We start from the raw sequence: 72,089 nt of genomic DNA on the forward strand, positions 1-72,089 counted from the left end.
CAGTAGCACCAGTAGAACTAGTAGCACCAGTAGCACCAGTAGCACCAGTAGCACCAGTAGAACCAGTGGCACCAGTAGAACTAGTAGCACCAGTAGCACCAGTAGAACCAGTAGCACCAGTAGAACCAGTAGAACCAGTAGAACTAGTAGCACCAGTAGCACCAGTAGAACCAGTAGCACCAGTAGAACCAGTAGCACCAGTAGAACTAGTAGCACCAGTAGCACCAGTAGAACCAGTAGAACCAGTAGCACCAGTAGAACCAGTAGAACCAGTAGCACCAGTAGAACCAGTAGCACCAGTAGAACCAGTAGAACCAGTAGCACCAGTAGAACCAGTAGCACCAGTAGAACCAGTAGAACCAGTAGCACCAGTAGCACCAGTAGAACCAGTAGCACCAGTAGAACCAGTAGAACCAGTAGCACCAGTAGAACCAGTAGAACCAGTAGCACCAGTAGAACCAGTAGAACCAGTAGCACCAGTAGAACCAGTAGCACCAGTAGAACCAGTAGAACCAGTAGCACCAGTAGAACCAGTAGAACCAGTAGCACCAGTAGAACTAGTAGCACCAGTAGCACCAGTAGAACCAGTAGCACCAGTAGAACCAGTAGAACCAGTAGAACTAGTAGCACCAGTAGCACCAGTAGAACCAGTAGCACCAGTAGAACCAGTAGCACCAGTAGAACTAGTAGCACCAGTAGCACCAGTAGAACCAGTAGAACCAGTAGCACCAGTAGAACCAGTAGAACCAGTAGAACCAGTAGCACCAGTAGAACCAGTAGAACCAGTAGCACCAGTAGAACCAGTAGCACCAGTAGAACCAGTAGAACCAGTAGCACCAGTAGCACCAGTAGAACCAGTAGAACCAGTAGCACCAGTAGAACCAGTAGAACCAGTAGCACCAGTAGAACCAGTAGAACCAGTAGCACCAGTAGAACCAGTAGCACCAGTAGAACCAGTAGAACCAGTAGCACCAGTAGAACCAGTAGAACCAGTAGCACCAGTAGAACCAGTAGCACCAGTAGCACCAGTAGAACCAGTAGCACCAGTAGAACCAGTAGAACCAGTAGCACCAGTAGAACCAGTAGAACCAGTAGCACCAGTAGAACCAGTAGAACCAGTAGAACCAGTAGCACCAGTAGAACCAGTAGAACCAGTAGCACCAGTAGCACCAGTAGCACCAGTAGAACCAGTAGCACCAGTAGAACCAGTAGAACCAGTAGCACCAGTAGAACCAGTAGCACCAGTAGAACCAGTAGCACCAGTAGAACCAGTAGAACCAGTAGCACCAGTAGCACCAGTAGAACCAGTAGAACCAGTAGCACCAGTAGAACCAGTAGCACCAGTAGAACCAGTAGCACCAGTAGCACCAGTAGCACCAGTACCACCAGTAGAACCAGTAGAACCAGTAGCACCAGTAGCACCAGTAGAACCAGTAGAACCAGTAGCACCAGTAGAACCAGTAGCACCAGTAGAACCAGTAGAACCAGTAGCACCAGTAGCACCAGTAGAACCAGTAGCACCAGTAGAACCAGTAGAACCAGTAGCACCAGTAGAACCAGTAGCACCAGTAGAACCAGTAGAACCAGTAGCACCAGTAGAACCAGTAGAACCAGTAGCACCAGTACCACCAGTAGAACCAGTAGAACCAGTAGCACCAGTAGAACCAGTAGAACCAGTAGCACCAGTAGCACCAGTAGAACCAGTAGCACCAGTAGAACCAGTAGAACCAGTAGCACCAGTAGAACCAGTAGAACCAGTAGCACCAGTACCACCAGTAGAACCAGTAGAACCAGTAGCACCAGTAGAACCAGTAGAACCAGTAGCACCAGTACCACCAGTAGAACCAGTAGAACCAGTAGCACCAGTAGAACCAGTAGAACCAGTAGCACCAGTAGAACCAGTAGAACCAGTAGCACCAGTAGAACCAGTAGCACCAGTAGAACCAGTAGCACCAGTACCACCAGTAGAACCAGTAGAACCAGTAGCACCAGTAGAACCAGTAGAACCAGTAGCACCAGTAGAACCAGTAGCACCAGTAGCACCAGTAGCACCAGTAGAACCAGTAGCACCAGTAGAACCAGTAGAACCAGTAGCACCAGTAGAACCAGTAGAACCAGTAGCACCAGTACCACCAGTAGAACCAGTAGAACCAGTAGCACCAGTAGAACCAGTAGAACCAGTAGCACCAGTAGCACCAGTAGAACCAGTAGAACCAGTAGCACCAGTAGCACCAGTAGAACCAGTAGCACCAGTAGAACCAGTAGAACCAGTAGCACCAGTAGAACCAGTAGAACCAGTAGCACCAGTAGAACCAGTAGAACCAGTAGCACCAGTACCACCAGTAGAACCAGTAGAACCAGTAGCACCAGTAGAACCAGTAGAACCAGTAGCACCAGTACCACCAGTAGAACCAGTAGAACCAGTAGCACCAGTAGAACCAGTAGAACCAGTAGCACCAGTAGAACCAGTAGAACCAGTAGCACCAGTAGCACCAGTAGAACCAGTAGAACCAGTAGCACCAGTAGCACCAGTAGAACCAGTAGCACCAGTAGAACCAGTAGCACCAGTAGCACCAGTAGAACCAGTAGCACCAGTAGAACCAGTAGCACCAGTAGCACCAGTAGAACCAGTAGAACCAGTAGCACCAGTAGAACCAGTAGAACCAGTAGCACCAGTAGAACCAGTAGCACCAGTACCACCAGTAGAACCAGTAGCACCAGTAGAACCAGTAGCACCAGTAGCACCAGTAGAACCAGTAGCACCAGTAGCACCAGTAGAACCAGTAGCACCAGTAGAACCAGTAGAACCAGTAGCACCAGTAGAACCAGTAGAACCAGTAGAACCAGTAGCACCAGTAGAACCAGTAGCACCAGTAGAACCAGTAGAACCAGTAGCACCAGTAGAACCAGTAGAACCAGTAGCACCAGTAGCACCAGTAGAACCAGTAGCACCAGTAGCACCAGTAGAACCAGTAGCACCAGTAGAACCAGTAGCACCAGTAGCACCAGTAGAACCAGTAGCACCAGTAGAACCAGTAGCACCAGTAGCACCAGTACCACCAGTAGCACCAGTAGAACCAGTAGCACCAGTAGAACCAGTAGAACCAGTAGCACCAGTAGCACCAGTAGAACCAGTAGAACCAGTAGCACCAGTAGAACCAGTAGAACCAGTAGCACCAGTAGAACCAGTAGAACCAGTAGCACCAGTAGCACCAGTAGAACCAGTAGCACCAGTAGAACCAGTAGAACCAGTAGCACCAGTAGCAAGCCGTCCCAGTGTGCAGGTAGGTGTGTGGACATGAACGACCCCGTCGGTCTCCAGGTGGTGGACGGAGAACATGTCCATCCAGACTTCTGCAGTGTCTTCTTGTCTGCTGGAACCCTGGAAGGAACACCATGGAGCCGTGAAGCTCTGACAGACTTGCTACTTCGCTAACTTCCCATCCACTGATGTGGAGCATCATCTCTCTTACTAGATGCTTCACATGGACCTTTTTTTTCCCAGTAAGTCCACTGAGAACCTGTTTTCATTTCCAGTTAGTGTTCTCAATACCTGAATGAAGCACATCATCAAGCTAGTTATCAGTACCTCAACAGAACATATGTGGGCCCTGCTCTTTTTGTTGTTGTTGTAACACAGTTACAGTCCTGTTCATAATCAGAACATATGCAGAAGTGATCCTTCTATTACTTTGATAGTTTCTATTTGTTTTGTTTTCATATCAAGACATCATCTTTGTGGCATACTTGTCAACTCTTTGTCTTCTTCTCTGTAGACCACGCATGGATCAGCCCGACTGCCATTTGCAGAACTGAAGATAGTATGGGTGTAATGTGACAGAATACAGTCGTGTGTACAGTTAGAAGGGAAATGGATCACCATGCCACCCTGCAGGGTTCCTGTGGTCACACCAGGGTGGAGTAGACATGGGTCCATTCAGCACAGTCAACTGCATGTGAGGGAAGTTACTACTATGGGATCAATACATTCCTCCTTTGTCTTTTTGCAGCAAAACATTCCATGTTTAAAGTGTGCTGCATGCCATATAGGAATGCCTGTATGACAGAGGTATTTAGGCAGCTGAGCCCTGCACCACAGATTAGTGAAAGATTTCACAAATTGCTTCCAGCTCATTCTTGAAGTTTCTTGAGAAGCATCCAGACTCATCTGTGCTGTTTCTTACATGTGGAAATTGTGGAGTTTAGGTCTCACATCGGGGTGCAGCATGGGAGCTGTTGTTGCTGCTGCTCCTACCTTATAGTTGCTGAAAAATTCAATCCAGCCATATTTCCACTCTTTCATGCCTGGATATAAATACTGATTCAAATAAATGGTAAATGGACTTCTATAGCGCTTTTCTAGTCATACAGACCACTCAAAGCGCTTTATACTACTTGTCACATTCACCCATTCGCACACACACTCACTCAACACACTCATACCCTGATAGGCACATCGGGGGGCAGTTTGGGGTTCAGTGTCTTGCCCTAGGACACTTTGGCATTTCAGGGGAAGCCTGGAATTGATCCCCCAACTTACCAGTTGAAGGACAACTGCTACAGCCGCCCCTAGTATAATACTATGCCAAAGACTCTTCAAAACCAATTTAGGTTTCGGCCACCGTGTGTGTTCTGATCTAAACTGCATTTAAACTAATTAATGTTGCTTTGATCAGTAAAAACACTTCTGATTTTATCTTGGTTTCCTGTGATTGTGCAAAGTGGTGGACTGGACTACAGGTATAAAAAAAATACTAAATATTTCAGTGTACTTTGTCGGCTTGGACAAAAACATTAGCAATGAAATCACACAGCTGCATGTGCAATTATACACACTGAGGAAACATGATAACATAGGCAGTTTATTTAACTATTTACATTTCACACACACTTCCAAACATCTATTTGTGTACACACACACACACACACAGACACACACACACACACATATATATATATATATATATATATGTCTGTGTGTGTGTGTGTGTACAGTATATGTATATACAATCTCTCTCTCTCTTGAACTGTCAGTGGTCGTGCAGAGAGAAGAAGGCTGGTAAATGTAGCCGAGCTGCTTGTATTCTGCGGTTTTATAGTTTGCCATACATCCTGCCTGGTGTGGGACACGACACTTTCACTTTTTATTAATATAGAAACGCATCCGAGCTCTGTGCCTTAATATGGAGGTGAACTCATCATACAAATAGACTGAAGCCATCCTCTGCCTCTTTAGTGACCGTGGAAGACGTTAAATAAACTATAAATGGTAATTAGAATGCTAATTAATAATTAGTACAGATGAGAGAGATGCTTCCACACGGGTAGTTTAATAAAATTATTGTGCATTATGGTGTTGTTTTATAAGCCACAAATGCGAAGTAAGCAATATATATGTCAATAATAAAATAGTGTCTTTTTAATCTATATCTGAGTGTGTCTCCTGCATTTGGATTTCGTTGCAGACAAGTACACAAGCAGACAGCTTAACAAACACCAGAATGTGCTCATACAGCAAAGACTCGGGGATCAACTGGTGATGTCTGCTCTTAGTCTTTACTGATTGGATGATCACGGTTCAATTTCAGTGGCAGTTCAGAAAGGGGGCTGGGATAATTATCATATAAAAGAAACTCCGTTTTTAACGCGCGTCCAAGTGCCACAAAACGGCGCTTTTTCCGCGCGTTCAATTTTTTGCGGCGTTCAGGGACAGTACAGAACGTCGTTTTTTACGGCGTTTATCGAAACGGCGTGTTTTACGGTGTTTTAGCCATAAAAACGGCGCTTTTAATGCCGTTTTGTGAAGAAAAGCGGCGTATTTTGCGACGTTGTTATGCCAGCGTGCTAATTAAGTTGCGATAATTGGCCCCTTTGGCTTGCCATAGTGTGTAAGCGCGTGCGGCTGAAGCGCGAGCACCAGTGGCATACCAGAGGGATCCGCGCGCGCTGCCTTCAGAGTTAATTAGCCCGGTTCGGATTAACCCGCCGCCCCAGCATGTCGACCGGCTCCGAGGTCCAAAAGCAAGAACCGAACCAGGAGGAGGTGAAAGCGGAGCAGAAGGATGCCGTGGGGGAGGAGGTGAAAGCGGAGCAGAAGGATGCCGTGGGGGAGGAGGTGAAAGCGGAGGAGCAGAAAAGAGAGGATAAGAAAGAGGAGGTAAAGCAGTCCTGGAAGGACTCCATCTACAACCAGAGGACCGGACAGTTCCTGGGCCGAACCGCCAGCAGCTGGGGTAAGACCCGGTCCGGTCACCAGTAAGCCAGGCATATGAAAACCAGAACCGAGCCGGACGAGGATAAGCAGGGTTATACAGTAAAATAAATAAAATGAAATGTATATATATATATATATATATATATATATATATATATATATATATATATATATATATATATATATATATATAATCTATGTATATATGTGTGTGTATACTAGATCTCTGACCACTGCTCTACACTGGAACAGATATATGGTACTACAGTATGATTATGTGGTACTACAGTATGATTATGTGGTACTACAGTATGATTATGTGGTACTACAGTATGATTATATGGTACTACAGTATGATTATGTGGTACTACAGTATGATTATGTGGTACTACAGTATGATTATGTGGTACTACAGTATGATTATATGGTACTACAGTATGATTATGTGGTACTACAGTATGATTATGTGGTACTACAGTATGATTATGTGGTACTACAGTATGATTATGTGGTACTACAGTATGATCATATGGTACTACAGTATGATTATGTGGTACTACAGTATGATTATGTGGTACTCCAGTATGATTATGTGGTACTACAGTATGATTATATGGTACTACAGTATGATTATGTGGTACTACAGTATGATTATGTGGTACTACAGTATGATTATGTGGTACTACAGTATGATTATGTGGTACTACAGTATGATCATATGGTACTACAGTATGATTATGTGGTACTACAGTATGATTATGTGGTACTCCAGTATGATTATATGGTACTACAGTATGATTATGTGGTACTACAGTATGATTATATGGTACTACAGTATGATTATGTGGTACTACAGTATGATTATATGGTACTACAGTATGATTATGTGGTACTACAGTATGATTATGTGGTACTACAGTATGATTATATGGTACTACAGTATGATTATGTGGTACTACAGTATGATTATATGGTACTACAGTATGATTATGTGGTACTACAGTATGATTATGTGGTACTACAGTATGATTATGTGGTACTACAGTATGATTATATGGTACTACAGTATGATTATGTGGTACTACAGTATGATTATGTGGTACTACAGTATGATTATGTGGTACTACAGTATGATTATATGGTACTACAGTATGATTATGTGGTACTACAGTATGATTATGTGGTACTACAGTATGATTATGTGGTACTACAGTATGATTATGTGGTACTACAGTATGATCATATGGTACTACAGTATGATTATGTGGTACTACAGTATGATTATGTGGTACTCCAGTATGATTATGTGGTACTACAGTATGATTATATGGTACTACAGTATGATTATGTGGTACTACAGTATGATTATGTGGTACTACAGTATGATTATGTGGTACTACAGTATGATTATGTGGTACTACAGTATGATTATGTGGTACTACAGTATGATCATATGGTACTACAGTATGATTATGTGGTACTACAGTATGATTATGTGGTACTCCAGTATGATTATATGGTACTACAGTATGATTATGTGGTACTACAGTATGATTATATGGTACTACAGTATGATTATGTGGTACTACAGTATGATTATATGGTACTACAGTATGATTATGTGGTACTACAGTATGATTATGTGGTACTACAGTATGATTATGTGGTACTACAGTATGATTATGTGGTACTACAGTATGATTATATGGTACTACAGTATGATTATGTGGTACTACAGTATGATTATATGGTACTACAGTATGATTATGTGGTACTACAGTATGATTATATGGTACTACAGTATGATTATGTGGTACTACAGTATGATTATGTGGTACTACAGTATGATTATGTGGTACTACAGTATGATTATATGGTACTACAGTATGATTATGTGGTACTACAGTATGATTATGTGGTACTACAGTATGATTATATGGTACTACAGTATGATTATATGGTACTACAGTATGATTATATGGTACTACAGTATGATTATGTGGTACTACAGTATGATTATGTGGTACTACAGTATGATTATATGGTACTACAGTATGATTATGTGGTACTACAGTATGATTATGTGGTACTACAGTATGATTATGTGGTACTACAGTATGATTATATGGTACTACAGTATGATTATGTGGTACTACAGTATGATTATGTGGTACTACAGTATGATTATGTGGTACTACAGTATGATTATATGGTACTACAGTATGATTATGTGGTACTACAGTATGATTATATGGTACTACAGTATGATTATGTGGTACTACAGTATGATTATGTGGTACTACAGTATGATTATGTGGTACTACAGTATGATTATATGGTACTACAGTATGATTATGTGGTACTACAGTATGATTATGTGGTACTACAGTATGATTATGTGGTACTACAGTATGATTATGTGGTACTACAGTATGATTATATGGTACTACAGTATGATTATGTGGTACTACAGTATGATTATGTGGTACTACAGTATGATTATATGGTACTACAGTATGATTATATGGTACTACAGTATGATTATGTGGTACTACAGTATGATTATGTGGTACTACAGTATGATTATATGGTACTACAGTATGATTATGTGGTACTACAGTATGATTATGTGGTACTACAGTATGATTATATGGTACTACAGTATGATTATGTGGTACTACAGTATGATTATGTGGTACTACAGTATGATTATGTGGTACTACAGTATGATTATGTGGTACTACAGTATGATTATGTGGTACTACAGTATGATCATATGGTACTACAGTATGATTATGTGGTACTACAGTATGATTATGTGGTACTACAGTATGATTATGTGGTACTACAGTATGATCATATGGTACTACAGTATGATTATGTGGTACTACAGTATGATTATGTGGTACTACAGTATGATTATGTGGTACTACAGTATGATTATATGGTACTACAGTATGATTATATGGTACTACAGTATGATCATGTGGTACTACAGTATGATTATATGGTACTACAGTATGATCATGTGGTACTACAGTATGATTATATGGTACTACAGTATGATTATGTGGTACTACAGTATGATTATGTGGTACTACAGTATGATTATGTGGTACTACAGTATGATTATGTGGTACTACAGTATGATTATGTGGTACTACAGTATGATCATATGGTACTACAGTATGATTATGTGGTACTACAGTATGATTATATGGTACTACAGTATGATTATGTGGTACTACAGTATGATTATATGGTACTACAGTATGATTATGTGGTACTACAGTATGATTATGTGGTACTACAGTATGATTATGTGGTACTACAGTATGATTATATGGTACTACAGTATGATTATATGGTACTACAGTATGATTATGTGGTACTACAGTATGATTATGTGGTACTACATTATGATTATATGGTACTACAGTATGATTATGTGGTACTACAGTATGATTATATGGTACTACAGTATGATTATATGGTACTACAGTATGATTATATGGTACTACAGTATGATTATGTGGTACTACAGTATGATCATGTGGTACTACAGTATGATTATATGGTACTACAGTATGATCATGTGGTACTACAGTATGATTATGTGGTACTACAGTATGATCATATGGTACTACAGTATGATTATGTGGTACTACAGTATGATTATATGGTACTACAGTATGATTATGTGGTACTACAGTATGATTATATGGTACTACAGTATGATTATATGGTACTACAGTATGATTATGTGGTACTACAGTATGATCATGTGGTACTACAGTATGATTATATGGTACTACAGTATGATCATGTGGTACTACAGTATGATTATGTGGTACTACAGTATGATCATATGGTACTACAGTATGATTATGTGGTACTACAGTATGATTATATGGTACTACAGTATGATCATGTGGTACTACAGTATGATCATGTGGTACTACAGTATGATTATGTGGTACTACAGTATGATTATATGGTACTACAGTATGATTATGTGGTACTACAGTATGATTATGTGGTACTACAGTATGATTATGTGGTACTACAGTATGATTATGTGGTACTACAGTATGATGATATGGTACTACAGTATGATTATGTGGTACTACAGTATGATTATATGGTACTACAGTATGATTATATGGTACTACAGTATGATCATATGGTACTACAGTATGATCATGTGGTACTACAGTATGATTATATGGTACTACAGTATGATTATATGGTACTACAGTATGATTATGTGGTACTACAGTATGATTATGTGGTACTACAGTATGATTATGTGGTACTACAGTATGATTATATGGTACTACAGTATGATTATGTGGTACTACAGTATGATTATATGGTACTACAGTATGATTATGTGGTACTACAGTATGATTATGTGGTACTACAGTATGATTATATGGTACTACATTATGATTATATGGTACTACAGTATGATTATGTGGTACTACAGTATGATTATATGGTACTACAGTATGATTATATGGTACTACAGTATGATTATGTGGTACTACAGTATGATTATGTGGTACTACAGTATGATTATATGGTACTACAGTATGATTATGTGGTACTACAGTATGATTATGTGGTACTACAGTATGATTATGTGGTACTACAGTATGATTATATGGTACTACAGTATGATTATGTGGTACTACATTATGATTATATGGTACTACAGTATGATTATGTGGTACTACAGTATGATTATGTGGTACTACAGTATGATTATATGGTACTACAGTATGATTATATGGTACTACAGTATGATTATGTGGTACTACAGTATGATTATATGGTACTACAGTATGATCATGTGGTACTACAGTATGATTATGTGGTACTACAGTATGATTATGTGGTACTACAGTATGATTATATGGTACTACAGTATGATTATGTGGTACTACAGTATGATCATGTGGTACTACAGTATGATTATGTGGTACTACAGTATGATTATATGGTACTACAGTATGATTATGTGGTACTACAGTATGATTATGTGGTACTACAGTATGATTATATGGTACTACAGTATGATTATGTGGTACTACAGTATGATTATGTGGTACTACAGTATGATTATATGGTACTACAGTATGATTATGTGGTACTACAGTATGATTATGTGGTACTACAGTATGATTATATGGTACTACAGTATGATTATGTGGTACTACAGTATGATTATGTGGTACTACAGTATGATTATATGGTACTACAGTATGATTATGTGGTACTACAGTATGATTATATGGTACTACAGTATGATTATGTGGTACTACAGTATGATTATATGGTACTACAGTATGATTATGTGGTACTACAGTATGATTATGTGGTACTACAGTATGATTATGTGGTACTACAGTATGATTATGTGGTACTACAGTATGATTATGTGGTACTACAGTATGATTATGTGGTACTACAGTATGATTATGTGGTACTACAGTATGATTATGTGGTACTACAGTATGATTATATGGTACTACAGTATGATTATGTGGTACTACAGTATGATTATATGGTACTACAGTATGATTATGTGGTACTACAGTATGATTATATGGTACTACAGTATGATTATGTGGTACTACAGTATGATTATGTGGTACTACAGTATGATTATGTGGTACTACAGTATGATTATATGGTACTACAGTATGATTATATGGTACTACAGTATGATTATGTGGTACTACAGTATGATTATGTGGTACTACAGTATGATTATATGGTACTACAGTATGATTATGTGGTACTACAGTATGATTATATGGTACTACAGTATGATTATGTGGTACTACAGTATGATTATATGGTACTACAGTATGATTATGTGGTACTACAGTATGATTATGTGGTACTACAGTATGATTATGTGGTACTACATTATGATTATATGGTACTACAGTATGATTATGTGGTACTACAGTATGATTATGTGGTACTACATTATGATTATATGGTACTACAGTATGATTATGTGGTACTACATTATGATTATATGGTACTACAGTATGATTATGTGGTACTACAGTATGATCATGTGGTACTACAGTATGATTATGTGGTACTACATTATGATTATATGGTACTACAGTATGATTATGTGGTACTACATTATGATTATATGGTACTACAGTATGATTATGTGGTACTACAGTATGATTATGTGGTACTACAGTATGATTATGGTACTACAGTATGATTATGTGGTACTACAGTATGATTATATGGTACTACAGTATGATTATGTACTACAGTATGATTATGTGGTACTACAGTATGATTATGTGGTACTACAGTATGATTATATGGTACTACAGTATGATTATGTGGTACTACAGTATGATTATATGGTACTACAGTATGATTATATGGTACTACAGTATGATTATGTGGTACTACAGTATGATTATGTGGTACTACATTATGATTATATGGTACTACAGTATGATTATGTGGTACTACAGTATGATTATGTGGTACTACAGTATGATTATATGGTACTACAGTATGATTATGTGGTACTACAGTATGATTATGTGGTACTACAGTATGATTATGTGGTACTACAGTATGATTATGTGGTACTACAGTATGATTATATGGTACTACAGTATGATTATGTGGTACTACAGTATGATTATGTGGTACTACAGTATGATTATATGGTACTACAGTATGATTATATGGTACTACAGTATGATTATGTGGTACTACAGTATGATTATGTGGTACTACATTATGATTATATGGTACTACAGTATGATTATGTGGTACTACAGTATGATTATGTGGTACTACAGTATGATTATGTGGTACTACAGTATGATTATGTGGTACTACAGTATGATTATGTGGTACTACAGTATGATTATGTGGTACTACAGTATGATTATATGGTACTACAGTATGATTATGTGGTACTCCAGTATGATTATATGGTACTACAGTATGATTATGTGGTACTACAGTATGATTATATGGTACTACAGTATGATTATGTGGTACTACAGTATGATTATATGGTACTACAGTATGATTATGTGGTACTACAGTATGATTATGTGGTACTACAGTATGATTATGTGGTACTACAGTATGATTATGTGGTACTACAGTATGATTATATGGTACTACAGTATGATTATGTGGTACTCCAGTATGATTATATGGTACTACAGTATGATTATGTGGTACTACAGTATGATTATATGGTACTACAGTATGATTATGTGGTACTACAGTATGATTATGTGGTACTACAGTATGATTATATGGTACTACAGTATGATTATGTGGTACTACAGTATGATTATGTGGTACTACAGTATGATTATGTGGTACTACAGTATGATTATATGGTACTACAGTATGATTATGTGGTACTACAGTATGATTATATGGTACTACAGTATGATTATGTGGTACTACAGTATGATTATGTGGTACTACAGTATGATTATGTGGTACTACAGTATGATTATATGGTACTACAGTATGATTATGTGGTACTACAGTATGATTATGTGGTACTACATTATGATTATATGGTACTACAGTATGATTATATGGTACTACAGTATGATTATATGGTACTACAGTATGATTATGTGGTACTACAGTATGATTATGTGGTACTACAGTATGATTATGTGGTACTACAGTATGATTATATGGTACTACAGTATGATTATGTGGTACTACAGTATGATTATGTGGTACTACAGTATGATTATGTGGTACTACAGTATGATTATGTGGTACTACAGTATGATTATATGGTACTACAGTATGATTATGTGGTACTACAGTATGATTATGTGGTACTACAGTATGATTATGTGGTACTACAGTATGATTATGTGGTACTACAGTATGATTATATGGTACTACAGTATGATTATGTGGTACTACAGTATGATTATGTGGTACTACAGTATGATTATGTGGTACTACAGTATGATTATGTGGTACTACAGTATGATTATGTGGTACTACAGTATGATTATGTGGTACTACATTATGATTATGTGGTACTACAGTATGATTATGTGGTACTACAGTATGATTATATGGTACTACAGTATGATTATGTGGTACTACAGTATGATTATGTGGTACTACAGTATGATTATGTGGTACTACAGTATGATTATGTGGTACTACAGTATGATTATGTGGTACTACAGTATGATTATATGGTACTACAGTATGATTATATGGTACTACAGTATGATTATGTGGTACTACAGTATGATTATGTGGTACTACAGTATGATTATGTGGTACTACAGTATTACACTGATGTGTTTGCTGTACTACAGATTTATTCTGGGTCATACATGGTATTACAGTACCTTACTGGAGTGTATCAGAAACCACAGTACTCCTGGGACGTGGCATTATTTGGTTGTTGTACCGACATTTAGGTAAAGAGACGGTTATGGAGTCATGTTATGTGGGGGGGGGGTTCTGTCTTTTTGTGTGTGTGCGTGAGTGAAAGAGAACATGTGCTGTTTTTAAATTGGTTTTAAACAATGTTATTCATTTTTCTTTGCGGTTTGCTTCATTTGTAATCTTTATGACTTGGATTTATCATGTAAAGACTTTGTGTCGCCTCTGGCATGAAAAGTGCTTTAGAAATTAAGTTTGATCTGATTTGAAAAATCATTTGGCCCACATCTGGCCTGGATGTGGATTTTCCAGCTGTGATGTAGCCCCCTTGTAGGCCAGATCGGTTCTGGCCTGGTTCCAGCCCAACATTGGGTCAGATCGGTACAGTTCCATCCTGGATGAGATAAAACTGATTGAAAAACCCTGCAATGGCCCAATAACAGCTGTATTTCAGGAATCTGTTTTTTCTATATACTATATGTAAAATCTCATCTTCATACAGAAATATTCTAAAAGATTAACTTTCGAGAAATGTTTCTGTCTTGGTCACAAATGGAAAACAAGGCCCACCAGTACAACGGAGGTGAGAACTGTCTTTTAGACACACACACAAAATGTGAAGCACTGTTTTCCCTGCACAGTGAAGCAGTTTACATCATCATCATAACCAAGGATGAGAGGAAAAAGCCAGATGTGATATCAGTTGTTCACTGCATCTCGTCTCCATCTGGAGAGAGAAAAAGAGAGAGAGAAAGAAAAAAAAGAAGAAAGAATGAGAAAGAGAACAACCTACATACATTTGCATGTATATCAGCACACATACACACCCACTTATATATACACACATCCATACACCTATACACACTGGAGTTATGTTCCCCCTGCGGGAGGACGAAGCCATCAACTATCAGGAAAACCCAGAGCTCACAAGTTAGATCAGACATACAGGAAGAAAACCAGCCGATGTTAGTAAATGAACCTGCAGGCGACTCAGTGACTGTGTCACATGCAGAACATACAGAGTGGAACGTGTTCAGAGAAGAGTGAGCATGCCAATGTGGCCCCGCCCACACAATGTGGCCCCGCCCACACAATGTGGCCCCGCCCACACACAGGCAAGAGGAAGGCCCGGAGAACCCCGAGGCTGGAGCAGCTGGTGGCCGTCCCTAAGCACAGATCCCAACCCCCCCCCCCCCCGCTCCGGAGCCAGCCATGCATCCACCCAGGAGGTGGCAGAAGGGGGGCCCCAGCAGAGCCCCCATGGTCAGGGGGAACAGGCCCTAGCAGACCTGGCCCGGGCACCGGCCACCCAGGGCAGACAGAGTGCGGGCCCCAGGACCCCAGGAGCCCGAAGGCAACCCCCCCCACCCCCGTAGGCAGAAGGTACAGCCCACGCCAATGGAGAACCAAGACACCCAGACCGCCACCGAATGGCAGCCAGGCCGTGCTCCCCGGGCACCAAGGCCCTTTCACCCCTCCCACACACTCACATACACTCACACACACACACACACACACACACACAATCGATCATGTTGCTTACAGACACCCCATCTCGCACTCCCCCACCCCTCTGCCATCCCCCCCATTCACACTCACACCCCATAACATCCCGCCTCACACACTCCCCTCGACACACCCTCACACTCATCACACGCCCCCTACTCAGTCCCCATCCACACACACTTCTGCTTTACACTCACCCCCCCCCCCGTTCCCCTTTTACACTGTCCCCCTATACATGCCCACACTCCGACCCCATCCCTCCACCTCGCTCCACCTCTATACACCCACACACACCCCATCACATACTCTACACACATACACACCCCCTAACGCCCCTTCCATCCGGCCTCATATTCCTTATACACACTACATCATGCACGCATCCATCTCATTGTGTCCCCCCTAACACGCCTCTTCCCATACCCCAGCCATCCTCATCCCATTGCCCACCCACTTACCTGAATTTTTTCCCCCTTATTTCTCCCCCCCACCCACACACACACACACACACACACACACACACACACCTCTCACCTTCCATTTATAACTTCACCCGTTCGCTCACAGTCGCCCTCCTCTCTCCTTCCCAACATGCCCCGAGTGCGATGCCCCATGGGGACAGAGGGCAGGCAGGCCCTGACAAAGGCCCCCATGACCACCGCCCACCACCCCCAGTGCCCCCCATCCCCCACAGATGCAACAGACCAGCACCCCCTCAGGGCCAGCAGTGCCCACTCCCAGCCAAGCCAGCTGGGGCCCAGGTCTGTTTTGTGTTGTGGTGACTAAATGTGATTAAAACTGAGAGGTGAGCAGATACTGGGTGCAGTGATCAAGACCACCTTGATGGCCTTTCTCACCACCTGCGCACCGTGCCCACCCCCCAACGCCCTACCTGTGTGTGATGGAGAGCGGGGAAGGAGAAGGGACCGGGGATTTTTGTCCAGAGGGAAGTGGGTTCTTCCTCCAGAAGATGAGCCGCCAGCGGCACCAGGCACCCCCCCCCCCCCCCCCATCCAGGGCCCGGAAGGACCAGGACAAGCCAGGGACACTTGTGAACAAATGAGAATTCTTCACCTCTTGTGTTGCATCAATTCTAGAGGTAAAGCAGCAGTTTGGTTCCAAAATGAGGTGATGGTTCGAGATTAGGGACAACAGCGCTTGTCACAGGTGAACAGGACACGTTTCCATTTAGTACCATTCCTCCACTACCTTTTCAGCTGTACAACAGGTTTCCTCCTGGGCATGGAGGCACCTCCACCTGCCTCCATCTGCCCGATGGCCGCTACACCACGTCTGGCTGTGGAGAACATCGTTCTGTTCCTCTGCTCTGGGTTGGGAAAAGGAGCGGACCCGACCTGTCAGTCCCTTCCCTTTGGAAGGTGCCGGACTGGAGTCCAGAGTCTCCATGTTCCATGTCCACCAGCAGGGACAGATAAGCCACATTGGGGAGCATTTTATATCCAACCATCACTTCATGTTCTGTATCTGCAGGTGGAGGAAACACCTGAGCAGCCTGATGATGGGCTGTTGTCATGGCGACCGCCTCCTTTTACCTGCAGGTCTTCATGTAGAGCTTTATTAGTATGGCAGTAAGGAGCTGTCTGAGTTGGAAGGGAGGGTATAGGAAACCTGCTCACACAGCTGTGTAGGGCTGACGCGTCTCAGCTTTCTGTGCTAGGAAACCAGCTTTGGAGCCTCTTGAGAGTCATGCGGAAGGAGGGCTGAGAATTTGACCAGGAAGTGGTCTGAGAGGTGCAGTGGGGTGACTGACAGATCCGCTGGGGATCAGTTTTTGGTCAGTACCAGATCAATAGTGCTTTGTGTGTTGGAGGAGACTGAAGGCAAGATTTAAAGGCACGATTGCAGCTATTAGCTCCGTATCCCCTCCCTCTCGTGTAGATTCTGCTGTTTTGTCAGAGAGCTCAGTTGTTCTTGAGCACTTTGATCAGGTGACACTTTCTGTACTCTCTGACATGGTTTTTGGCATAAAACCTTCTTTTTGTCCCCTTGCTAGTTGTCACCCTGCTGTTATTAAAAGTAATTTTAGCTTTGCCGGCCCTATCATTATGTCCATGATGAATTCCTGTCCTCAGGCTGTGTTCCTGCTGCCTTTAAGCTCTTGAGCAGCCTCTTCTAAAGAAACCTGACGTGGATCCATTGGTTGTGTTCCACTACAGGTTGATTCTAAGTTACCATTTTATCTAAAGGTTTAGAAAGGATAGCGTCCATACAGTTACGGGCACTCTTAGAGTCTGGTAAGGTTTTAGAGAAATTTCAGTCTGGTTTTAAACCTCTCCACAGGACTGAAACTGCACTTTTACTCGACTTTTACAGGAGTCCAACTGTTTGGATTCTTTTGGACCAAACTGCAGCCTTTGACACAGTTGACCACCAAACCCTCCTGTCACGCTAATCTTGGAGAGCTTTCTTCAGCTGCAGCCCCTCTCAGTTATGGGATTCCACAGGGGTCCATTTTCGGTCCACTTCTTTTCTCCCTGTATACGTTACCCCGGGGTTTTACTTATCAGAGGCATGATATTGCTTATCATTGCTTTGCTGACGACATTTAGATCTATTTACTCTGAAACCACAGAGGGATTCTCTGAATAACCTCCTCAGCTGCTTGTATGATCTAAAAGGATTTAAACTTTATTCACTTAAATAAAGAAAAAACTCATTGTGGTGTTTGGAAGCTCTTTGCTTTTAAAAGGTACTGTCAGTCTTCTTAGTCTGCTTTCCTCATATTGTTGGACCCATGCAAACAATCTGGGTGTCATTATCAACGATTCCTTTTAATTTCCATGGGCAGGTTGACTCTGGAGTTAAAAGTGTTTTCTTTCATTAAAAGCTGATTGGCAAATTAAAGCCTTATCTTCCCAACCTGCCCTAGAGAACATTGTCCACCTGCTCATGATGTCCCATTGAGATTATTGCAACTCTCTTTATTTTGGTATTGATCAGCTGACTTTGGACCAACTGCAGCTTGCCCAAAATACTGCAGCTCAATTGCTTACAGTTACAAGATGATATGATCACATCACTCCGGTGCTTGCCTCCCTGCATTGGCTTCCTGTTACCTTTTGAATAAAAATGTAAGGGTTTCGTGGTTGTTTTTAAGTGTTTAAACTCCATGGGACCGTCTTATCTAACTGATTTGTTGCAGCCTTATACCCCTCCAGAGTCCTGGGGTCAGCCGATCAGCTCTTGTTGGCTGTTACCAAAACCAGGCAAAAGACCAGAGTTTGTAAGACTCATCTGAGGTCGTCTCAGTCTGGGTTAATTTTAGTCTAGACTGAAAACAGATTTTCTTTGTCTTTACTTTATGCTGACATTTTGGGGTACAACTTGGCTTTTATACTGTTTTGTATTATTTTATCTTCATCTTCATCCCGCTTATCCGGGGTCGGGTCGCGGGGGCAGCAGCCTAAGCAGGGAAGCCCAGACTTCCCTCTCCCCAGCCACATTTGCCAACTCTGCGGGGGGGATCCCGAGGCGTTCCCAGGCCAGCAGAGAGATATAATCCCTCCATCGTGTCCTGGGTCTTCCCCGGGGTCTCCTCCCAGAGGGACGTGCCTGGAACACCTCACCAGGGAGGTCCAGGAGGCATCCTGACCAGATGCCCGAGCCACCTCAACTGGTTCCTCTTGATGCAGAGGAGCAGCGGCTCTACTCTGATCTCCTCCCGGATGACCGAGCTCCTCACCCTATCTCTAAGGGAGAACCCGGCCACCCTGCGGAGGAAACTCATTTCAGCCGCCTGTATACGAGATCTCCTTCTTTCGGGCACGACCCACAGCTCATGACCATAGGTGAGGGTAGGAACATAGATCGACTGGTAAATCGAGAGCTTCGCCTTCTGGCTCAGCTCCTTCTTCACCACGACAGACCGGCGCAGACCGCCCCTGTTATTCCAACACACCCTCCGGTCCCCCTTCTTAAAAAGGGGGACCACCACCCCAGTCTGCCAGTCCAGCGGCACTGTCCCCGATGTCCACGCGGTGCTGCAGAGGCGTGTCAGCCAGGACAGCATCCAGAGCCTTAAGGAACTCCGGGCGGATCTCATCCACCCCCGGGGCCTTGCCGCCAAGGAGCTTTTTGACCACCTCAGCGACTTCAGCCCCAGAGATAGGAGAGTCCACCCCTGAGTCCCCCAGCTCTGCTTCCTCATCGGAAGATGTGTTGGTAGGATTGAGGAGGTCTTAGAAGTATTCCTTCCACCGACCCACAACGTCCCGAGTTGAGGTCAGCAGCTCCCCACCTCCACTGTACACAGTGTTGACGGAGCACTGCTTCCCCCTCCTGAGCAACCCGGATGGTGGACCAGAATCTCCTCGAAGCCGTCCGGAAGTCTTTCTCCATGGCCTCGCCGAACTCCTCTGTGCTGGAAAAATCTTTGTGGATGAGAAACAACGATGCTGAGTCAAACTGCCTTTGTTAGTTTATTCACACAAATGATACATGTAAGTCATACATGGAGAGATCTCTGAGAAGTAAAGAAAGTCGACAGCTTATATAGTTTCGAAACTCCTCCTCTGTTGCTGGGCAGACCATATGAAACAATCATTATCTCTTATTTAAGACTAAACTGAACTCACTAAGCATCAATCACTTACTATATTACTTTATTGCCTTTAACCTTTAACCTTTAAACAACTGGTCAACCAAGCAGTTGACAAAAACAGATGCGCTGCAGGAAACTCTTCCTGCCTCTAACATTACCAGCGCATTCCATTGAGAGGTCATACATGAGTTAAAGAAAGCAGTTCACAATGAGTACAATGTCTGAACTTTATCTACATGGACTACAAAATACAACAAATCAATGTATATATGTCTAATATCTAATACAAATCAAACTCATAACAATTTTCCAACACACCTCCCATGCCCAAGTTTTTGCCTCGGCAACAGCCGAAGCCGCATGCCGCTTAGCCCGCCGGTACCCATCAGCTGCCTCCAGAGTCCCACAGGCCAAGAAGGCCCGATAGGACTCCTTCTTCAGCTTGACGGCATCCCTCACTGCTGGTGTCCACCAACGAGTCCTGGGATTACCGCCACGACAGGCACCAACGACCTTACAGCCACAGCTCCGGCCGGCCGCCTCAGCAATATGTTGTTGTACTATTGTGTACTTATTATTTTTACTTGCATTTTCATTTAATATACTATTAGTAGGTTTTCATTGTTATAGGTTTTTATTTTTCTGTTTTCATCCTATTTGATCATTTTATCTGTATATTTTGTTCTGTGAAGCACTTTGGTCAACAGGGGCTGTTTTTAAATGTGCTATATAAATAAATTTAAATTACAATGCAGCACTGATGGCAGATCCACATCAACCTTTTTTATTCAAATCCGAGTCTGTTTACTCGGAAAGTCTGCTTTGTTTAGGTAGCCGTGAATGCGCCAAACGAATTCTGATTCGGACCAAAGAAGCAGACATGGTCCACCTACAAACACAGCTCTCAGACTATTTCAAGCAGACTAAATACAGGAAGCGGACTACAAAAAAAACCCTGCATTGTGGGTAAATCCATAGCGATGGTGTTAAGGGTCCTCTGCCTCGTCTGGTGTTCATACTGCGTCCATTGTTGCAGTGGATTTCTGCAGGATACTTGCATAAGACACAATAAAAACCCAAAACAGCCATAGTTTGGTCTCCATGTTTAACTGGCAGGTGGAGGAAACAGAGTTTTCTTCTTCACGCCGGTCTGGTCCTCTCTTCTGCTAAATACTGTTAGATCTCAGGGTTCATTCACATCAGGGGCCTCATTTACGAAGCTGTCGCACCAAACCCGCCGTAGACCAGTCCCAGTCCACTTCTGGGGTTTCCAAAAGCAGGACTTGGCGGTAAAACGTCCCGACCTCCACGCCAACTCTGACCCCGGCGTACGACAACATCTGGAGAAACGGGAAACGGCGACACCAAAGGCAGGAAAGAAAAAGAAATCTGAGCCATTTGTTCCAAATGAAACGTAAACTTTCCCCCAGAATGTTGGACATTAACAGCATCTGCAGAAGAGTGCCAAGATGCACTTTCTCCCTACATTTTACTGTCTGACCACTTTATTTGTCCTTTCCGCTGGTCTGATGAGACGCTGACAGCATCTGTCCCCTGCTGACCTCCTCTGTCTTTCTGCTGGTGGTGATGTCCGTCCCGTCTCCACCAGATAAAATACTTTTACATTTTACAGCTTTATCTGTTGGAATTTCTTCCTCATTTTCCAGAAAATTCCTCTTTTTTCCTGCAGAACCGTCATGGAAATGAGATGGATTAATATTTATCAGGGCGTCGGCCTGACCTTTTATAGCCAACATGTGGGCGTGGCCAGATGTTTCCTCACCGTGTTAAACTTCCTGTTGATCCTGATTTATGAAGGAAACTGGCGTGGGACGTGCTGCTTTGTAAATCGTGATGTTTTTTTGCGCCGCATTTCCTGTTTTCCGTCCGTACGCCGCCTGGAGTCATCGATGCTACGTACAGGTTGATAAATGAGGCTCCTGGATAGTCCTCTAGACTTGGTCCTATTGGGGACTCAGCTCAATTGTAGGGGGGTGTATCCATTAAGACAGAGAATACAATCACACTGCACTTTAATCAAAGTGCACCAAACCTTTACAATAATATATCCCCATTCCAGACAGAAGTCCTTTATCTGAGGCCATGAGAAGATCATCAGACTTTCACCAGTGCTGTCTCTGTGCTATGATGAGCTCTAAATCCTGACTGGAACTCTTCAGATTGTTTCTGCTCAGATAGAAACATAGTTGGGTTGAAACTGTTTTCTCCAGAATTTTAGACCAGAAGGGGAGATTAGATATTGGTCTATAATTAGCTAAAACTCCTGGATCCAGGGTTGGTTTTTAAGCAACGGTGTAATTACAGCTGTCTTAACATATTGAGGTCCATATCCTATTAATAGAGATGTATTGATCAGGTCCAGTACAGATGTATTGATTAGGAAACATAATTCCTTGAATAATCTGGTTGGGATGGGGTCTAAAACACAGGCTGAAGGTTTAGATGAAGCTATTATGTTGGTTAACTCGGAGAGCTGTACAGGCAAGAAACGGTCCAAATGACCATCAGCTTCTAAAGACGTCTCTAAGGCTGCTGCAGATGAAATAACATTAGTAGTGTTCAGGTTATTACTGATTTCCTTCCTGATAGAAACTATTTTGTTTCCAAAGAAACTCATAAAGTCGTCACAGCTGAGGTTGAAAGGAATAGATGGCTCAACGGCACTATGGCTCTTAGTCAGTCTGGTTCCAGTGCTGAAGAGAAACCTGGGGTTGTTGTTCTTCTCCTCTATCAATGATGAATAATAAGCTGTTCTAGCCACACGCAAGGCTTTTTATACACTATTAACTTTCTTTCCAGACTATGCGACACTCTTCTAAGCCAGTTGAACGCCATTTTCTTTCCAAACGTCTTGATGTCTGTTTTAAAGCTTGAAGCTGGGAATTAAACCACCGGGCCGCTTCTTCTGACTGGTTCTCTTCTTCTTTAGAGGAGCAACATTATCTAGTGTTATACGCATTAAAGCTGTCATTCTAGCAACACATTCATGGACCTGTGTTGGAGTAAAGCTCGGATGGGTGTTTCCTGTCAGGTTAACACATGGTGTTGGAGGAAATACTGCTGAAATAGACTTCTTACATTTGTTAACAACACTATCTGACAAACATCGACTGTGATGAGTTTTCTTCTCAGCCCTTGTGTTGTCAAGTAAATTCAAAAGTTCCTAAGAAAGGATCAGGCAGTATAACTGAATTACTTTTGTCTTGTCCAGAGAAGCATCTTTCAGATGTAAAAGATGCATTCTGTCCATTCCTGAATTAGAACCACAACCTCATTTCAGCATAATTTCCTGAAACTATGCATCCCTGCATGTGCACAATAAAACGATTAATACCATTAAAAGGAATTTAATATGTCATTAAGGTGTTAACTTTGACAGCCCTAATCTAAAGTGGTCTTCCATTCCCCCTTTCTAATGCTAGATGGTAGGCTTTCCTTCAGTCCAGCTTCATGAACATCAGGTATAAATGATGTTAATTCGCTCACCTGCTTTAGATTTTCTGATGCAGTTCACCGGTTCCTTCTGTGTACTTGTACCCCTCAGTTGCAGTTTTGTTTAGCTGGTTCATCGTGTTAGCATGTCCGTAGTCACTAGTTTTGTCTCCACCCTGGTTGGCTTAGTTTGAGGATTAAACCTTGTTCCTGCATAACGTCTGCTGATGTTTAAATACAATAAAAGCGTTTGTCACAGTTCTGCTGTACTCTTGTATCTGGACACGTCTGATGAACCACCTGATTAGAGTATAAAAACTCTTTAGTGAAGTCATTAGAAACCTAGGGGTTTCCATTATCTGGTTGTTATTTGGCTTGTGTCTAGAGGTGGTGGGAAAGTAGCCATAAATGTCAAGTGAATTAGGAAAATCTTTTCTTTCACTTCATGAAATAAAGATTGGCTCTGAAATGGACTGGTGACCTCCTGACTGCTCTGGGCTCCAAGCACCTCGACCTCCACCTGGGTGAACCAGTGTAGGGAACGAGTGCTAGACATGATGAAGCTGATGTTTGCATCCTCAGGAACAGTTGAATATTCTTTCCATTCCTTCCAGGGCTCATCCTCGTCTTCTACCTGATTTTTTATGGTTTTCTGACGGGAATGTTCTCTCTTACCATGTGGGTGATGTTACAGACGCTCGATGAAAATGTCCCAAGATATCAAGACCAAGTTTCTAATCCAGGTGACTTTACCCTCCATATTCCTGCTTTCCACCGCTTACTGTTCATTTCTGTCATTGTTTTATGAACAAAATGAACTATTTTCTCTATTTTCTGAATTTTTTGCCTGAAGGTTTGGTGGTACGTCCTCATGCTGTTGAAATTGCTTACAACCGCACTGAGCCGACAAACTACAACCACTACATCCAACAACTCCATGAACTCCTGCAGCGTACGTAGAATTAGGTCCTTCTTCATTCCAGATCAGGACGGAACTTTAAGTCTTCACAGAAAAGCTCAGCAGTGTTACTAATTCCAACACATGTGTTTTCTTTACAGAATATAATGACAGCATTCAGGACAGTAATGAATTGTGTCTTGTGGGTGAATACACTGAGCAGGACAACGGAGCCATAAAGAAAGTTTGTCAGTTCAAACGAAGTTTCCTTCGTCAGTGCTCTGGTCTTCCTGATAGCAGCTTTGGGTACGCAGAGGGAAAACCTTGCATCATCATCAAGCTGAACCGGGTTTGTCAAGCTTTATTTAAAGCCTACATTACAAACATACCTGTGATTTCATTGGTTACATACAGATTATTGTGAATTTCTGGACAAATGTTTGGGCACCTTCTACTCAGATCCAGTTCCCTCCAGCAATGTGTCTTTGTGCAAGACTCTATTATTTCTATTATTATTCGTAGTAGTATTAAAAATAAATAATGGATGTGTGTGACAATGCTGTCCAGCGTTATTTATCAGGCACATGGTGTGTTTTTGTTATAAAATGATGTCTTTAAGTATGAAGTGGCTGCCACACCACAGTTCAACACGGTATGAGCTAATAAAGTATTAAAGAATTATAGACACAACTTTATTTGTTAATAAATCTTTAGTTTTATACAAAATACCAAGTATTTTTGAAAATTTAACCTTAATATAATATACATGATTTTCCATGTTATTTTGGAATCTATTATAACCCGTAGAAGTTTCTCATCAAAAACACCATTCCCAAATATTCTTAATTTTACTTCTTTGACTCTTTTTTTCCTTCCAAATATCATGAATGTAGTTTTGCATACATTCAATGACAACTTATTTCTATTGAACGAGGTTTTAAATTAATTCAATTCTCTATCAAAAATAGAAGCTCATTTAATTTCTTGCCTGAACAAACTAAAGTAGTATCGTCAGCAAATATTACAAATTTAATTTTGTCAGACAAGTTGCAATATTGCTAAAGTGGAACTATTCTGTTCATTTCAGGCTAATTTCTTTTTATTTCTGAGCCCAGAAGGGCTGGGATTGATGGAGTTATTGTCACAAATGTCTTTATTTACTTCAGACCGACCCTCTCCGTAGGCTGTCAGATCAGCCTGCGGGCAAAACGAGTGGATTGAGACTCTTCCGCATTAAGCCCCGCCTCCCGCCACTGCACTACATCGGGAGCGCGCACCGCACCTGCTTTCACCGTCATTGTAACATCTCATAAACAGAAGGATTAGGCTCATATGAACTCAATAAAAAAACAAACTACAATGTCAACACATAGCATCCAGCCCTACATGTTGGAACCTGAATCAGAGCCTGAAAACGAAGTGGAAAACAGCAACCCACAGCAACGAATGCAGCAGGATGTCTCTCTTTGGTAAACTCACCAGCCATCGTTGGAAATAACTTTATCCCACGTTTTCCACCCGCCTGATGTATTTGTACATGCCCTTGTTAACCAGTAGAAGGTAACCAATCACCGAACCTTATCCCCCGGGACGTCACAAGGATTTCCACGTAGAAAAAGCTCTCTAAAACCACGCGTTTTCCGTCGCCATGGAAACCGAATGGAGAGGTGCTGGAACTCAAACTCAAAGTCAAACATGCGTTTAGGTGATAAAAAACAGTGTCGTTCACATGTCTGATGAGGATTCAACACTGTAACACTGTAGAAAGCTCAGAAAACTCCAAATACCATCATAGGAACCCTTAATAATAAAAGGTTTTGGATCAGTCACAGAGCCTTGAGGTGTTCCACATGTTATGGTCTGCAGTCCAGATACTGCATCTGTTAAATGGGCACATTGGTGACGATTTTCTAAATAACTTTTGACCCAAGAGAGAACAGAACTACGAATCTTGTAAGTTTCAAGCTTTAGTAATTGACCGTGGTCAATAGTATCAAAAACTTGCGTTAGATAAATAAAAATTGACCTAAATTTTATTCAAAGCAGAACTAACTTCCTCAAGCATATTTATGATAGCATAGGTTGTAGTCCGGTTTTGACTAAATAATTTATTTTTTTCTCATTTTTTTCTAGATATCTAATGTTTTTCAAAAAGCTTCTCCAGAATGATCAAAGTGAGGGAAGGGTGGTATTGGCCAGGATATGCAGATTGCCCTTTAAAAATATTGGATTCCCCTTTTCTATCTTCATAACATCTGGACTGATACCATGCACAAATGACTGATTAAAATATGGCTGAGTGGTTTAGCAATGTACATCAAGAACTTCTTTAATACTCATCATATCTATTTGATTTATATCAAATGTCTTTTTATTTTTTAAAGCCATTACTGTACCAGTACGATCCTTTTCAGTCGCTCCTCACAGGAACTGAGACTTCATATTTGTTTATTAAGAAGAAACTTATCTGTATCCTGAAACTTCTTGTACTAGGGATGGCCTCATGTCAACTAAATAATTATGAAATTCATCCACTATTGTTTGTTTATTTTCTATTTTTACATCACTGTTCTTAAGAAATAATTTGGAACATCTTTAATCTATTCAAAACCTGATTTATTACATTCTGTTTAATATTTCTTACAATTTTCTAATTTTTCATTATAATAGTTTCTTTTGAATCCTTAAGAGTGTAGTTAACTTATTTTTGTAGATTTTATATTTACTCGTGTTTTCATCAGTTCTTTTTTTTTTTTTTTTTTTTAGATATTTCATTTAGAGTACATTTTTCTTGTGCTTTTTGCAGACTTGATGTTATCCAAGGGTTCCTTTTACATTTTTTTTATAGAAACTTATGCGTGGAAAATGACGATCATAAGTTCAGACCATACAGACAGAAATGCCACATAAGCCTCATTTGGACACCGTCCCATACACGATGAATCAGCTCCATTTGAAATGCTTCAGTAGCTTCTGCAGATCTTGGCTTTTGTCAAAATACTTGTTAGATTTTGTAGTCTCTTATTTGGTTTCATTTTTAAAATATTCACAAAGACTGAGAAGTGATCGATGATATGACTCATTAAAAGACCACTGATAGAAATGTTGGTAAAAAATATTATTTATGAGTTGAATTTTCTTGAGTTACCCTTGTTGGCTTATCAATTATGGGTCCTAAAACATAACTGAACATTTAATTTAGAAAGTTGAAAGTTGGTTTTTGTGTTTGCCATTTCAGTAAATGAACATTAAAATCAGCACAAACAAAAACTGACTTCTGATGACTGAAATTACACGAAACCTCAGATAAATTATGAGTAAAGGACTCAACGACTACAACATAAGAATATACTTTGACCATTCAGAGAAAAATTGATAAAAATCAGACTTTCATCACTAACCCTGCCATCTAAAATTACAGTTTGAACAATCTGACAAAGATTTTTCTGAACATAAAATCCTCCACCTTATCTTATTTTTTCTGCTGATATTGTAGAAATATTAATTTTCTAAAACAAATGCTTCACTCATTTCATTAGTTAGCCACGTCTGTGTTATAGCTACGATCAAAGCTTTTCATCTTTAACACAGCTATACGTTTTACATGTAGCAACCTGATTCTGGCAAACATAAGAGTAGTTAACCCTAACGGACCAGGAGCAACCAGCATCATATATAAAACCACCTGAACATAAACCTGGACAGCATTACAACAGCATCACCCTTCCTTTGCAGTCAGACACAACACAGACAAAATGTCAATCACAAGTTAGAATGCATCCATTAAACAAATGAAAAACAGACCTACAAAAATGTGGATGGACAGTCAAAATATATTCCTATAGTATAAAATCAATGTTCAAAGGTTATTCAGGGGGTTGTAAATGACACTGTCATGGAGGCCATTTGGGCTGAGAAATTCAGCTGAGTAAAAGATATTTTGTCAATGTTTGTAAAAGCAGTTGTCACAAAAATGCACAAAGACATATGTCCATGCAGAAAACAGATTTCTGTCGCAGGTTGTGCTGGACATAGCACAGCAAGCTATGGTCCACATGTGGTGAATCTTTGTGAATCTGAGCAGTTGTCAGCTGTTTGAGCTAAATGTGTCAATGCAATCAGGAATGTTAGCAGGTTTCTGCTGTTGGAATTCTTTTTTATGTGTAGGATGTTTTAATCATTAATTTTCTTTAATCTGTCTACAGGTGGTTGGATTGAAACCAAAAGGAGACCCTTACATCAACTGTACTGCCAAGGTAAACGTGTAGAAGAATGAAACATGTAGAATAAATATCTCTCTTGACAGATAGCAACCAGTCGTCTGTAAATGTAAGAAGTGGGTGTTTTTTCTGGGTGGCTAAATAAGAAACATCATAAAAACCCAAAAAACGTGCAGCCGCATATTAATAAAAAGTTAACCAGTCACCAAGATGGTTGAAAAGTTGTGTGCATTAAATATTTTTAATAAGTCACTAAGAATATTTGGTTATTGTTCTTAAATTAGTTAAGTAACAGTTTTGTCTGTTTTTGTATTAGACAAAAACTTCCCTGCAGATGCAGTACTTTCCAGCTGAAGGTCGTCTGGATAAAATGTTTTTTCCTTATTATGGCAAGAAAGCTCATGTGAGTATGCATGGCCATCCATCCATCCATCTTCTGCCGCTTATCCGGGGTCGGGTCGCGGGGGCAGCAGCCTAAGCAGGGAAGCCCAGACTTCCCTCTCCCCAGCCACATTTGCCAACTCTGCGGGGGGGATCCCGAGGCGTTCCCAGGCCAGCCGAGAGATATAATCCCTCCAGCGTGTCCTGGGTCTTCCCCGGGGTCTCCTCCCAGAGGGACGTGCCTGGAACACCTCACCAGGGAGGTCCAGGAGGCATCCTGACCAGATGCCCGAGCCACCTCAACTGGTTCCTCTCGATGTGGAGGAGCAGTGGCTCTACTCTGATCTCCTCCCGGATGACCGAGCTCCTCACCCTATCTCTAAGGGAGAGCCCGGCCACCCTGCGGAGGAAACTCATTTCAGCCGCCTGTATACGAGATCTGGTTCTTTCGGTCACGACCCACAGCTCATGACCATAGGTGAGGGTAGGAACGTAGATCGACTGGTAAATCGAGAGCTTTGCCTTCTGGCTCAGCTCCTTCTTTACCACGACAGACCGGCGCAGAGTCCGCATTACTGCAGACGCCGCACCGATCCGTCTGTCGATCTCGCGCTCCATCCTTCCCTCACTCGTGAACAAGACCCCGAGATATTTAAACTCCTCCACTTGAGGCAGGACCTGACTCCCGACCCGGAGAGGGCAATCCACCCTATTCCGGCTGAGGACCATGGTCTCAGATTTTGAGGTGCTGATTCTCATCCCAGCCGCTTCACACTCGGCCGCGAATCGCTCAAGCGAGAGCTGGAGATCACGACCAGATGAAGCCAACAGGACCACGTCATCTGCAAAAAGCAGAGACCCAATCCTGAGGCCACCAAGCCGGATCCCCTCAACACCTCGGCTGCGCCTAGAAATTCTGTCCATATAAGTTATGAACAGAATCGGTGATAAAGGGCAGCCTTGGCGGAGTCCAACCCTCACCGGAAACGGATCCGACTTACTGCTGGCAATGCAGACCAAGCTCTGACACCTGTCGTACAGGGACCGGACAGCTCGTACAAGGGGGTCCGGTACCCCATACTCCCGGAGTACCCCCCACAGGAGCCCCCGGGGGACACGGTCGAATGCCTTCTCCAGGTCCACAAAGCACATGTAGACTGGTTGGGCAAACTCCCATGCCCCCTCCAGGACCCCAGAGAGGGTATAGAGCTGGTCCACTGTTCCGCGACCAGGACGAAAACCACACTGCTCCTCCTCAATCCGGGATTCGACTATCCGGCGGACCCTCCTCTCCAGGACCCCTGAATAGACCTTACCAGGGAGGCTGAGGAGTGTGATTCCCCTGTAATTGGAACACACCCTCCGGTCCCCCTTCTTAAAAAGGGGGGCCACCACCCCAGTCTGCCAATCCAGCGGTACTGTCCCCGATGTCTAAAGTTCTAAATAGTATACTTAAAAACAGAATGAAAAAGTTAGAGTTTCAGTAGGACTTTTTTAAAAATGGAATAAAAATGTACAATATTATAAAAATAGCCAATGCATTTAATAAATTCTTTGTTGATGTTGGGCCTGATCTTTCCTGGGAAATCATTACACCACCTGATAATATGCCATGAGCAAGATTCAAACATGAAGTCTCATTTTATTAGAGTAGCAAATGAAAATGAAATCATTAATATTGTGAACCCATTTAAAAACAAGAGATCCACAAACAGCTTTGATTTAGATATGACGCTGGTAAAGATGATTGATTGTATTGTTGTATCATTCACATGCATTTCACACAGGCATTTTTTCAACAACTACGAAAACCTTAAAAGTAATGCCAATCTTCAAAAGCAGAAATGCAGACAAACTTACCAATTATAGACCGATCTATGCTTTCTCAATTTTCTAAAATATTAGAAATATTGTCTAGGAAAAGGATGAATGAATTCTTAAATCAGCATAAGAAAGTCAATGATCGGCAGTTAATCTAAGCAAGGCCTTTGATACTATAGATCATGAATTACGCATATCAAAAATGGAAAGATATGGATTCAGAGGTATCGCTTATGACTGGAAAAATGTTATCTAAGTTGCCCGCAGCAATACGTACAAATAAACAATCTTAAGTCTGAAAAGCAGTTTATAAGTCACGGAGTACTTTTTAGTCAGGGGAAGCCTGGAATCGATCTCCCAACTTTCCAGTTTTAGTTGCTCTTCCTCCTTAGCCACTGGTTTAAATCCGGAGTGGATTGCTATAATCTAAGAGGAATTTATGTTTGTCAAAAAAAGTACTGTTGGAACAGACATTACAGGCAGATGTATCTCTGTCAGAGGTTTAGATGTGTGGAAAAGCCTGGACAATACATTGAAAAGCTTTACATCAGTTAAAGCATTTAAAACAATGTTTAAATTAAAAGGAATAATCAACTATAAAGTCTTAGAATCTAACGACATAATTTATTTTTATTTGTATTTTATTTGTCTTATTTTTTTAAAACGGAATTGAGTCAGTTGAGTGGAATCAATAGAAGAAATGTGTGTATTTCTATTGAGAAGTTATTTTGTAAAGAAGTACTAAGAAATGACTTTTTTCTTGTCTAAATAGCTGTAAACTTGCTGCTTTAAATTGTAACCAAATTGTAATAGGGGTTGGCTTTAATAAGTGTTTCACTTCAGCCAAAACCCCCTCCAGTCATTTTTTTATGTTTGTATTCATTTTTGTATGATGATGGATTTAAATAAACTCAAATTAAAACACCTGGTTTGTTAGACTGATTCATTTCACCTGTGTCTCGTTGTTTTCTCTGTATTTTTACCACTTGGTTTCAGTCCCCATTTGCCAGTTCGCTGTCTGTTGCTTTTCCTTGTGTTCTTTGGTATATTAAAAGGCTTCTTAAGTATTTCCTATACCTCTTGCCAACCTGTGTCACATCACCACCACCTCTCCATGACATATTTAACTTACCCAGCAGGTGTTGACAGAATGAACCAGCCACCCACAGACCCAGAAGAGATTATCACTGAGTTTCTTTGTTGGGAAGCAGCCAAGGACCTCCTGATCTCCAGAGAGCCTGATCCCATGCCTTCCAGCTGTCCCCCTTCACGTGCCAGGAGAAGCGGGCCATCCAAGCATTTTTGGCAAAGACCCCCAATGAGCATTATGTCCAGCAAACTCGTGGAAATGTTGGTTGCGCTGGATCCAGAACCAGAGCTGATGGAGAGGGAGGTCCAGTCACCATTCCTGGGAACCAGATGGTCTATCAAGCTGCTTGATGGTCCACGTCACGGGCATCGCCTCCTGCTCCGTGGCCCACGCCTACGCCCAGGTCCCGTTTGGAGCTGCAGCCCTTACGCCAGCGCTCAGATCCCATCTAGCCCCCAGGTTCAGTCCAGGGCTCCAGCCACCCAAGCTGCTTGCATCACAGCCCTGGTCCACACTGCCAGCATCCAAGGGGTCCCATGCCAGGACCTCCCTCCTCTGATTCCTGTGCCTGAAGAGGTTGCTTCTCCTGCATCTCCAGGTGCTCCAGTGTCTGAGGGGGTCGTTCCTTTTCCACACATAGTTTCGGCCAGCCCTTGAGAGACTTGGCTGCTGTCATCTCGGCCTCCAGGCCACCCTCCTGAGCCAAGCCTGATCTTGTCTCGGGCCTAAAGAACACAAAAGAACATTCCATCAGTTACTAGACACACATTATTCTCTCACACAGTCCACTTGGACTTGATATCCAGCCAGATCAGGATTCCATGGACTCAAAGGGGGCTGGTGCCCCAGGACACATTGGAAAGGCCAGTAGAAGCATTCTTGATTGAATTCTGGGCATACTCCGCCCAGGGCAGGAACCGGGACCAGTCGTGCTGGTTCCGAGAACAGTGTGCACGAAGAAACCTCCCCAATTCCTGGTAGGCTCTTTCAGCCTGCCCATTGGACTCTGGGTGGTATCCAGAGGTCAGACTCACAGAGACTCCCAGACGGCAAAAGAACGACCTCTAGACTTGAGAGATGAATTGTGGTCCTCGATCAAAGACAATGTCCTCAGGAAGGCCAAAGTTCCTGAACAAGGCCTCAGCAACCTGGAGAGCAGTCAGAAGGTTGGAGAGCTCCCTCAAGCTAGTGCCACCACTCCTCCAGTGCCAATTTCACAGCCAGCAGTTCACAATCTCCCACACCATAGTTACGTTCAGCCATTGATAGTTTTCTGGAAAAGTAAGCACAAGGACGAAGCTTAAGGGGATCACCAGAGCGCTGAGAGAGGATTGCACCAACCCCAGACTCGCTAGCATCCACCTCAACTATAAAGGCAAAATCAGGATCTGGAAGGCGCAGGATCGGAGCTGTGGTGAAGCGTTGCTTTAGGCCTTCAAATGCTGCCTGAGCCTCAGGTGTCCAAAGGAGACCTCTTGGTTTGCCTTTGAGAAGAGCTGTCAGAGGGGATGCCACAGAACTGAAGTTATGGATGAAGCAGCGATAGAAGTTGGTAAATCCTAGAAATTGCTGAAGCTCCTTAATGGATTTGGGAGCCGGCCAGGAGATGACAGCATCAACCTTAGCCTTATCCATTTCCACTGCCTCTGGGCTGATTATGTAACCCAGGAAGGAGATAGTGGACTGATGGAACTCACACTTCTCTACCTTTACATAAAGCTGGTGGGCCAACAAATGCTCCATAACCTGCCGAACATGCTGAACATGCTGGGTCCTGGTCCTCGAGTAGATTAGGATGTCATCAATGTAGGCAATGACGAATTTACCCAGCATATCCCGCAAGATGTCATTGATGAGGCTCTGGAAAACAGGAGCATTAGCTAACCCATATGGCATGACACAGTACTCAAAGTGACCAGCATGAGTGTCCACTCATCTCCCTCCTGAATGCGCACAAGGTTATATACACTACGAAGATCCAACTTGGTAAAAACCGTGGCCCCACGCAGCTGGTCAAGGGCGCTAGGCACTGGAGGAAGTGGGTAACAATATTTCACTGTCACATTGTTCAATCCCCGATAGTCAATGCATGGACGAAGACCCCTATCCTTTTTTGCCACAAAGAACCCCGTAGCTGCAGGAGAGGATGATGGGCAGATGAATCCCTTCATGAGGGCCTCCTTTACATAAGCTTCCATAGCTTTATGTTCTGTCTGGGTGAGTGGGTAGATTAGACTCCAAGGAGGTGTACTTACTGACAGAAGGTCAATAGCACAATCCGAAGGATGGTGGGGAGGCAAGCGAATAGCTCGAACCTTGCTGAAAACTGCTGCTAGGTCCAGATCGTCCTTGGGAATAGAGGGACCATCAGCAGCTGAGGGACTCTCAATTGACGTAGAGGCACATTTTAAAGGACACAGAGTGGGTACTTGGAGATGGTGAGGGAAAACTGATCTCCTTGTTCCTCCAGTGAATCATGGGCATGTTCTTAGTGAGCTATGGTAACCCCAGAACTAGGAGGTGATGGGAATGTGGAAGGACAAAGAATGAGAGATGTTCAAGATGGTTTCCCAACACAAGTTTAATGGGGCCAATGAAGTGGGTCACAAGACCTCCACTGACAGGCCTCCCATTATTGGCCTGGACAGCGATTGGTGTAGAAAGCTGATGGAGGGGCAAGTGGAGACGACGAGCCAGTTCAGGTGAGATGAGATTGCCTGCTGCTCTGGAGTCAACTAAGGCTGAGACATCAAAACCAAAATTGCCTACACACACAGACACCGGTAATACAAACTGGTCAGAGCGAAGGGGAACAACTCTCACCAGAGAGTCAGCAAAATGCCGACTTCCCTTGCCCCCTTTTACCTGGGTGACAAGAGGACATTCAGGCAGAAGGTGAGTCGCCTCACCGCAGTTCAGGCACAGACCAGTCTCCCTCCGGCGTCGTCGTTCCGCTGCAGAAAGCCTGGCGTGTTCCACCTGCATAGGTTCCTCCTCAAAATCGTAGCTCCTTGAAGGACGACTGGCGGCTCTGAGTCTTTCACGATGGAGGTTGTCAAGGCGTATAGTGATGGAAATAAGAGCATCAAGAGAGGGATTGTCATCCCGACAGGCTAGTTCAGTCTTAATCTCAGACCTCAGTCCCTGCCGGAAGATGGAGATCAATGCCGGCTCATTCCAACCACTTGCAGGTCCAACTGTGTAGAAGTCCAAAGTGTAGTCTACAACAGATCGAGATCCTTGTTGTAGCCAGAGGAGCCTCTCTCCTCCTTCTCTGCCCTCTGGGGGACGATCAAAAACAGATCGGAACAATGTAACGTACATATGAGGAGAGAGGGTCACCACCCCTGTTCCAGACTGCAGTAGCCCATTCACGCTCTCGTCCTCCAAGGAGAGTGGTAACCGTGGCAACACGCTCACCATCCTGTAGCTGGGAACATTTCATAAAGAGCAGGGTGAAGAAAGCCTGCTATTGGGAAGACAAGACTGCACAAGGAAGCTGACAACACACAGGGATTAAATACAAGGGAAGACAGCTGAAAGTCATGATGGCAGGAGCAGGGGATCCTGGGAATTGTAGTCTGGGCCGCTGATCAGTAGGTAGGGGAAGCTGAACGAACCAGTGGAGGGCCAGACATGACATAAAGCAGATCGGACGGAGTTCAGCAGGTCGTCCACCATCGTGGAACAACAGAGGAAAAGAGTCCGGTGGTGGTTTAGTCCCACGTTGTCATGGTAACGCCAGGCGTCTTCCACTGGTAGAGCGTAGCTGTGGAGAGGGAGTGTATGAATAATCCATTTCAATTATCTGCTTGTATTTTACATGCATGTTCCTTTCAACTTTTATTCGTTTTAATGTAAAATGCATCTATGTTATAAATACTGCCAAGAAGTCACGGTCTGAAGGAGAGGAGCCTTATAATACCGTCACTGTCATTTTTACATTCTTTGTTCCTTTCCATTTACATCCCCTCTCACAAAATCAATGTTGTGTGATAGATGTCATCCTGTTTTGATGGACAAGGTGGAAGTTGCATTTTTCCACACCTGCTGTGAAGTACAACAAATTATATTTTCTATGCGACTTCCGAGAGTGTTAAACTAGTTCTTCAATACAAATCAGAAGACCAATTGAAAAGAGAAGCATCTTTTGCTTCGTTTGTATTTTAGTTTTGATTGGTTACTTGTCCAGATGCACCTGCCTCTTCCCCAATGATTGCTGGGTTAGACTCCAGCTTCTCTGCAACCTTTAGCTGAACTAGGTTATTAGCAAAGTCTATGGATGTTTTTATTTTCTTGGTAAACATTTAATATACAACCATTTCATGAATAAGATATAAAAATCAAATAAGTAAATAGACGTGAGGCTACAGCTGTCATATTTTACTTTCTCAGTGTTTTTTAGCTGTTGGATCGCTGATTGATTACCCATTTCACTGTTTTTGTTCAAATGACTTCTTTTGATGTGCAACTTATGTGTTTCCTGTATGTTTTCACAGCCTGACTACGTCCAACCTCTGGTAGCCGTGAAGTTGTTGTTAAATAAAGACGACTACAATGTGGAGCAGACTGTGGAGTGTAAGGTGGAGGGTTCTGACCTGCGTAATAATGATGACCGGGATAAGTATCTGGGTCGTGTCACTTTCCGGGTCAAAGTTTCTCAGTAGTCTGAGGCAGCATTGGACACCTACGTCCTGGATTTACATGGCAAAACAAGGACATTTATCAACGTAGATCTGATGTAATGATCCTGTCTGACTGTTTCCTCTAATTCAGATTCACATAATAGGATAAAATCTGGCTCAATGAGGCAAAAATACTTAAACACTGCCAGAATTCCTCAGACTTCATCCTGGATTTGACAGTCAAATCTTATTGGAGGTCTGACCTTTTTAACTGTATTTGTTTGATTTGCTTTCAGTCTGCATCTCAGTAAAAGTGGCTCAGATCCAGACCCTGGAACCGGATAAGGTGGAAGCATGTGAGCCATGGTGATGTCTTGTTTTTACTATTTTTCCAGGTTTGTGGTATAATAAGTTAGTGTTGTGATTCTTTCTGTAATAGGGCAGCGTTGCATAAACCAGCATCAGATTTAAGTGTAAATGCAATACCAGTATTGTTTACATTTGGGTAAACTGTAATCACATTACCTAGACTCGAGCCAGAAGCATCAGTTTTACTAGAACTGAATGATTTTTCCCAGATTGTGAGTTGTTGTAACTATAGGTATGTTTAAAGTTACAACATGGCTTTAGTTGTGAATTACCTGCTGTAGTATTACTTTTTATTCATATTTATCCAATTTCCCAACAAAGTGAAATAACATGCAGGAAAAACATGGTATGACTTTGTTACTGTAGTGAAGTGAAAATGATTCATCTGGAGTTCTATTGCTCAGTTGTCCTTTAGGGTTAGGGAAAGAAATATGTTCATCTTGAGTGTCAGCTGTCATGCTTGCATTCTTTCTAATGTTTTGTTTTATTTCTAATTTTGAGGTTTTTCTTCAAAGATAATTACAGATTTATTAATGTGATTTCACGTGGAATTGTGACTATTGTGTAAAAAGAACTCAGATTAGTTCAAATAGTTTTAAATGTGCTATAATATTTGTGTTATCAATCACGATGACAGATGACTGTAAAAGACAAATCATGTACAATAACAGAAAACATAATGATGCATCATCTGTACAGAAAATAAAATGTACATTTTTCACATCGTACACGAAAAAAAGTCTGTCTCCATCATGTAAACCTCCTACATATTGTGGTGGGTTAGTGGTTTTAGAGTCATCAAAGTGGCAGAGTTCCATGTGGACTGGCGGTCCATGATTGGTGTTCCCATGTCTTCTACCTCTATTATACATTCCTTCTGTCAGAAGGATGTTAAAAGAGGGAGGAGGTGCAGATCCGCTCCAGACAGCTCCTAACTGGAAGTCCCAGAAGCACGCCCACACATCTCACCAGGAAAGAAGCGAAGTGTCCGATTAGAAATAAAAATGTTGCTTTGGTTACGACCAAAATTGAGGACCCTCCGTGACCTGCACCACATTGACAGTCTCCGACCTTGTCTAGCTCAGTCAGTAGAAATACAAGTCATAATTGAGGCTTGCAAGCTGGTAAACAGACCTACAGAGACTCCGCGATTTACCTTTCAGGCTTTCACCTTTGTGGCTTCCAGCCGGTTCCCCCGTCTCCCAGCCACCTGCCAAGCAGACCGGAGCTGGAGTTCTTCCTGATCCGGTGTGGATGGAGTCTTCACCACCATAACTGGAAGCCCTCATGCAGACATGTTCCTTGTTGCCTCCACAGCATACTGGAATAGCCAAGTACTGTCCTAAAAAAATCAGCATCTTTGTGGGGTGCAACATCTGAAACTTTTTTCTTAGGAACCTTTTTGGCCTCTGTGTATTCATCGCATTTCTTTTGCACTTCAGGGGGAAGTCATGGTCGATAACGAAGCGAACACTGTCATAGATAACCCTAACCCAGGGGGGTCTCATGGGTGTTGCTAGAGTTACGGAAATGTTCTATGTTTTTTAGCCGTCTATGATATTTATGGGAGTCCCTTTGAAGCTCCTCCTGATCCGAATGTTTGGGTATGGGGATAAAGTGAAAAGAAAAATGTTTCATTAATCCCCAAAGGGAAATATTATAGTATATAATAATAACTAGAGGAGGTCTTGTTCCGGAGGCTGATGGCTGCTGGCAGGAATGATCTTCTGTATCTTTCAGTCTTACATCGGACCTGAAGAAGCCTCTCACTGAACACACTTTGTTGTTTCATCACTGTGTTGTGGAGAGGGTGTGAAGAATCCTCCATCATCTTCATCAGCTTGTGCAGCATTCTTCTTTGGACAATCAGCTCCAGCGGCTCCAGAGTTACTCCAAGCACAGAAGCAGCTTTCTGGATCAGTTTGTTGATTCTCTTCAAGTCTCTGGTTCTGATGCTACTACCCCAGCAGATGCTGCAAAGCTGACTGCACTCTCCACAACAGACTTATAGAAGATATGCAACATCTTGGTGCAGACGTTAAACCATCTCAGCTTCCTTAAGAAGTACAGTCTGCTCTGACCTTTCTTGTAGATGTAGTCAGTGTTGCATTTCCAGTCCAGTTTGTTGTCCAGCTGAACTCCAAGATACTTGTATTCCTCCACCACCTCCACCTCCTCTCCCAGGATGGAAACACTGCTTTGTTTATTCTTCTTCCTCCTGAAGTCAACAATCATCTCTTTTGTTTTGCTGCTATTTAATATGAGATGATTGTCACCGCAGCATTTAACAAACTGACTGACCAGTTCTCTGTACTCTGCTTCTTGTCCATCCCTGATACACCCCACAACTGCAGAGTCATCAGAGTATTTCTGCAGATGACAGGACTCAGAGTTGTACTGGAAGTCTGAGGTGTACAGAGTGAAGAGGAATGGCCAGAGTACAGTTCCTTGTGGTGCACCAGTGCTGCTGACCTCCATCTCAGACACACAACCTTTCAGTCTCACAAACTGGGGTCTGTTTGTGAGGTAGTCATAGATCCAGGTGGTTGTGGAGGTATCCACCTGGAATTTATGGAGCTTCTCACATAACAAAGCAGGCTGAATGGTATTAAAAGCACTGAGAAATGAAAGAACATGACCCTCAGAGTGCTGCCTGAATGGTCCAGATGAGACTGTGCTCTCTGGAGCAGGTATATGATGGCATCTTCAACCCCAAGTCCATTACGATATGCAAACTGGAATGGGTCCTGAAAGGTGTTTACTTGCTTGTTGAGGTGAGCCAGTAAGAGTCTCTCCAGGACTTTCATGATGTGAGATGTCAGGGCAACTGGTCTGTAGTCACTTGGTTCAGCTGGTTGTGTTTTTTTAGGCACTGGAACAAGGCAGGAGGTTTTCCACAGCACTGGGACTCTATTTAGTCTCAGACTGGTGTTGAAAAGGTGCTGGAGAATCGGACATAGTTGTTCTGAGCAGGTCTTGAGAACTCTGGGACTGACACCATCTGGACCTGCAGCCTTGTTCTGGTTCAGTTTCTCAAGTTGCTTCTTAACCTGATTGCAGGAGACAAACAAGGTGGAGGTCTCAGGATGTCCTGATGTGGAGGGAGATGAAGCTGTGTTCTGGTCCATGACTGAGCTGCAGGGTGACAGATTGGAGGCGTGACAGGAAAGCAGTGGGCTTATGGAGGGTGTGTGGTCTGTTGGGCTGGAGGTAGGGGGTGAACTGAACCTGGTGAAGAATATGTTCAGCTCATTAGCTCTGTCCAGACCTCCATCAGGCTGGTCCCCCTTTAACTTGAAGCCGGTGATCTTCTTCATTCCAGACCACACATCCCTCAGGTTATTCTGCTGGAGCTGACTTTCTAACTTCTTCCTGTAGTCCTCCTTGCACTTCTTAGTTTGGGTTTTAAGTTGTTTTTGTGTTGCCCTCAATAACTCCCTGTCTCCATCCCTGAAGGCTTTCTTTTTGATGTTCAGCAGCTTTTTCAGGTCACTGGTGATCCAGGGTTTGTTATTGGGGAAGCACCTCACTGTTCTTGTTGGGACGATGCTGTCCACACAGAAGTTTATGTAATCTGTCACACACTCAGTCATGGCGTTGATGTCGTCTCCATGAGGTTCACAGAGGACGTTCCAGTCTGTAGCCTCAAAGCCTCCTCTAAGAGCATCTTCAGCTTCAGCAGACCAGATGTTGATAGTCTTTGTGATGACTGGTTGCTGCTGAACGATGGGCTTCAAAAGAATCAAATGAAATGAAATCAGATGAATGAAATGAAATAAACCAAAAGAGAGTCCCTTTTCATTTAAGTGAAATCTGGGCAGCTGAGGGAGTGAATAACTCCACTTCCTCAGAAAACTTGCTGTGAAACAAGTTTTCTGACCATTATCTGAATTAATTGGCTATTGGAGCTTAGATTGCTGTTGGTCATCATGGACTGACCTCTGCCTGGAAATGTTTTTGATTTACGACTTTGGACTTGGAAAAGACAACAACGGTAATACCGGTGAGCTAACCAGACACTGGCTAACAAGAAAGGTATGGCTTAATTCCAGTGAAACACATCATCCATAATCATGACGGACAGTAAAATATACTAATCAGATAAAAAACATTTCAATATACGAATTATAGACAGCGGGATATTCAAGATGGAATTGATCCTGATAATAACTTCTTCAACCATATTGACAATCACTACACACAAATTACTACACAGAGGACCAGTTCAACACCACCATCAGCATGGATAAGACTACAGTAAGTCATGGAATTCCTCAAGGTTCTGTACTTGGACCAGTACTCTTCACGCTATATATGCTCCCTTTAGGCAAAATTATTAGACAGCATGGAATAAACATTCATTGTTATGCAGATGATACTCAGATATACTTATCCTTTAAACCAGATGAAACAAATCAGCCCAATAGGCTACAAAATTGTCTCATAGACATAAAGACTTGGATGTCTAGAAGTTTTCTACTCTTAAACTCAGATAAGACTGAAGTAATTCTCGTTGGATCTGAAAAACTCAGAGCTAAATTTTCCGGTTTTGTAATGAACCTGGATGGCATTACTTTAGCTTCCAGTGCTACAGTGAGAAACCTTGGAGTAATATTTGACCCTGACCTGTCCTTTGGCCCACATATTAAGCAGGTTACTAAAACAGCCTTCTTTCATTTACGCAATAAAGCCAAAATTAGGGACATTCTGTCTCAGAGTGATGCAGAAAAACTGGTTCACGCTTTTGTTACTTCGAGACTAGATTACTGTAACTCTCTATTACTGGGCTGTCCTAAATATGCCCTGAAAAGCCTTCAGCTGATCCAGAATTCTGCAGCCAGAGTCCTGACCAGAACCAGCAGGAGAGATCATATTTCTCCAGTTTTAGCCTCTCTTCATTGGCTGCCTGTTGAAGCCTTCGTTCGCAGACTGCAGGCTTACTTGTGGTTCCTAGAGTCTCAAAGAGCCGAGCAGGAGGCAGAGCCTTTGGTTATCAGGCCCCTCTCTTATGGAATAAGCTCCCAGTTAGTGTTAGGGAAGCAGACACCCTCCCCACCTTTAAGACTAGGCTGAAGACTTATCTTTTTGATAAGTCCTATAGCTAGGGATGGTTAGCATCCCTTAGTTATGCTGCTATAGGTTTAGACTGCTGAGGGACATTTCCTGATACACTGAGCTTCTTCTCTTTATCTCTCTCTTTTATCCCCCCCAATAACAGTGTTGCATCATTAACATGTATGTCTCCTGTCTCAGCAGGTCTCCCTGGCCGGGAGTAGCAGTTCCTGTTGTCTGTTGTCTTTCTGTCCTCTTCCCCCCACACAGCAGAGGCAGATGGCTGCCTGTCCTGAGCCGGGTTCTGCCGGAGGTTTCCTTCCTGTTAAAAGGGAGTTTTTTCCTTCCCACTGTTGCCAGTGTGCTTGCTCAGGATGGGAGATTGAGTTGGACTCAACTCAATCTGTTGGTTTCCTTATATAGGCTGTTATGAATTGGCTTTCATTATGTTTTCCCCTCTGTCTGTAAAGCGTCTTGAGATGGCATTGCCGTGATTTGATGCTATATAAATAAAGTTGAATTGAACTGAATTGAATAGACCAGGTCCTGTAGTGGAGACAGTAGACCAGGTCCTGTAGTGGAGACAGTAGACCAGGTCCTGTAGTGGGGACAGTAGACCAGGTCCTGTAGTGGGTTACAGTAGACCAGGTCCTGTAGTGGGGACAGTAGACCAGGTCCTGCAGTGGGGATGGGGACAGTAGACCAGGTCCTGTAGTGGGGACAGTAGACCAGGTCCTGTAGTTGGTTACAGTAGACCAGGTCCTATAGTGGGTTACAGTAGACCTAGTCCTGTAGTGGGAACACTAAACCAGGTCCTGTAGTGGGTTACAGTAGACCATGTCCTGTAGTGGGGACAGTAGACCAGGTCCTTTAGTGGGGACAGGGACAGTAGACCAGGTCCTGTAGTGGGGACAGTAGACCAGGTCCTGTAGTGGGGACAGTAGACCAGGTCCTTTAGTGGGGACAGGGACAGTAGACCAGGTCCTGTAGTGGGGACAGTAGACCAGGTCCTGTAGTGGGTTACAGTAGACCAGGTCCTGTAGTGGAGACAGTAGACCAGGTCCTGTAGTGGGGACAGTAGACCAGGTCCTGTAGTGGGTTACAGTAGACCAGGTCCTGTAGTGGGGACAGTAGACCAGGTCCTGCAGTGGGGATGGGGACAGTAGACCAGGTCCTGTAGTGGGGACAGTAGACCAGGTCCTGTAGTTGGTTACAGTAGACCAGGTCCTATAGTGGGTTACAGTAGACCTGGTCCTGTAGTGGGAACACTAAACCAGGTCCTGTAGTGGGTTACAGTAGACCATGTCCTGTAGTGGGGACAGTAGACCAGGTCCTTTAGTGGGGACAGGGACAGTAGACCAGGTCCTGTAGTGGGGACAGTAGACCAGGTCCTGTAGTGGGGACAGTAGACCAGGTCCTTTAGTGGGGACAGGGACAGTAGACCAGGTCCTGCAGTGGGGATGGGGACAGTAGACCAGGTCCTGTAGTGGGGACAGTAGACCAGGTCCTGTAGTTGGTTACAGTAGACCAGGTCCTATAGTGGGTTACAGTAGACCTGGTCCTGTAGTGGGAACACTAAACCAGGTCCTGTAGTGGGTTACAGTAGACCATGTCCTGTAGTGGGGACAGTAGACCAGGTCCTTTAGTGGGGACAGGGACAGTAGACCAGGTCCTGTAGTGGGGACAGTAGACCAGGTCCTGTAGTGGGGACAGTAGACCAGGTCCTTTAGTGGGGACAGGGACAGTAGACCAGGTCCTGTAGTGGGGACAGTAGACCAGGTCCTTTAGTGGGGACAGGGACAGTAGACCAGGTCCTGTAGTGGGAACACTAAACCAGGTCCTGTAGTGGGTTACAGTAGACCATGTCCGTTAGTGGGGACAGTAGACCAGGTCCTGTAGTGGGGACAGTTGACCAGGTCCTGTAGTGGGGACAGTAGACCAGGTCCTGTAGTGGGGACAGTAGACCAGGTCCTGTAGTGGGGACAGTAGACCAGGTCCTGTAGTGGGGACAGTTGACCAGGTCCTGTAGTGGGGACAGTAGACCAGGTCCTGTAGTGGGGATAGTTGACCAGGTCCTGTAGTGGGGACAGTAGACCAGGTCCTGTAGTGGGGACAGTAGACCAGGTCCTTTAGTGGGGACAGGGACAGTAGACCAGGTCCTGTAGTGGGGACAGTTGACCAGGTCCTGTAGTGGGGACAGTAGACCAGGTCCTTTAGTGGGGACAGGGACAGTAGACCAGGTCCTGTAGTGGGAACACTAAACCAGGTCCTGTAGTGGGTTACAGTAGACCATGTCCGTTAGTGGGGACAGTAGACCAGGTCCTGTAGTGGGGACAGTTGACCAGGTCCTGTAGTGGGGACAGTAGACCAGGTCCTGTAGTGGGGACAGTAGACCAGGTCCTGTAGTGGGGACAGTAGACCAGGTCCTGTAGTGGGGACAGTTGACCAGGTCCTGTAGTTGGTTACAGTAGACCAGGTCCTGTAGTGGGGACAGTAGACCAGGTCCTATATTGGGTTACAGTAGACCTGGTCCTGTAGTGGGGACAGTAGACCAGGTCCTTTAGTGGGGACAGGGACAGTAGACCAGGTCCTGTAGTGGGGACAGTAGACCAGGTCCTGTAGTGGGGACAGTAGACCAGGTCCTGTAGTGGGGACAGTAGACCAGGTCCTGTAGTGGGGACAGTAGACCAGGTCCTGTAGTGGGGACAGTTGACCAGGTCCTGTAGTGGGGACAGTAGACCAGGTCCTTTAGTGGGGACAGGGACAGTAGACCAGGTCCTGTAGTGGGGACAGTAGACCAGGTCCTGTAGTGGGGACAGTTGACCAGGTCCTGTAGTGGGGACAGTAGACCAGGTCCTGTAGTGGGGAGAGTAGACCAGGTCCTGCAGTGGGGATGGGGACAGTAGACCAGGTCCTGTAGTGGGGACAGTTGACCAGGTCCTGTAGTGGGGACAGTAGACCAGGTCCTGTAGTGGGGACAGTAGACCAGGTCCTTTAGGGGGACAGGGACAGTAGACCAGGTCCTGTAGTGGGGACAGTAGACCAGGTCCTTTAGGGGGACAGGGACAGTTCACCAGGTCCTGTAGTGGGGACAGTAGACCAGGTCCTTTAGTGGGGACAGGGACAGTAGACCAGGTCCTGTAGTGGGAACACTAAACCAGGTCCTGTAGTGGGTTACAGTAGACCAGGTCCTGTAGTGGGGACAGTAGACCAGGTCCTGTAGTGGGGACAGTTGACCAGGTCCTGTAGTTGGTTACAGTAGACCAGGTCCTGTAGTGGGGACAGTAGACCAGGTCCTATATTGGGTTACAGTAGACCTGGTCCTGTAGTGGGGACAGTAGACCAGGTCCTGTAGTGGGAACACTAAACCAGGTCCTGTAGTGGGTTACAGTAGACCATGTCCGTTAGTGGGGACAGTAGACCAGGTCCTGTAGTGGGGACAGTTGACCAGGTCCTGTAGTGGGGACAGTAGACCAGGTCCTTTAGTGGGGACAGGGACAGTAGACCAGGTCCTGTAGTGGGGACAGTAGACCAGGTCCTGTAGTGGGGACAGTAGACCACGTCCTGTAGTGGGGACAGTAGACCAGGTCCTGTAGTGGGGACAGTAGACCAGGTCCTTTAGTGGGGACAGTTGACCAGGTCCTGTAGTGGGGACAGTAGACCAGGTCCTTTAGTGGGGACAGGGACAGTAGACCAGGTCCTGTAGTGGGGACAGTAGACCAGGTCCTGTAGTGGGGACAGTAGACCAGGTCCTGTAGTGGGGACAGTTGACCAGGTCCTGTAGTGGGGACAGTAGACCAGGTCCTGTAGTGGGGACAGGGAATGTAGACCAGGTCCTGTAGTGGGGACAGGGAATGTAGACCAGGTCCTGTAGTGGGGACAGTAGACCAGGTCCTGTAGTGGGGACAGTTGACCAGGTCCTGTAGTGGGGACAGTAGACCAGGTCCTTTAGTGGGGACAGGGACAGTAGACCAGGTCTTGTAGTGGGGACAGTAGACCAGGTCCTGTAGTGGGGACAGTAGACCAGGTCCTGTAGTGGAGACAGTAGACCAGGTCCTGTAGTGGGGACAGTAGACCAGGTCCTGTAGTGGGGACAGTAGACCAGGTCCTGTAGTGGGTTACAGTAGACCAGGTCCTGTAGTGGGGACAGTAGACCAGGTCCTGTAGTGGGTTACAGTAGACCAGGTCCTGTAGTGGGGACAGTAGACCAGGTCCTGTAGAGGAGACAGTAGACCAGGTCCTGTAGTGGGGACAGTAGACCAGGTCCTGTAGTGGGGACAGTAGACCAGGTCCTGTAGTGGGGACAGTAGACCAGGTCCTTTAGTGGGGACAGGGACAGTAGACCAGGTCCTGTAGTGGGAACACTAAACCAGGTCCTGTAGTGGGTTACAGTAGACCATGTCCGTTAGTGGGGACAGTAGACCAGGTCCTGTAGTGGGGACAGTTGACCAGGTCCTGTAGTGGGGACAGTAGACCAGGTCCTGTAGTGGGGACAGTAGACCAGGTCCTGTAGTGGGGACAGTAGACCAGGTCCTGTAGTGGGGACAGTTGACCAGGTCCTGTAGTTGGTTACAGTAGACCAGGTCCTGTAGTGGGGACAGTAGACCAGGTCCTATATTGGGTTACAGTAGACCTGGTCCTGTAGTGGGGACAGTAGACCAGGTCCTGTAGTGGGAACACTAAACCAGGTCCTGTAGTGGGTTACAGTAGACCATGTCCGTTAGTGGGGACAGTAGACCAGGTCCTGTAGTGGGGACAGTTGACCAGGTCCTGTAGTGGGGACAGTAGACCAGGTCCTTTAGTGGGGACAGGGACAGTAGACCAGGTCCTGTAGTGGGGACAGTAGACCAGGTCCTGTAGTGGGGACAGTAGACCACGTCCTGTAGTGGGGACAGTAGACCAGGTCCTGTAGTGGGGACAGTAGACCAGGTCCTGTAGTGGGGACAGTTGACCAGGTCCTGTAGTGGGGACAGTAGACCAGGTCCTTTAGTGGGGACAGGGACAGTAGACCAGGTCCTGTAGTGGGGACAGTAGACCAGGTCCTGTAGTGGGGACAGTTGACCAGGTCCTGTAGTGGGGACAGTAGACCAGGTCCTGTAGTGGGGACAGTAGACCAGGTCCTGCAGTGGGGATGGGGACAGTAGACCAGGTCCTGTAGTGGGGACAGTTGACCAGGTCCTGTAGTGGGGACAGTAGACCAGGTCCTGTAGTGGGGACAGTAGACCAGGTCCTTTAGGGGGACAGGGACAGTAGACCAGGTCCTGTAGTGGGGACAGTTGACCAGGTCCTGTAGTGGGGACAGTAGACCAGGTCCTTTAGTGGGGACAGGGACAGTAGACCAGGTCCTGTAGTGGGAACACTAAACCAGGTCCTGTACTGGGTTACAGTAGACCAGGTCCTGTAGTGGGGACAGTAGACCAGGTCCTGTAGTGGGGACAGTTGACCAGGTCCTGTAGTTGGTTACAGTAGACCAGGTCCTGTAGTGGGGACAGTAGACCAGGTCCTATATTGGGTTACAGTAGACCTGGTCCTGTAGTGGGGACAGTAGACCAGGTCCTGTAGTGGGAACACTAAACCAGGTCCTGTAGTGGGTTACAGTAGACCATGTCCGTTAGTGGGGACAGTAGACCGGGTCCTGTAGTGGGGACAGTTGACCAGGTCCTGTAGTGGGGACAGTAGACCAGGTCCTTTAGTGGGGACAGGGACAGTAGACCAGGTCCTGTAGTGGGGACAGTAGACCAGGTCCTGTAGTGGGGACAGTAGACCACGTCCTGTAGTGGGGACAGTAGACCAGGTCCTGTAGTGGGGACAGTAGACCAGGTCCTGTAGTGGGGACAGTTGACCAGGTCCTGTAGTGGGGACAGTAGACCAGGTCCTTTAGTGGGGACAGGGACAGTAGACCAGGTCCTGTAGTGGGGACAGTAGACCAGGTCCTGTAGTGGGGACAGTAGACCAGGTCCTGTAGTGGGGACAGTTGACCAGGTCCTGTAGTGGGGACAGTAGACCAGGTCCTGTAGTGGGGACAGTAGACCAGGTCCTTTAGTGGGGACAGGGAATGTAGACCAGGTCCTGTAGTGGGGACAGTAGACCAGGTCCTGTAGTGGGGACAGTAGACCAGGTCCTGTAGTGGTGACAGTTGACCAGGTCCTGTAGTGGGGACAGTAGACCAGGTCCTTTAGTGGGGACAGGGACAGTAGACCAGGTCTTGTAGTGGGGACAGTAGACCAGGTCCTGTAGTGGGGACAGTAGACCAGGTCCTGTAGTGGAGACAGTAGACCAGGTCCTGTAGTGGGGACAGTAGACCAGGTCCTGTAGTGGGGACAGTAGACCAGGTCCTGTAGTGGGTTACAGTAGACCAGGTCCTGTAGTGGGGACAGTAGACCAGGTCCTGTAGTGGGTTACAGTAGACCAGGTCCTGTAGTGGGGACAGTAGACCAGGTCCTGTAGAGGAGACAGTAGACCAGGTCCTGTAGTGGGGACAGTAGACCAGGTCCTGTAGTGGGGACAGTAGACCAGGTCCTGTAGTGGGGACAGTAGACCAGGTCCTGTAGTGGAGACAGTAGACCAGGTCCTGTAGTGGGTTACAGTAGACCAGGTCCTGTAGTGGGGAATGGAGACCAGGTCCTGTAGTGGGTTACAGTAGACCAGGTCCTGTAGTGGGTTACAGTAGACCAGGTCCTGTAGTGGGGACAGTAGACCAGGTCCTGTAGTGGGTTACAGTAGACCAGGTCCTGTAGTGGGGACAGTAGACCAGGTCCTGTAGTGGGGACAGTAGACCAGGTCCTGTAGTGGAGACAGTAGACCAGGTCCTGTAGTGGGTTACAGTAGACCAGGTCCTGTAGTGGGGACAGTAGACCAGGTCCTGTAGTGGTTTACAGTAGACCAGGTCCTGTAGTGGGGACAGTAGACCAGGTCCTGTAGTGGGGACAGTAGACCAGGTCCTGTAGAGGAGACAGTAGACCAGGTCCTGTAGTGGGGACAGTAGACCAGGTCCTGTAGTGGAGACAGTAGACCAGGTCCTGTAGTGGGGACAGTAGACCAGGTCCTGTAGTGGGGACAGTAGACTAGGTCCTGTAGTGGGGACAGTAGACCAGGTCCTGTAGTGGAGACAGTAGACCAGGTCCTGTAGTGGGTTACAGTAGACCAGGTCCTGTAGTGGGGACAGTAGACCAGGTCCTGTAGTGGGGACAGTAGACCAGGTCCTGTAGTGGGGACAGTAGACTAGGTCCTGTAGTGGGGACAGTAGACCAGGTCCTGTAGTGGGGACAGTAGACCAGGTCCTGTAGTGGGTTACAGTAGACCAGGTCCTGTAGTGGGGACAGTAGACCGGGTCCTGTAGTGGGTTACAGTAGACCAGGTCCTTTAGTGGGTTACAGTAGACCAGGTCCTGTAGTGGGGACAGTAGACCAGGTCCTGTAGTGGGTTACAGTAGACCAGGTCCTGTAGTGGGGACAGTAGACCAGGTCCTGTAGTGGGGACAGTAGACCAGGTCCTGTAGTGGAGACAGTAGACCAGGTCCTGTAGTGGGGACAGTAGACCAGGTCCTGTAGTGGGTTACAGTAGACCAGGTCCTGTAGTGGGGACAGTAGACCAGGTCCTGTAGAGGAGACAGTAGACCAGGTCCTGTAGTGGGGACAGTAGACCAGGTCCTGTAGTGGGGACAGTAGACCAGGTCCTGTAGTGGGGACAGTAGACTAGGTCCTGTAGTGGGGACAGTAGACCAGGTCCTGTAGTGGGGACAGTAGACCAGGTCCTGTAGTGGAGACAGTAGACCAGGTCCTGTACTGGGTTACAGTAGACCAGGTCCTGTAGTGGGGACAGTAGACCAGGTCCTGTAGTGGGTTACAGTAGACCAGGTCCTGTAGTGGGGACAGTAGACCAGGTCCTGTAGTGGGTTACAGTAGACCAGGTCCTGTAGTGGGGAAGGTAGACCAGGTCCTGTAGTGGAGACAGTAGACCAGGTCCTGTAGTGGGGACAGTAGACCAGGTCCTGTAGTGGGGACAGTAGACCAGGTCCTGCAGTGGAGACAGTAGACCAGGTCCTGTAGTGGAGACAGTAGACCAGGTCCTGTAGTGGGTTACAGTAGACCAGGTCCTGTAGTGGGTTACAGTAGACCAGGTCCTGTAGTGGGTTACAGTAGACCAGGTCCTGTAGTGGGGACAGTAGACCAGGTCCTGTAGTGGGGACAGTAGACCAGGTCCTGCAGTGTGGATGGGGACAGTAGACCAGGTCCTGTAGTGGGGACAGTAGACCAGGTCCTGTAGTGGGTTACAGTAGACCAGGTCCTGTAGTGGGGACAGTAGACCAGGTCCTGTAGTGGGGACAGTTGACCAGGTTCTGTAGTGGGGACAGTAGACCAGATCCTGTAGTGGAGACAGTAGACCAGGTCCTGTAGTGGGGACAGTAGACCAGGTCCTGTAGAGGGGACAGTAGACCAGGTCCTGTAGTGGGGACGGGTACAGTAGACCAGGTCCTGTAGTGGGGACAGTAGACCACGTCCTGTAGTGGGGACAGTAGACCAGGTCCTGTAGTGGGGACAGTAGACCAGGTCCTGTAGTGGGGACAGGGACAGTAGACCAGGTCCTGTAGTGGGGACAGGGACAGTAGACCAGGTCCTGTAGTGGGGACAGTAGACCAGGTTCTGTAGTGGGGACAGTAGACCAGATCCTGTAGTGGAGACAGTAGACCAGGTCCTGTAGAGGGGACAGTAGACCAGGTCCTGTAGTGGGTTACAGTAGACCAGGTCCTGTAGTGGGGACAGTAGACCAGGTCCTGTAGTGGGGACAGTTGACCAGGTCCTGTAGTGGGGACAGTAGACCAGGTCCTTTAGTGGGGACAGGGACAGTAGATCAGGTCCTGTAGTGGGGACAGTAGACCAGGTCCTGTAGTGGGGACAGTAGACCAGGTCCTTTAGTGGGGACAGGGACAGTAGACCAGGTCCTGTAGTGGGGACAGGGACAGTAGACCAGGTCTTGTAGTGGGGACAGTAGACCAGGTCCTGTAGTGGAGACAGTAGACCAGGTCCTGTAGTGGGTTACAGTAGACCAGGTCCTGTAGTGGGGACAGTAGACCAGGTCCTGTAGTGGGTTACAGTAGACCAGGTCCTGTAGTGGGGACAGTAGACCAGGTCCTGTAGTGGGTTACAGTAGACCAGGTCCTGTAGTGGGGACAGTAGACCAGGTCCTGTAGTGGGTTACAGTAGACCAGGTCCTGTAGTGGGGACAGTAGACCAGGTCCTGTAGTGGAGACAGTAGACCAGGTCCTGTAGTGGGGACAGTAGACCAGGTCCTGTAGTGGGGACAGTAGACCAGGTCCTGCAGTGGAGACAGTAGACCAGGTCCTGTAGTGGGGACAGTAGACCAGGTCCTGTAGTGGGGACAGTAGACCAGGTCCTGTAGTGGAGACAGTAGACCAGGTCCTGTAGTGGGGACAGTAGACCAGGTCCTGTAGTGGGGACAGTAGACCAGGTCCTGTAGTGGGTTACAGTAGACCAGGTCCTGTAGTGGGGACAGTAGACCAGGTCCTGTAGTGGGTTACAGTAGACCAGGTCCTGTAGTGGGGACAGTAGACCAGGTCCTGTAGTGGGGACAGTAGACCAGGTCCTGTAGTGGAGACAGTAGACCAGGTCCTGTAGTGGGTTACAGTAGACCAGGTCCTGTAGTGGGGACAGTAGACCAGGTCCTGTAGTGGGTTACAGTAGACCAGGTCCTGTAGTGGGGACAGTAGACCAGGTCCTGTAGAGGAGACATTAGACCAGGTCCTGTAGTGGGGACAGTAGACCAGGTCCTGTAGTGGGGACAGTAGACCAGGTTCTGTAGTGGGGACAGTAGACCAGATCCTGTAGTGGAGACAGTAGACCAGGTCCTGTAGTGGGGACAGTAGACCAGGTCCTGTAGAGGGGACAGTAGACCAGGTCCTGTAATGGGGACGGGTACAGTAGACCAGGTCCTGTAGTGGGGACAGTAGACCACGTCCTGTAGTGGGGACAGTAGACCAGGTCCTGTAGTGGGGACAGTAGACCAGGTCCTTTAGTGGGGACAGGGACAGTAGACCAGGTCCTGTAGTGGGGACAGTAGACCAGGTCCTGTAGTGGGTTACAGTCGACCAGGTCCTGTAGTGGGGACAGTAGACCAGGTCCTGTAGTGGGGACAGTTGACCAGGTCCTGTAGTGGGGACAGTAGACCAGGTCCTGTAGTGGGTTACAGTAGACCAGGTCCTGTAGTGGGGACAGTAGACCAGGTCCTGTAGTGGGGACAGTAGACCACGTCCTGTAGTGGGGACAGTAGACCAGGTCCTGTAGTGGGGACAGTAGACCAGGTCCTGTAGTGGGGACAGTAGACCAGGTCCTTTAGTGGGGACAGGGACAGTAGACCAGGTCCTGTAGTGGGGACAGTAGACCAGGTCCTGTAGTGGGGACAGTAGACCAGGTCCTGTAGTGGGGACGGGTACAGTAGACCAGGTCCTGTAGTGGGGACAGTAGACCAGGTCCTGTAGTGGGGACAGTAGACCAGGTCCTGTAGTGGGGACAGTAGACCAGGTCCTTTAGTGGGGACAGGGACAGTAGACCAGGTCCTGTAGTGGGGACAGTAGACCAGGTCCTGTAGTGGAGACAGTAGACCAGGTCCTGTAGTGGGGACAGTAGACCAGGTTCTGTAGTGGGGACAGTAGACCAGATCCTGTAGTGGAGACAGTAGACCAGGTCCTGTAGTGGGGACAGTAGACCAGGTCCTGTAGAGGGGACAGTAGACCAGGTCCTGTAATGGGGACGGGTACAGTAGACCAGGTCCTGTAGTGGGGACAGTAGACCAGGTCCTGTAGTGGGGACAGTAGACCAGGTCCTGTAGTGGGGACAGTAGACCAGGTCCTGTAGTGGGTTACAGTAGACCAGGTCCTGTAGTGGGGACAGTAGACCAGGTCCTGTAGTGGGGACAGTTGACCAGGTCCTGTAGTGGGGACAGTAGACCAGGTCCTTTAGTAGGGACAGGGACAGTAGATCAGGTCCTGTAGTGGGGACAGTAGACCAGGTCCTGTAGTGGGGACAGTAGACCAGGTCCTTTAGTGGGGACAGGGACAGTAGACCAGGTCCTGTAGTGGGGACAGTAGACCAGGTCCTGTAGTGGGGACAGTAGACCAGGTCCTGTAGTGGGGACAGTAGACCAGGTCCTGTAGTGGGTTACAGTAGACCAGGTCCTGTAGTGGGGACAGTAGACCAGGTCCTGTAGTGGGTTACAGTAGACCAGGTCCTGTAGTGGGGACAGTAGACCAGGTCCTGTAGAGGAGACAGTAGACCAGGTCCTGTAGTGGGGACAGTAGACCAGGTCCTGTAGTGGGGACAGTAGACCAGGTTCTGTAGTGGGGACAGTAGACCAGGTCCTGTAGTGGGGACAGTAGACCAGGTCCTGTAGTGGGGACAGTAGACCAGGTCCTGTAGTGGAGACAGTAGACCAGGTCCTGTAGTGGGTTACAGTAGACCAGATCCTGTAGTGGAGACAGTAGACCAGGTCCTGTAGTGGGGACAGTAGACCAGGTCCTGTAGAGGGGACAGTAGACCAGGTCCTGTAATGGGGACGGGTACAGTAGACCAGGTCCTGTAGTGGGGACAGTAGACCACGTCCTGTAGTGGGGACAGTAGACCAGGTCCTGTAGTGGGGACAGTAGACCAGGTCCTTTAGTGGGGACAGGGACAGTAGACCAGGTCCTGTAGTGGGGACAGTAGACCAGGTCCTGTAGTGGGTTACAGTAGACCAGGTCCTGTAGTGGGGACAGTAGACCAGGTCCTGTAGTGGGGACAGTTGACCAGGTCCTGTAGTGGGGACAGTAGACCAGGTCCTTTAGTGGGGACAGGGACAGTAGATCAGGTCCTGAAGTGGGGACAGTAGACCAGGTCCTGTAGTGGGGACAGTAGACCAGGTCCTTTAGTGGGGACAGGGACAGTAGACCAGGTCCTGTAGTGGGGACAGTAGACCAGGTCCTGTAGTGGGGACAGTAGACCAGGTCCTGTAGTGGGGACAGTAGACCAGGTCCTGTAGTGGGGACGGGTACAGTAGACCAGGTCCTGTAGTGGGGACAGTAGACCAGGTCCTGTAGTGGGGACAGTAGACCAGGTCCTGTAGTGGGGACAGTTGACCAGGTCCTGTAGTGGGGACAGTAGACCAGGTCCTTTAGTGGGGACAGGGACAGTAGACCAGGTCCTGTAGTGGGGACAGTAGACCAGGTCCTGTAGTTGAGACAGTAGACCAGGTCCTGTAGTGGGGACAGTAGACCAGGTTCTGTAGTGGGGACAGTAGACCAGATCCTGTAGTGGAGACAGTAGACCAGGTCCTGTATTGGGGACAGTAGACCAGGTCCTGTAGAGGGGACAGTAGACCAGGTCCTGTAATGGGGACGGGTACAGTAGACCAGGTCCTGTAGTGGGGACAGTAGACCACGTCCTGTAGTGGGGACAGTAGACCAGGTCCTGTAGTGGGGACAGTAGACCAGGTCCTGTAGTGGGTTACAGTAGACCAGGTCCTGTAGTGGGGACAGTAGACCAGGTCCTGTAGTGGGGACAGTTGACCAGGTCCTGTAGTGGGGACAGGGACAGTAGATCAGGTCCTGTAGTGGGGACAGTAGACCAGGTCCTGTAGTGGGGACAGTAGACCAGGTCCTGTAGTGGGGACAGTAGACCAGGTCCTTTAGTGGGGACAGGGACAGTAGACCAGGTCTTGTAGTGGGGACAGTAGACCAGGTCCTGTAGTGGGTTACAGTAGACCAGGTCCTGTAGTGGGGACAGTAGACCAGGTCCTGTAGTGGGGACAGTTGACCAGGTCCTGTAGTGGGGACAGTAGACCAGGTCCTTTAGTGGGGACAGTAGACCAGGTCCTTTAGTGGGGACAGGGACAGTAGACCAGGTCCTGTAGTGGGGACGGGTACAGTAGACCAGGTCCTGTAGTGGGGACAGTAGACCAGGTCCTGTAGTGGGGACGGGTACAGTAGACCAGGTCCTGTAGTGGGGACAGTAGACCAGGTCCTGTAGTGGGGACAGTAGACCAGGTCCTTTAGTGGGGACAGGGAATGTAGACCAGGTCCTGTAGTGGGGACAGTAGACCAGGTCCTGTAGTGGGGACAGTAGACCAGGTCCTGTAGTGGGGACAGTTGACCAGGTCCTGTAGTGGGGACAGTTGACCAGGTCCTGTAGTGGGGACAGTAGACCAGGTCCTTTAGTGGGGACAGGGACAGTAGACCAGGTCTTGTAGTGGGGACAGTAGACCAGGTCCTGTAGTGGGGACAGTAGACCAGGTCCTGTAGTGGGGACAGTTGACCAGGTCCTGTAGTGGAGACAGTAGACCAGGTCCTTTAGTGGGGACAGGGACAGTAGACCAGGTCTTGTAGTGGGGACAGTAGACCAGGTCCTGTAGTGGGGACAGTAGACCAGGTCCTGTAGTGGAGACAGTAGACCGGGTCCTGTAGTGGGGACAGTAGACCAGGTCCTGTAGTGGAGACAGTAGACCAGGTCCTGTAGTGGGGACAGTAGACCAGGTCCTGTAGTGGGTTACAGTAGACCAGGTCCTGTAGTGGGGACAGTAGACCAGGTCCTGTATTGGGTTACAGTAGACCAGGTCCTGTAGTGGAGACAGTAGACCAGGTCCTGTAGTGGGTTACAGTAGACCAGGTCCTGTAGTGGGGACAGTAGACCAGGTCCTGTAGTGGGTTACAGTAGACCAGGTCCTGTAGTGGGGACAGTAGACCAGGTCCTGTAGTGGGGACAGTAGACCAGGTCCTGTAGTGGGGACGGGTACAGTAGACCAGGTCCTGTAGTGGGGACAGTAGACCAGGTCCTGTAGTGGGGACAGTAGACCAGGTCCTGTAGTGGGGACAGTTGACCAGGTCCTGTAGTGGGGACAGTAGACCAGGTCCTTTAGTGGGGACAGGGACAGTAGACCAGGTCCTGTAGTGGGGACAGTAGACCAGGTCCTGTAGTGGAGATAGTAGACCAGGTCCTGTAGTGGGGACAGTAGACCAGGTTCTGTAGTGGGGACAGTAGACCAGATCCTGTAGTGGAGACAGTAGACCAGGTCCTGTATTGGGGACAGTAGACCAGGTCCTGTAGAGGGGACAGTAGACCAGGTCCTGTAATGGGGACGGGTACAGTAGACCAGGTCCTGTAGTGGGGACAGTAGACCACGTCCTGTAGTGGGGACAGTAGACCAGGTCCTGTAGTGGGGACAGTAGACCAGGTCCTGTAGTGGGTTACAGTAGACCAGGTCCTGTAGTGGGGACAGTAGACCAGGTCCTGTAGTGGGGACAGTTGACCAGGTCCTGTAGTGGGGACAGTAGACCAGGTCCTTTAGTGGGGACAGGGACAGTAGATCAGGTCCTGTAGTGGGGACAGTAGACCAGGTCCTGTAGTGGGGACAGTAGACCAGGTCCTGTAGTGGGGACAGTAGACCAGGTCCTTTAGTGGGGACAGGGACAGTAGACCAGGTCTTGTAGTGGGGACAGTAGACCAGGTCCTGTAGTGGGTTACAGTAGACCAGGTCCTGTAGTGGGGACAGTAGACCAGGTCCTGTAGTGGGGACAGTTGACCAGGTCCTGTAGTGGGGACAGTAGACCAGGTCCTTTAGTGGGGACAGTAGACCAGGTCCTTTAGTGGGGACAGGGACAGTAGACCAGGTCCTGTAGTGGGGACGGGTACAGTAGACCAGGTCCTGTAGTGGGGACAGTAGACCAGGTCCTGTAGTGGGGACGGGTACAGTAGACCAGGTCCTGTAGTGGGGACAGTAGACCAGGTCCTGTAGTGGGGACAGTAGACCAGGTCCTTTAGTGGGGACAGGGAATGTAGACCAGGTCCTGTAGTGGGGACAGTAGACCAGGTCCTGTAGTGGGGACAGTAGACCAGGTCCTGTAGTGGGGACAGTTGACCAGGTCCTGTAGTGGGGACAGTTGACCAGGTCCTGTAGTGGGGACAGTAGACCAGGTCCTTTAGTGGGGACAGGGACAGTAGACCAGGTCTTGTAGTGGGGACAGTAGACCAGGTCCTGTAGTGGGGACAGTAGACCAGGTCCTGTAGTGGGGACAGTTGACCAGGTCCTGTAGTGGAGACAGTAGACCAGGTCCTTTAGTGGGGACAGGGACAGTAGACCAGGTCTTGTAGTGGGGACAGTAGACCAGGTCCTGTAGTGGGGACAGTAGACCAGGTCCTGTAGTGGAGACAGTAGACCGGGTCCTGTAGTGGGGACAGTAGACCAGGTCCTGTAGTGGAGACAGTAGACCAGGTCCTGTAGTGGGGACAGTAGACCAGGTCCTGTAGTGGGTTACAGTAGACCAGGTCCTGTAGTGGGGACAGTAGACCAGGTCCTGTATTGGGTTACAGTAGACCAGGTCCTGTAGTGGAGACAGTAGACCAGGTCCTGTAGTGGGTTACAGTAGACCAGGTCCTGTAGTGGGGACAGTAGACCAGGTCCTGTAGTGGGTTACAGTAGACCAGGTCCTGTAGTGGGGACAGTAGACCAGGTCCTGTAGTGGGTTACAGTAGACCAGGTCCTGTAGTGGGGACAGTAGACCAGGTCCTGTAGTGGGTTACAGTAGACCAGGTCCTGTAGTGGGGACAGTAGACCAGGTCCTCTAGTGGGGACAGTAGACCAGGTCCTTTAGTGGGGACAGGGACAGTAGACCAGGTCCTGTAGTGGGGACAGTAGACCAGGTCCTGTAGTGGGGACGGGTACAGTAGACCAGGTCCTGTAGTGGGGACAGTAGACCAGGTCCTGTAGTGGGGACAGTAGACCAGGTCCTGTAGTGGGGACAGTAGACCAGGTCCTGTAGTGGGGACAGTAGACCAGGTCCTTTAGTGGGGACAGGGACAGTAGACCAGGTCCTGTAGTGGGGACAGTAGACCAGGTCCTGTAGTGGGGACAGTTGACCAGGTCCTGTAGTGGGGACAGTAGACCAGGTCCTTTAGTGGGGACAGGGACAGTAGACCAGGTCTTGTAGTGGGGACAGTAGACCAGGTCCTGTAGTGGGGACAGTAGACCAGGTCCTGTAGTGGAGACAGTAGACCAGGTCCTGTAGTGGGGACAGTAGACCAGGTCCTGTAGTGGAGACAGTAGACCAGGTCCTGTAGTGGGGACAGTAGACTAGGTCCTGTAGTGGGGACAGTAGACCAGGTCCTGTAGTGGGGACAGTAGACCAGGTCCTGTAGTGGAGACAGTAGACCAGGTCCTGTAGTGGGTTACAGTAGACCAGGTCCTGTAGTGGGGACAGTAGACCAGGTCCTGTAGTGGGTTACAGTAGACCAGGTCCTGTAGTGGGGACAGTAGACCAGGTCCTGTAGTGGGGACAGTAGACCAGGTCCTGTAGTTGGTTACAGTAGACCAGGTCCTGTAGTGGAGACAGTAGACCAGGTCCTGTAGTGGGTTACAGTAGACCAGGTCCTGTAGTGGAGACAGTAGACCAGGTCTTGTAGTGGGGACAGTAGACCAGGTCCTGTAGTGGGGACAGTAGACCAGGTCCTTTAGTGGGGACAGTAGACCAGGTCCTGTAGTGGGGACAGTAGACCAGGTCCTGTAGTGGGGACAGTAGACCAGGTCCTGTAGTGGGGACAGTTGACCAGGTCCTGTAGTGGGGACAGTAGACCAGGTCCCTTAGTGGGGACAGGGACAGTAGACCAGGTCCTGTAGTGGGGACAGTAGACCAGGTCCTGTAGTGGGGACAGTTGACCAGGTCCTGTAGTGGGGACAGTAGACCAGGTCCTTTAGTGGGGACAGGGACAGTAGACCAGGTCTTGTAGTGGGGACAGTAGACCAGGTCCTGTAGTGGGTTACAGTAGACCAGGTCCTGTAGTGGGGACAGTAGACCAGGTCCTGTAGTGGGGACAGTTGACCAGGTCCTGTAGTGGGGACAGTAGACCAGGTCCTTTAGTGGGGACAGTAGACCAGGTCCTTTAGTGGGGACAGGGACAGTAGACCAGGTCCTGTAGTGGGGACGGGTACAGTAGACCAGGTCCTGTAGTGGGGACAGTAGACCAGGTCCTGTAGTGGGGACGGGTACAGTAGACCAGGTCCTGTAGTGGGGACAGTAGACCAGGTCCTGTAGTGGGGACAGTAGACCAGGTCCTGTAGTGGGGACAGTAGACCAGGTCCTTTAGTGGGGACAGTTGACCAGGTCCTGTAGTGGGGACAGTAGACCAGGTCCTGTAGTGGGGACAGTTGACCAGGTCCTGTAGTGGGGACAGTAGACCAGGTCCTTTAGTGGGGACAGGGACAGTAGACCAGGTCTTGTAGTGGGGACAGTAGACCAGGTCCTGTAGTGGGTTACAGTAGACCAGGTCCTGTAGTGGGGACAGTAGACCAGGTCCTGTAGTGGGTTACAGTAGACCAGGTCCTGTAGTGGGGACAGTAGACCAGGTCCTCTAGTGGGGACAGTAGACCAGGTCCTTTAGTGGGGACAGGGACAGTAGACCAGGTCCTGTAGTGGGGACAGTAGACCAGGTCCTGTAGTGGGGACGGGTACAGTAGACCAGGTCCTGTAGTGGGGACAGTAGACCAGGTCCTGTAGTGGGGACAGTAGACCAGGTCCTGTAGTGGGGACAGTAGACCAGGTCCTGTAGTGGGGACAGTAGACCAGGTCCTTTAGTGGGGACAGGGACAGTAGACCAGGTCCTGTAGTGGGGACAGTAGACCAGGTCCTGTAGTGGGGACAGTTGACCAGGTCCTGTAGTGGGGACAGTAGACCAGGTCCTGTAGTGGAGACAGTAGACCAGGTCCTGTAGTGGGGACAGTAGACTAGGTCCTGTAGTGGGGACAGTAGACCAGGTCCTGTAGTGGGGACAGTAGACCAGGTCCTGTAGTGGAGACAGTAGACCAGGTCCTGTAGTGGGTTACAGTAGACCAGGTCCTGTAGTGGGTTACAGTAGACCAGGTCCTGTAGTGGAGACAGTAGACCAGGTCTTGTAGTGGGGACAGTAGACCAGGTCCTGTAGTGGGGACAGTAGACCAGGTCCTTTAGTGGGGACAGTAGACCAGGTCCTGTAGTGGGGACAGTAGACCAGGTCCTGTAGTGGGGACAGTAGACCAGGTCCTGTAGTGGGGACAGTTGACCAGGTCCTGTAGTGGGGACAGTAGACCAGGTCCCTTAGTGGGGACAGGGACAGTAGACCAGGTCCTGTAGTGGGGACAGTAGACCAGGTCCTGTAGTGGGGACAGTTGACCAGGTCCTGTAGTGGGGACAGTAGACCAGGTCCTTTAGTGGGGACAGGGACAGTAGACCAGGTCTTGTAGTGGGGACAGTAGACCAGGTCCTGTAGTGGGTTACAGTAGACCAGGTCCTGTAGTGGGGACAGTAGACCAGGTCCTGTAGTGGGGACAGTTGACCAGGTCCTGTAGTGGGGACAGTAGACCAGGTCCTTTAGTGGGGACAGTAGACCAGGTCCTTTAGTGGGGACAGGGACAGTAGACCAGGTCCTGTAGTGGGGACGGGTACAGTAGACCAGGTCCTGTAGTGGGGACAGTAGACCAGGTCCTGTAGTGGGGACGGGTACAGTAGACCAGGTCCTGTAGTGGGGACAGTAGACCAGGTCCTGTAGTGGGGACAGTAGACCAGGTCCTTTAGTGGGGACAGTTGACCAGGTCCTGTAGTGGGGACAGTAGACCAGGTCCTGTAGTGGGGACAGTTGACCAGGTCCTGTAGTGGGGACAGTAGACCAGGTCCTTTAGTGGGGACAGGGACAGTAGACCAGGTCTTGTAGTGGGGACAGTAGACCAGGTCCTGTAGTGGGTAACAGTAGACCAGGTCCTGTAGTGGGGACAGTAGACCAGGTCCTGTAGTGGGGACAGTTGACCAGGTCCTGTAGTGGGGACAGTAGACCAGGTCCTTTAGTGGGGACAGTAGACCAGGTCCTTTAGTGGGGACAGGGACAGTAGACCAGGTCCTGTAGTGGGGACGGGTACAGTAGACCAGGTCCTGTAGTGGGGACAGTAGACCAGGTCCTGTAGTGGGGACGGGTACAGTAGACCAGGTCCTGTAGTGGGGACAGTAGACCAGGTCCTGTAGTGGGGACAGTAGACCAGGTCCTTTAGTGGGGACAGGGAATGTAGACCAGGTCCTGTAGTGGGGACAGTAGACCAGGTCCTGTAGTGGGGACAGTAGACCAGGTCCTGTAGTGGGGACAGTTGACCAGGTCCTGTAGTGGGGACAGTAGACCAGGTCCTTTAGTGGGGACAGGGACAGTAGACCAGGTCTTGTAGTGGGGACAGTAGACCAGGTCCTGTAGTGGGGACAGTAGACCAGGTCCTGTAGTGGGTTACAGTTGACCAGGTCCTGTAGTGGAGACAGTAGACCAGGTCCTTTAGTGGGGACAGGGACAGTAGACCAGGTCTTGTAGTGGGGACAGTAGACCAGGTCCTGTAGTGGGGACAGTAGACCAGGTCCTGTAGTGGAGACAGTAGACCGGGTCCTGTAGTGGGGACAGTAGACCAGGTCCTGTAGTGGAGACAGTAGACCAGGTCCTGTAGTGGGGACAGTAGACCAGGTCCTGTAGTGGGTTACAGTAGACCAGGTCCTGTAGTGGGGACAGTAGACCAGGTCCTGTATTGGGTTACAGTAGACCAGGTCCTGTAGTGGGGACAGTAGACCAGGTCCTGTAGTGGAGACAGTAGACCAGGTCCTGTAGTGGGTTACAGTAGACCAGGTCCTGTAGTGGGGACAGTAGACCAGGTCCTGTAGTGGGTTACAGTAGACCAGGTCCTGTAGTGGGGACAGTAGACCAGGTCCTGTAGTGGGTTACAGTAGACCAGGTCCTGTAGTGGGTTACAGTAGACCAGGTACTGTAGTGGGGACAGTAGACCAGGTCCTCTAGTGGGGACAGTAGACCAGGTCCTTTAGTGGGGACAGGGACAGTAGACCAGGTCCTGTAGTGGGGACAGTAGACCAGGTCCTGTAGTGGGGACGGGTACAGTAGACCAGGTCCTGTAGTGGGGACAGTAGACCAGGTCCTGTAGTGGGGACAGTAGACCAGGTCCTGTAGTGGGGACAGTAGACCAGGTCCTGTAGTGGGGACAGTAGACCAGGTCCTTTAGTGGGGACAGGGACAGTAGACCAGGTCCTGTAGTGGGGACAGTAGACCAGGTCCTGTAGTGGGGACAGTTGACCAGGTCCTGTAGTGGGGACAGTAGACCAGGTCCTTTAGTGGGGACAGGGACAGTAGACCAGGTCTTGTAGTGGGGACAGTAGACCAGGTCCTGTAGTGGGGACAGTAGACCAGGTCCTGTAGTGGAGACAGTAGACCAGGTCCTGTAGTGGGGACAGTAGACCAGGTCCTGTAGTGGAGACAGTAGACCAGGTCCTGTAGTGGGGACAGTAGACCAGGTCCTGTAGTGGGGACAGTAGACCAGGTCCTGTAGTGGGGACAGTTGACCAGGTCCTGTAGTGGGGACAGTAGACCAGGTCCTTTAGTGGGGACAGGGACAGTAGACCAGGTCTTGTAGTGGGGACAGTAGACCAGGTCCTGTAGTGGGGACAGTAGACCGGGTCCTGTAGTGGAGACAGTAGACCGGGTCCTGTAGTGGGGACAGTAGACCAGGTCCTGTAGTGGAGACAGTAGACCAGGTCCTGTAGTGGGGACAGTAGACCAGGTCCTGTAGTGGGTTACAGTAGACCAGGTCCTGTAGTGGGGACAGTAGACCAGGTCCTGTATTGGGTTACAGTAGACCAGGTCCTGTAGTGGGGACAGTAGACCAGGTCCTGTAGTGGAGACAGTAGACCAGGTCCTGTAGTGGGTTACAGTAGACCAGGTCCTGTAGTGGGGACAGTAGACCAGGTCCTGTAGTGGGTTACAGTAGACCAGGTCCTGTAGTGGGGACAGTAGACCAGGTCCTGTAGTGGGTTACAGTAGACCAGGTCCTGTAGTGGGTTACAGTAGACCAGGTCCTGTAGTGGGGACAGTAGACCAGGTCCTCTAGTGGGGACAGTAGACCAGGTCCTTTAGTGGGGACAGGGACAGTAGACCAGGTCCTGTAGTGGGGACAGTAGACCAGGTCCTGTAGTGGGGACGGGTACAGTAGACCAGGTCCTGTAGTGGGGACAGTAGACCAGGTCCTGTAGTGGGGACAGTAGACCAGGTCCTGTAGTGGGGACAGTAGACCAGGTCCTGTAGTGGGGACAGTAGACCAGGTCCTTTAGTGGGGACAGGGACAGTAGACCAGGTCCTGTAGTGGGGACAGTAGACCAGGTCCTGTAGTGGGGACAGTTGACCAGGTCCTGTAGTGGGGACAGTAGACCAGGTCCTTTAGTGGGGACAGGGACAGTAGACCAGGTCTTGTAGTGGGGACAGTAGACCAGGTCCTGTAGTGGGGACAGTAGACCAGGTCCTGTAGTGGAGACAGTAGACCAGGTCCTGTAGTGGGGACAGTAGACCAGGTCCTGTAGTGGAGACAGTAGACCAGGTCCTGTAGTGGGGACAGTAGACTAGGTCCTGTAGTGGGGACAGTAGACCAGGTCCTGTAGTGGGGACAGTAGACCAGGTCCTGTAGTGGAGACAGTAGACCAGGTCCTGTAGTGGGTTACAGTAGACCAGGTCCTGTAGTGGGGACAGTAGACCAGGTCCTTTAGTGGGTTACAGTAGACCAGGTCCTGTAGTGGGGACAGTAGACCAGGTCCTGTAGTGGGGACAGTAGACCAGGTCCTGTAGTTGGTTACAGTAGACCAGGTCCTGTAGTGGAGACAGTAGACCAGGTCCTGTAGTGGGTTACAGTACACCAGGTCCTGTAGTGGGGACAGTGGACCAGGTCCTGTAGTGGGGACAGTAGACCAGGTCCTTTAGTGGGGACAGTAGACCAGGTCCTGTAGTGGGGACAGTAGACCAGGTCCTGTAGTGGGGACGGGTACAGTTGACCAGGTCCTTTAGTGGGGACAGTTGACCAGGTCCTGTAGTGGGGACAGTAGACCAGGTCCTGTAGTGGGGACAGTAGACCAGGTCCTGTAGTGGGGACAGTAGACCAGGTCCTGTAGTGGGGACAGTAGACCAGGTCCTGTAGTGGGTTACAGTAGACCAGGTCCTGTAGTGGGGACAGTAGACCAGGTCCTGTAGTGGAGACAGTAGACCAGGTCCTGTAGTGGGGACAGTAGACCAGGTCCTGTAGTGGGGACAGTAGACCAGGTCCTGCAGTGGAGACAGTAGACCAGGTCCTGTAGTGGGGACAGTAGACCAGGTCCTGTAGTGGGAACAGTAGACCAGGTCCTGTAGTGGAGACAGTAGACCAGGTCCTGTAGTGGGTTACAGTAGACCAGGTCCTGTAGTGGGGACAGTAGACCAGGTCCTGTAGAGGAGACAGTAGACCAGGTCCTGTAGTGGGGACAGTAGACCAGGTCCTGTAGTGGAGACAGTAGACCAGGTCCTGTAGTGGGGACAGTAGACCAGGTCCTGTAGTGGGGACAGTAGACTAGGTCCTGTAGTGGGGACAGTAGACCAGGTCCTGTAGTGGAGACAGTAGACCAGGTCCTGTAGTGGGTTACAGTAGACCAGGTCCTGTAGTGGGGACAGTAGACCAGGTCCTGTAGTGGGGACAGTAGACCAGGTCCTGTAGCGGGGACAGTAGACCAGGTCCTGTAGTTGGTTACAGTAGACCAGGTCCTGTAGTGGGTACAGTAGACCAGGTCCTGTAGTGGGGACAGTAGACCAGGTCCTGTAGTGGGTTACAGTAGACCAGGTCCTGTAGTGGGGACAGTAGACCAGGTCCTGTAGTGGGTTACAGTAGACCAGGTCCTGTAGTGGGTTACAGTAGACCAGGTCCTGTAGTGGGGACAGTAGACCAGGTCCTGTAGTGGGTTACAGTAGACCAGGTCCTGTAGTGGGGACAGTAGACCAGGTCCTGTAGTGGGGACAGTAGACCAGGTCCTGTAGTGGAGACAGTAGACCAGGTCCTGTAGTGGGTTACAGTAGACCAGGTCCTGTAGTGGGGACAGTAGACCAGGTCCTGTAGTGGGTTACAGTAGACCAGGTCCTGTAGTGGGGACAGTAGACCAGGTCCTGTAGAGGAGACAGTAGACCAGGTCCTGTAGTGGGGACAGTAGACCAGGTCCTGTAGTGGGGACAGTAGACCAGGTCCTGTAGTGGGGACAGTAGACTAGGTCCTGTAGTGGGGACAGTAGACCAGGTCCTGTAGTGGGGACAGTAGACCAGGTCCTGTAGTGGAGACAGTAGACCAGGTCCTGTAGTGGGTTACAGTAGACCAGGTCCTGTAGTGGGTTACAGTAGACCAGGTCCTGTAGTGGGGACAGTAGACCAGGTCCTGTAGTGGGTTACAGTAGACCAGGTCCTGTAGTGGGGACAGTAGACCAGGTCCTGTAGTGGGGACAGTAGACCAGGTCCTGTAGTGGAGACAGTAGACCAGGTCCTGTAGTGGGTTACAGTAGACCAGGTCCTGTAGTGGGGACAGTAGACCAGGTCCTGTAGTGGGTTACAGTAGACCAGGTCCTGTAGTGGGGACAGTAGACCAGGTCCTGTAGTGGGTTACAGTAGACCAGGTCCTGTAGTGGGGACAGTAGACCAGGTCCTGTAGTGGGGACAGTAGACCAGGTCCTGTAGTGGAGACAGTAGACCAGGTCCTGTAGTGGGTTACAGTAGACCAGGTCCTGTAGTGGGGACAGTAGACCAGGTCCTGTAGTGGGTTACAGTAGACCAGGTCCTGTAGTGGGGACAGTAGACCAGGTCCTGTAGTGGGGACAGTAGACCAGGTCCTGGAGTGGGGACAGTAGACCAGGTCCTGTAGTGGGGACAGTAGACCAGGTCCTGCAGTGGAGACAGTAGACCAGGTCCTGTAGTGGGGACAGTAGACCAGGTCCTGTAGTGGAGACAGTAGACCAGGTCCTGTAGTGGGTTACAGTAGACCAGGTCCTGTAGTGGGTTACAGTAGACCAGGTCCTGTAGTGGGGACAGTAGACCAGGTCCTGTAGTGGGGACAGTAGACCAGGTCCTGTAGTGGGGACAGTAGACCAGGTCCTGCAGTGTGGATGGGGACAGTAGACCAGGTCCTGTAGTGGGGACAGTAGACCAGGTCCTGTAGAGGGGACAGTAGACCAGGTCCTGTAGTGGGGACGGGTACAGTAGACCAGGTCCTGTAGTGGGGACAGTAGATCACGTCCTGTAGTGGGGACAGTAGACCAGGTCCTGTAGTGGGGACAGTAGACCAGGTCCTGTAGTGGGGACAGTAGACCAGGTCCTTTAGTGGGGACAGGGACAGTAGACCAGGTCCTGTAGTGGGGACAGTAGACCAGGTCCTGTAGTGGGTTACAGTAGACCAGGTCCTGTAGTGGGGACAGTAGACCAGGTCCTGTAGTGGGGACAGTAGACCAGGTCCTGTAGTGGGGACAGGGACAGTAGATCAGGTCCTGTAGTGGGGACAGTAGACCAGGTCCTGTAGTGGGGACAGTAGACCAGGTCCTTTAGTGGGGACAGGGACAGTAGACCAGGTCCTGTAGTGGGGACGGGTACAGTAGACCAGGTCCTGTAGTGGGGACAGTAGACCAGGTCCTGTAGTGGGGACGGGTACAGTAGACCAGGTCCTGTAGTGGGGACAGTAGACCAGGTCCTGTAGTGGGGACAGTAGACCAGGTCCTTTAGTGGGGACAGGGAATGTAGACCAGGTCCTGTAGTGGGGACAGTAGACCAGGTCCTGTAGTGGGGACAGTAGACCAGGTCCTGTAGTGGGGACAGTTGACCAGGTCCTGTAGTGGGGACAGTAGACCAGGTCCTTTAGTGGGGACAGTAGACCAGGTCTTGTAGTGGGGACAGTAGACCAGGTCCTGTAGTGGGGACAGTAGACCAGGTCCTGTAGTGGAGACAGTAGACCAGGTCCTGTAGTGGGGACAGTAGACCAGGTCCTGTAGTGGAGACAGTAGACCAGGTCCTGTAGTGGGGACAGTAGACCAGGTCCTGTAGTGGGTTACAGTAGACCAGGTCCTGTAGTGGGTTACAGTAGACCAGGTCCTGTAGTGGGGACAGTAGACCAGGTCCTGTAGTGGAGACAGTAGACCAGGTCCTGTAGTGGGGACAGTAGACCAGGTCCTGTAGTGGGGACAGTAGACCAGGTCCTGTAGTGGGTTACAGTAGACCAGGTCCTGTAGTGGGGACAGTAGACCAGGTCCTGTAGTGGAGACAGTAGACCAGGTCCTGTAGTGGGGACAGTAGACCAGGTCCTGTAGTGGGGACAGTAGACCAGGTCCTGCAGTGGAGACAGTAGACCAGGTCCTGTAGTGGGGACAGTAGACCAGGTCCTGTAGTGGGGACAGTAGACCAGGTCCTGTAGTGGAGACAGTAGACCAGGTCCTGTAGTGGGGACAGTAGACCAGGTCCTGTAGTGGGGACAGTAGACCAGGTCCTGTAGTGGAGACAGTAGACCAGGTCCTGTAGTGGGGACAGTAGACCAGGTCCTGTAGTGGGGACAGTAGACCAGGTCCTGTAGTGGAGACAGTAGACCAGGTCCTGTAGTGGGGACAGTAGACCAGGTCCTGTAGTGGGGACAGTAGACCAGGTCCTGTAGTGGGTTACAGTAGACCAGGTCCTGTAGTGGGTTACAGTAGACCAGGTCCTGTAGTGGGGACAGTAGACCAGGTCCTGTAGTGGGTTACAGTAGACCAGGTCCTGTAGTGGGGACAGTAGACCAGGTCCTTTAGTGGGGACAGTAGACCAGGTCCTGTAGTGGAGACAGTAGACCAGGTCCTGTAGTGGGTTACAGTAGACCAGGTCCTGTAGTGGGGACAGTAGACCAGGTCCTGTAGTGGGTTACAGTAGACCAGGTCCTGTAGTGGGGACAGTAGACCAGGTCCTGTAGAGGAGACAGTAGACCAGGTCCTGTAGTGGGGACAGTAGACCAGGTCCTGTAGTGGAGACAGTAGACCAGGTCCTGTAGTGGGGACAGTAGACCAGGTCCTGTAGTGGGGACAGTAGACTAGGTCCTGTAGTGGGGACAGTAGACCAGGTCCTGTAGTGGGGACAGTAGACCAGGTCCTGTAGTGGAGACAGTAGACCAGGTCCTGTAGTGGGTTACAGTAGACCAGGTCCTGTAGTGGGGACAGTAGACCAGGTCCTTTAGTGGGGACAGGGACAGTAGACCAGGTCCTGTAGTGGGGACGGGTACAGTAGACCAGGTCCTGTAGTGGGGACAGTAGACCAGGTCCTGTAGTGGGGACGGGTACAGTAGACCAGGTCCTGTAGTGGGGACAGTAGACCAGGTCCTGTAGTGGGGACAGTAGACCAGGTCCTGTAGTGGGTTACAGTAGACCAGGTCCTGTAGTGGGGACAGTAGACCAGGTCCTGTAGTGGGGACAGTTGACCAGGTCCTGTAGTGGGGACAGTAGACCAGGTCCTTTAGTGGGGACAGGGACAGTAGACCAGGTCCTGTACTGGGGACAGTAGACCAGGTCCTGTAGTGGGGACAGTTGACCAGGTCCTGTAGTGGGGACAGTAGACCAGGTCCTTTAGTGGGGACAGGGACAGTAGACCAGGTCTTGTAGTGGGGACAGTAGACCAGGTCCTGTAGTGGGTTACAGTAGACCAGGTCCTGTAGTGGGGACAGTAGACCAGGTCCTGTAGTGGGGACAGTTGACCAGGTCCTGTAGTGGGGACAGTAGACCAGGTCCTTTAGTGGGGACAGTAGACCAGGTCCTTTAGTGGGGACAGGGACAGTAGACCAGGTCCTGTAGTGGGGACGGGTACAGTAGACCAGGTCCTGTAGTGGGGACAGTAGACCAGGTCCTGTAGTGGGGACGGGTACAGTAGACCAGGTCCTGTAGTGGGGACAGTAGACCAGGTCCTGTAGTGGGGACAGTAGACCAGGTCCTTTAGTGGGGACAGGGACAGTAGACCAGGTCCTGTAGTGGGGACAGTAGACCAGGTCCTGTAGTGGGTTACAGTAGACCAGGTCCTGTAGTGGGGACAGTAGACCAGGTCCTGTAGTGGGTTACAGTAGACCAGGTCCTGTAGTGGGGACAGTAGACCAGGTCCTGTAGTGGGGACAGTAGACCAGGTCCTGTAGTGGAGACAGTAGACCAGGTCCTGTAGTGGGTTACAGTAGACCAGGTCCTGTAGTGGGGACAGTAGACCAGGTCCTGTAGTGGGTTACAGTAGACCAGGTCCTGTAGTGGGGACAGTAGACCAGGTCCTGTAGAGGAGACAGTAGACCAGGTCCTGTAGTGGGGACAGTAGACCAGGTCCTGTAGTGGAGACAGTAGACCAGGTCCTGTAGTGGGGACAGTAGACCAGGTCCTGTAGTGGGGACAGTAGACTAGGTCCTGTAGTGGGGACAGTAGACCAGGTCCTGTAGTGGGGACAGTAGACCAGGTCCTGTAGTGGAGACAGTAGACCAGGTCCTGTAGTGGGTTACAGTAGACCAGGTCCTGTAGTGGGGACAGTAGACCAGGTCCTTTAGTGGGGACAGGGACAGTAGACCAGGTCCTGTAGTGGGGACGGGTACAGTAGACCAGGTCCTGTAGTGGGGACAGTAGATCACGTCCTGTAGTGGGGACAGTAGACCAGGTCCTGTAGTGGGGACAGTAGACCAGGTCCTGTAGTGGGGACAGTAGACCAGGTCCTTTAGTGGGGACAGGGACAGTAGACCAGGTCCTGTAGTGGGGACAGTAGACCAGGTCCTGTAGTGGGTTACAGTAGACCAGGTCCTGTAGTGGGGACAGTAGACCAGGTCCTGTAGTGGGGACAGTAGACCAGGTCCTGTAGTGGGGACAGGGACAGTAGATCAGGTCCTGTAGTGGGGACAGTAGACCAGGTCCTGTAGTGGGGACAGTAGACCAGGTCCTTTAGTGGGGACAGGGACAGTAGACCAGGTCCTGTAGTGGGGACGGGTACAGTAGACCAGGTCCTGTAGTGGGGACAGTAGACCAGGTCCTGTAGTGGGGACGGGTACAGTAGACCAGGTCCTGTAGTGGGGACAGTAGACCAGGTCCTGTAGTGGGGACAGTAGACCAGGTCCTTTAGTGGGGACAGGGAATGTAGACCAGGTCCTGTAGTGGGGACAGTAGATCAGGTCCTGTAGTGGGGACAGTAGACCAGGTCCTGTAGTGGGGACAGTTGACCAGGTCCTGTAGTGGGGACAGTAGACCAGGTCCTTTAGTGGGGACAGTAGACCAGGTCTTGTAGTGGGGACAGTAGACCAGGTCCTGTAGTGGGGACAGTAGACCAGGTCCTGTAGTGGAGACAGTAGACCAGGTCCTGTAGTGGGGACAGTAGACCAGGTCCTGTAGTGGAGACAGTAGACCAGGTCCTGTAGTGGGGACAGTAGACCAGGTCCTGTAGTGGGTTACAGTAGACCAGGTCCTGTAGTGGGTTACAGTAGACCAGGTCCTGTAGTGGGGACAGTAGACCAGGTCCTGTAGTGGGGACAGTAGACCAGGTCCTGTAGTGGAGACAGTAGACCAGGTCCTGTAGTGGGGACAGTAGACCAGGTCCTGTAGTGGGGACAGTAGACCAGGTCCTGTAGTGGGTTACAGTAGACCAGGTCCTGTAGTGGGGACAGTAGACCAGGTCCTGTAGTGGAGACAGTAGACCAGGTCCTGTAGTGGGGACAGTAGACCAGGTCCTGTAGTGGGGACAGTAGACCAGGTCCTGCAGTGGAGACAGTAGACCAGGTCCTGTAGTGGGGACAGTAGACCAGGTCCTGTAGTGGGGACAGTAGACCAGGTCCTGTAGTGGAGACAGTAGACCAGGTCCTGTAGTGGGGACAGTAGACCAGGTCCTGTAGTGGGGACAGTAGACCAGGTCCTGTAGTGGAGACAGTAGACCAGGTCCTGTAGTGGGGACAGTAGACCAGGTCCTGTAGTGGGGACAGTAGACCAGGTCCTGTAGTGGAGACAGTAGACCAGGTCCTGTAGTGGGGACAGTAGACCAGGTCCTGTAGTGGGGACAGTAGACCAGGTCCTGTAGTGGGTTACAGTAGACCAGGTCCTGTAGTGGGTTACAGTAGACCAGGTCCTGTAGTGGGGACAGTAGACCAGGTCCTGTAGTGGGTTACAGTAGACCAGGTCCTGTAGTGGGGACAGTAGACCAGGTCCTGTAGTGGGGACAGTAGACCAGGTCCTGTAGTGGAGACAGTAGACCAGGTCCTGTAGTGGGTTACAGTAGACCAGGTCCTGTAGTGGGGACAGTAGACCAGGTCCTGTAGTGGGTTACAGTAGACCAGGTCCTGTAGTGGGGACAGTAGACCAGGTCCTGTAGAGGAGACAGTAGACCAGGTCCTGTAGTGGGGACAGTAGACCAGGTCCTGTAGTGGAGACAGTAGACCAGGTCCTGTAGTGGGGACAGTAGACCAGGTCCTGTAGTGGGGACAGTAGACTAGGTCCTGTAGTGGGGACAGTAGACCAGGTCCTGTAGTGGGGACAGTAGACCAGGTCCTGTAGTGGAGACAGTAGACCAGGTCCTGTAGTGGGTTACAGTAGACCAGGTCCTGTAGTGGGGACAGTAGACCAGG

At 47.8% G+C, this 72,089-nt stretch overlaps 1 protein-coding gene across 1 annotated transcript; it reads left to right on the plus strand.

Moving 5' to 3' along the window:
• Positions 1–5,995: 5,995 nt before the first annotated feature.
• LOC306760309 (sodium/potassium-transporting ATPase subunit beta-3-like) lies at positions 5,996–37,268 on the plus strand (the record flags this gene model as incomplete). Its single annotated transcript, XM_079246109.1, has 7 exons — positions 5,996–6,233; positions 24,797–24,925; positions 25,036–25,134; positions 25,242–25,429; positions 29,286–29,336; positions 29,617–29,703; positions 37,092–37,268. 7 exons carry the CDS (start codon positions 5,996–5,998, stop codon positions 37,257–37,259), a joined length of 960 nt encoding a protein of 319 aa, XP_079102235.1. The 3' UTR covers positions 37,260–37,268.
• Between the last annotated feature and the right edge of the window lie 34,821 nt (positions 37,269–72,089).

This window comes from Telmatherina bonti, assembly GCF_933228915.1.
Source record: "Telmatherina bonti genome assembly, chromosome: 9".
Lineage (NCBI taxonomy): Eukaryota > Metazoa > Chordata > Actinopteri > Atheriniformes > Telmatherinidae > Telmatherina > Telmatherina bonti.